Below are 72,089 nucleotides of genomic sequence, written 5' to 3' on the forward strand. Positions count from 1 at the left end.
TTCACCCAAAGCACTTAAATATTTTAGTGATTGGTGCTAAAGAAATCTCTAACAGCACATTTTTTTATCCTTTTTTTTTTCTTCTCTAATCTGCTTTCAGGTGTCTCAAGTGATAGGCTTTCTTCACTTCCCCCAGGGAGAATCAAATGTTACAACATTTTATTGTTGGAATGTCTTGCTAATCAGCTTCAATTTTTCACTTAACTTCTTCCAACTACTTTTAATTATACTTTTTTACCATCTTAAATAGTTATCTCCCTCCTTGATGTTTACACCTTTAAATATTTCTCCCCGTTAGCTCTTTTCTTTCCTTATTAGTCAATTCCTGGCCTCCTAATTTTGTAGCTCTTCTACAGCCTGCCTCTGAAATTGGTTGCTCAGAACTGAGCACACTATTTTGAGTATTGTCTCAAGAGCTATATAGAAAAGGAGGGTAAACCCTTGTTGCCTCTGTGTACATTTCCCAACATTACATTGGTCTTTTTTTCCTGCCATGTCACATTACAAACTAGCTGTAGCTGTGTAGTTGACAAAGCCGGGCTGTCACAGGGCAGGTGTGGGGCTCCAGCTAGAGCCTGTCGCCCCTCTGGACTCCCCATTCCCAGCCATGCTGTGTCTGCCCCACTCAGAGTCTGTCTGCTCCCTGGCTCCCAGCCCAGCTTCTGCCTGGGCTCCCTGCTCCGAGCTGGGCTGCACCTGCACCGTGGGGAGTCCTGGTGCTGCCCAGAAGCTCTGGGCTCCCCACCGCGGGGAGTCCTTGGTGCTGCCTGGAAGCTCCTGCTCTCCACCGCAGCTAGGCTCTCTGCAGGGAGCCAGGAGCTGTAGAGTAGTCACTGAGCTCCCCACCGGCTGCCTGGAGGCTGCCGGCTCCCCACAGGGAAGCCAGTGGCTTCACAGAGGCTCCCAGGAGCCACCCGGACTCCAGGCACGGAGCTCGCAGCTGGGAGCCCAACTGTGGCAGGGAGCCGAGAGCCCCAGGAGGCAGCTGGGTTTCCGGCGGTGGGAAGCAGCATGTGGTGCTGAGAGCCCAGGCTCTCAGACCCCCAGATTGCCCCTCTTAAGTTGGTGGAAGAACTCCTGGTGAGACACGCACCACCAACAAAAGGAGGGTAAAGTGCACTGTTCCCTTTAATTTTTTATGTCTATATGCGGAATGAATTTTGTTATGTGCACCAATATGGAGGTGATGTGTGACATATCCCCTTCATATTGGTGCACATAACAAAATTCATGTGGTTGGGGGGGCAATGGGTTCAGAGTGTGGGAGAGGGCTCAGGGCTGGGGCAGAGGGTTGGGGTGCAGGGTGTGTGTGGGCTCTGGGGTGGGCTGGGGATGAGGGGTTTGGGGTGTGGGAGAGGGCTGGGGCAGAGGTTTGGGGTGTAGGCTCTGGGGTGGGTCTGGGGATCAGGGGTTTGGGGTGCAGGCTGCTCTTGGGCTGCGGTGGGGAGAGAGGACTCCTCCCAGCCCTCTCTCACCGCAGCAGCTCGGGGTGGGGGAGAGGTGCCTTTCTGCGGCAGCTCCAGCAGGGCTGCACCGGGCTGAGGGAGGGGCTCCTCTCCCCGGCAGCTCTGGCGGGCCTGGGTCGGGCCGAGGGAGGGGCTCCTCTCCCCCAGCCGCAGCAAGTACACAGCAGGTCTGTGCTGGGGCTCAGGGCTGCAGTGGGGAGAGATGCCTCTCCCCACTGCGACAGGTCCGTGCTAGGGGAGAGGCATCTCTCCCCACTGCAGCCCTGAGCCCCTGCATGGGGTTTAATAGGCAGCTGCACTGCCACGCAGCTTAGAGGGAACTTAGGTAGAGTGGACCTGAACCACCACAGTAATTACTGTGTTGGTTGTAAGTCGATCTAACATAGGTCAACTTAGTTTCTAGTATAGACATGCCCTTAGAAGGAGGTCTGTGGAAGCTGAAGTTGATGTAACTTATGCTTTGTTTTCCAGCCTGCACTCACCTGCCTCCTACACATTGCCTATGAATTTGGCCCACAGTTTAAATATAAAGGAGTCTAAATTGGTGTAACTCTCAAACCATGGAATGAGAAGTAACTAAGGGAACAGTAAATGAATGTGTAAATTTAAAGCAAGGGATAGTCTACTTTAATTTACACTTTCTTCGTTTCCAAGTAGTTGGTAGAACATGTAAATTACACAAACTCCCACTCCCTTTATGCTCACACAGTGTTAAGTGCTTCTAGAATGGTTGGAGGTATCTAAGGATGTTTGACTTATACCATCTTAAAAATCACCTCTAAATTTGGCTCGTAGAGTTTGAGATTTATCTGAGGTTATGTCTGCACTACAGTCTATGTCGGCAAAATTGTGTCACTCAGGGGTGTGAATATTCTACCCCCCGAGAGACAAAGTCGCTGGCAGAACTGAATTTGGAAATGGGACTTCCCAAACCCATGCTTAGGGCTGGTCCCCACTATGGGGAGACTGACACTGCTGCAATCGATGCAGCAGGGATTGATTTAGCGGGTCTAGTGAAGACCCACTAAATTGATGGCAGAGCACTCTCCGGTCAACTCTGATACTCCAGCTCTCTGAGAAGAGTAAGGGAAGTCGATCGGAGAGCATCTCCTATCAACACAGTGCAGTGAAGACACTAGAGTAAGTCAACCTAAGCTACGTCGACACTAGCTACGTTATTCACGTAGCTGGAATAGTGTAATTTAGGTTGATTTTACCCCAGTAGTGAAGACAACCCCTTAGTCCATTGGACCACTCAAACCTGTCATCTGTCACTCTTTGGCCTCTTTCAGCATTATTGCTTTCCAGTTTTCACTCTCCCATTGAATATTTGTATTTCAGATTAAATTTCTTGAGATGTATATACTTTCGTATTTTTTATTTAGAAACTGATGAAACTAAGAGCTGGCAAAACATAACTCACCTTGATCAAAATTAAATATTCAGAATTATTGCTCTTCTTTGCCTTTAAAATAAAATACAAATGTTCATTTGCATGGTGTTGTCAGTGAATCCTTTCAATAGCAGTAAGTTTGTCAGTAGTTCCAAGGCCTTTATAATTGATAGACATTGAAATATAAAGTTACAAGTTGAAAACTTAAACCAGTTTGCAACAAGTCATGTAACAAGAAAGTAAGCTTGGCATAACAATTCTTTTGAGTGGTAGGTGAAAGACTGTAATGGACCTGCCTAAGAGATAAGTTTGCAGGTTTTAATGGTCCTCATGGAAAATGAGCTCTTTGTACAGGTTCTCCAAACATATATTCTTGCACTTCATGCAGCAATAGTGGAGAACATGTATCTGTATAATATATATATATATATATATATATATAAAAAGATAAAGGAAGCAAAACATTATAGACTATACTGAATATGGCCCAAACCAATTTTATTTTTAAAACTTAGCTTAGGTGTGGGGTCAGCTCTGGGAGAAGCTATGTGATTTGCATCACTCAACACTGACCTCTGTGGATCAAAATAAGCTTTATGTAATTCAAATGGAAATACAGTCCTCTTCTTTTAACACAGAAGCTGTGGTTGTTGAGAAGGGAGAACTAGGACTCCTCATCATAGTACGAACAGTCTGCTCCTCTAAGGCTGTGGCTACACTACAGAGCTTACAGCGGCACAGCTGTGCCACTGTAGCGCTGTTAGTGCAGATGCTGTAAGCAGAAGGGAGAGAGCTCTCCTGTCGACTTAATTCCTCCAGCCCCTGCTAGCAGCAGTAGCTATGTCCATGACAGAAGCTCTGTCTACACCGACGCTTAGGTAACCTACGTCGCTCAGGGGGTTGCCTTATTCACACTCCTGAGCAACATAACTTATACCAACATAAGCTGTAGTGTGTACATAGGGAAGACAGTTGCCTCTTTGTGTTGGAGACTGAGAAGACTTAGAACAAAAAAGACTTAGCACATCACATGATGCTTGTGATATAACCACTGCTTTTTATAATCATACAGATATGGAAAGATTACTAATGACAGTTAATGTTTTTCTTCAGTATATGTCTGAATAGGCATTGGAAGTTAAAATTCACACTCTATAGGGGAGGATAGGAGTGTGACTCTTCAATCCAGTTCACTTACTGTAGCAATTTTGGGCATGGTCTTTCAATTTTTCTGACTTTGAGTATAAAAAGAGAATTGGAGCTGCTCAGAAGGAGGATAACTATTGTTGAAGATACATTTTGTATTGAGAAGAAACTGATCTCTCTGATATATTTAAGTATCATTCTAAAAGTGAGTTTGTGAAAGTGTCCAAGCAAACAGTTTAGAGGTGAACAGTCAAGGACACATTCCATTACCTCACGTTTAAAAAAAAAAAAAAAAAAATTAACTCTACTGCCAGAAATCCAGGTTAGTACAAGCTTCAACCCATGGAAATAATTGCCTCCCTTACATCCTCTCACACACAGTGGCACTTTCTACAAAAAATAATCCATCCTTATTTTAAACCAATTGCAGATAAAGCTCTGTTCATAAATTCATGTTTCCAGAATTTTCAAATGATTGGATCTTGGAAAAAGCTCTTCTAAACCTCTATTTCAGAGCCATTTTCTCTAAGGGTAGGGTGGGATAATTTTATATATTTCTCTCAAGGAGTTAACCAAGGCACATGTGTGTCTAAATGGCTCTAATTGGGCGGACACAAACCCCACAGAAAGATAGATGGAATACCTGTTTTGCCAGATGTATAGGCAGTGGTTTTCAACCAGGGGTGTGCAGAGGTGTTCCATGCAGTACATCAACTCATCTAGATATTTGCCTAGTTTTACAACAGGCTACATAAAAAGCACTAGAGAAGTCAGTACACGCTAAAATGGGACAGACAGTGATTTGTTTATATTGCTTTATATATTAAACTTGGAAATGTAAGTAAAATATTTGTTCCAGTTGATTTATTTTATAATTATACGGAAAAAAAGAAAGTGAGCAATTTTTCAGTAATAGTGTGCTGTGACACTTTTGTATTTGTATGTCTGATTTTGTAAGCAAGTAGTTTTTGAAGTGAGGTGAAACTTGGGAGTACACAACACAAATCAGACTCCTGAAAGGGGTACAATAGTCTGGAAAGGTTGAGAGCCACTGGCCTAGAGTGTGACTCAGAAGATGTTTAAACTGAGAATAAAATTCTCTATCACAAAAGATAAACCCACAATTCTAGCTCTTAGACTCCATTTGAGATGTCAGACAAAAGCAGGGATTGACAACTAAAGGAATTAATGAAGAAAGCTGTCATGCTGAAAAGCCACAGATTTTACAGAATGTTAATGTCTGAGTGAATGACAGTGGATTCACTTCAGTAGTTTATGGCTTGGGAGGGGAAAGCTGTCACTGTAAATCCTCCTCTTTTTTAGATTCTGAATTTTTAAAGAAATTTAGCCTATGGGCTGAAAATTCTAACGCTTGTTTCCATTTCATAGTGAGAGTAGATAGTATTGCCATCTCTTAAATTGAAAAGTGTAATCACATTCAATTTTTGCCATTTGAGTTAGCCAACCTTAGAGAGAAAGGCATGATTTTTCCACTGAATTTTTAACTTCATATACTTTGTCTTCAAATTCTTGAAAAAAACTGATTTATCCTTTTATGTACTGTGATGCACCTTTCTTATGCCCCTGTGCATTAGTATATACTATGTATGTATGTATGGAGCTCTGCTTAGGGTTACCATATTTCACATTCCCAATAAGAGGACACTGCCGGGGGGTGGGGAGGGGTTGGAGGGAGGGAGGGGGAAAAGAGAACAGTTGGGGGAGCTGAAGGAGGTACCTGCATCAAGGGTACTTACTGGAGGGTGGGGGGTAGTTTCACTCCCTGTCACAGTTGCAGGGTGGCTGGCATAAGCCCATGACGCAGTGACAGCCGTTCCTCAGTGCCTCCATGCAAGACCCCCTCCCAAAGGCTGGGAGCTGGGGCCTGGGTGGGTGGGATCCGGCAGCTGTGGCTGCAAGGAATGGACCAATGAGCTGCCAATGCAGGGAAGGGACCAATCAGAAAGTGGACCAGTCAGGGCTCTTTCTGAGCTCCAGCGTCTGCTCTGAAAAAATCTCGGACATTGCCTGTTATTTGAAAAATCCACCCGGATAGAGGCTCAATAAAGAGGCACTATCTGGGAAAAACCAGACATATGGTAACCCTAGCTCTTCTCTATTCGTTACAGTTGAAACACATATGTGTGATCTCAAACATCAGAGCTTCCAAATAAGTTATATGAGATACATGTATGTAGTTGAATATGCAGTTAGGTTATTTTTTAAAAGACATTTATTTTACATGGGGCTAGATTATAAAGTTAAACGTACAAACACTAAGACAAGATGCGAATTGGCAAAGTTATGATTGCTGAAGGTCACTGTAACTTGACATTTCTCAAGTTTTGACCATTTAAAATCATTTGCAGATCCTGTTGAAGGATCTGTGCTTTAAACAGTTCCATTGTGTTGCTGTGTACTAATTACTAAACAGTTGATCTATTTTATTCCATTTTAGTGGTGGATTAAGTGATCCCTGTTTCGTTTTTAAAAAGCTTTGAGAAACACTATATATACACATAAAATCATCTTTGGTAAGGACATTGTCTAGAAATAAGAACTGTTTCTTTTAAATTCATTGGTTTTTGCTGTTCATTTCTCACCTGAAATCCTAATCCGTGGTGTTTGACATCACAGTTTTACTAGCTGTGGAGATAAATGTGGTTTTTGAAAGGATTGAATTCATGTGATGTATAAGAAGCAGGAACAGTGAATCTGATTTCATGCAAATCCCTGAATTTAAAAAAGGCAAATTCTCCACATGTGGTGATAGTGCAAAATAGATATACTGTAGGCAGAATGTTTTCTAAACAAAAAGCTTTCAAGTTTAAGCAAGGCTTCTGACTCTAATCTTTTGAGGATTAATTTTGGTGCATCTTTCAATTAACATAGAAAATTTGAAATAGCAGCACAAGGGTTTTAACCTTCTTTTGCTACTGAAAATGTAGCTGCCTCAGACTCAGATCGTGAACAGTCAATGTTTTGTGGAATCTCTGGACTTTTTAGTCAATTTGGTGACATTTTAAAAAGTTTGCAGGAAAAATGTTAGCAAGACATTGGCCCATATCTTGCATAAACTAGAAGGTTTCTATAATTATCTTTCTCCCCCAGTCATTTATTTTCCCTCCCTTTGTTCATATCCATGTACCCTGATGATGCAGATGGAACCCACTTCTCAGCCCTTTGCTGCTTCTCTGCCAACCAGATGGACCACTGAATTGTATAAGGTACTGTTTTCCTGGGACCTAATAGTACTACCTTTTACAGCTCTTTAAAAACTTGATGGCCTCTTGAATGAGAAGAGCAAACCAGACTTTTGTTTTATTACTGAACTAACAGAGCTACATACACTTCACAATACACCACATGTTTGTTAGGTCTATCAATATCTATTCTAATGTATTTTATTAAATTTGGGAGGTGCAGTGGGGAGCTGAGAATCCAGACAGCTGCCAGGCTCCCAGTAGGGAGCTGCGTGTGGAACTGCCAGCCCTGGCTCTCAGGCTCCCACACTGCCCCTCTTAAGTCAGTGGAAGTGCTCCTGGTGAGCACGTGCACCACTGACCGAAAGAGGGCAGTGTGCACGTGAACCAGTAATTATTGCGGTGGCTGTAAGTCAACCGATATAGGACTTAAGTTTGTAGTGTAGACATGCCCTCAGCAGTTGTTCTCCTATGTATTTTAAACCTTACTTAAAACCAAGGGCTTGTCTATACTACAGAATTAGGTCGACCTACTGCCACTGCAGTAATTCAATTGGCTGTTAGTGTCCACACTACCCTCCTTCTGCCGGTGGTGCATGTCCTCACCAGGAGCACTTGTACCGACTGAAGTGGAACATTGTGGGATACTGACAGCCGGGTGTGGGACACTGACAGCTGTGTGGGGCTCACAGCTGGAGCCCTCCACCCACCCTGGTCTGACAGCCTGAGCTGTGAAATTGAACCCCAGGTGGGGTTCACATCAGGAAGCCTACCAGCAGTGGAAGTTAACATTCTTGTCAATTTCACGGCTCCAGCTGAGTGTGAGGGGCTGCAGAGGGGAGGCAGTGACAGCTGTGAAACTGATAAGAATGACAGTCAACAGCCAATGTAAGTAACAGTGTCTACAGGACAATGCATCTCCCTAACTCCACTGACATTAACTCCACCTCCATGAGAGAGACAGCACTTATGTCGGTGTAGCAGGCCACTTACTTTGGCAGAAGCAGCATTGTAGTGTAGACACTTGACATAATTAGGTCAACGTAAGCTGCTTTAAGTCGACCTAACTGTAGTGCAGGCCAAACCTTTGTAAGTGGCTGATGTAAGTGGTCTGCTACAGCAACATAACTACCAGCAGTGAAATTGTCAGTTTCACGGCTCCAGCTGTGAGCGCCAGGTTGCTGGGAGCAGGGACAGTCCTGAAATTGAGAAGCCTGCTGGTAGGCTCCATGCTGTGAAATTGAGCTGGCGCCGGGCTCACAGCTCAGGCTGTCGCCCTGGGGCGGGTGAGGGGCTCAAGCTGTGAGCCCCATGCGACTGTCAGTGCCCCACAATGCTCCACTTCAGTCGGTGCAAGCGCTCTTGGTGAGGAGAGGAGACACCAACAGCTGATTGAATTATTGCGGTGGCTGTAGGTTGACCTAAATAGTGTAAACCTAATTTGGAAGTGTAGATAAGTCCTTTGTCTCTGAGGGTATTAGGGGAAAGCATCCTATAGGTGTCCCTTCAGACAGTATGTTCAATGCTTCTTTAACTAATCAGCGGAGGTTATATTGATGAGAGACTGTAACCCTCTCCCATCCATCCCCTATGCTGAGCATGCTGCTTCTGCAGACTCTAACTTCCAGTTTCTACCTATTTAGAGAGGAAAGTTTGAAAAATCGAACAGTTTCCCACAGCATACTGACTTTCTAAAAAAAAAAAAAAAAACCCACACCGCCAATTTCTGTATAATAATGGCATTTTTCCCCCACCTGCACCAATAGACTGAAATATGTCCTGCTGAGTGAGATGATGTAAGTTTCTTCCTTTTAAGAAAGAGCCACCCCATATTGGGGCCAGATAAATCCACAGTATGGATTTGATTTTCCTACAAAATATAAACATCAGTACTTCAACTATCTTCCATGCTCTAGTAGTTTTATTCCTGTTTTGCTAGTTGGGATAAAAATGTATGAAAGGCACAATGGTACGTACACATCTAACTCTTTCCAGTTACAGATGTTCTAGCTTGATGGACTGACTTTGCTGTATTGTACTGTCAAGGGATTTAGCTGCTAACTGAAAATTCAGTGAGCAGAAAGGATGAAGTGATAAAACTGTGCCAGAATTGCCATTGGACTGTTTCATAAAACTTGTTTCAATGACTTTCATAATATGCTTTCTTGACCTGATGATTATTCCTTTTTAGAACAATTTTAGTACAATCTGATTATCCAGAATGGATTCAAAGAAGTGGAGAAATAGCTAGTAAACTAGCTTTTTAAAAATAGTTGTTTACTGTACTGAAAACCTAAAGATTACTTGGATCTCCTGGGGCTAGGGAACTTCAGTTTCAAGATAACAGAAAGATAGAATGTCAGCACAGTTTATGCCAATCTACATTACAATATCTAATTTTAAAAAAATGTTTTGCAGAACTGTTGGGGTGGTATTTTTAAAGCTTAACGTAAATATTTTAAGAATATTTTTACTTCAGTAAATCCTTGGACCCTTGAAACTGATGTTGTAAATGTTATTTGTTGCAGTTACGCCATTTTGGTAGTCATTTTGGGTGTTTTTTAAAGAAAGCGTGGCATTACAGATCTGTCTATGGATGGCTTGGAGTGGAGGGGGAAGGAGAACATACAGTACACATGGGAAGCATTGGGTACAGTTTGCTGCTGCTCCAGTAACTTTTGTAACAAATATTAAACCCTGCAATAATGTGATGGAAAATTACTATTGAGGTTTGCAGTGTTGTCACATTTTCAGGGTAATGGCACCTGTGTGGCACCCTTGAGGGGACACACTTAAAGATTTCTGACTCCCAGCCATCACCTCCACTGCGTGGAGGCCTGCATCTCACTCCCTTTTAACTGAGGGTTTTAAGGGTGCACAGCTCCCTGACCTATACTCTGATGTCTCCAGCAAACCAGTCTCCTTAAAAGGCCATTTGCTTTCTCTCAGAGGGCTATGGCCAGTGTATTGCTGGCAGTTACAAGTTGCCATGCACATTTATTCTTAAGGTAAAACATTACAGAGAAAGCATAAAAAAATAAAATAACCTCCACGCAGCTCATGAGAGGTCACCCCCAGCTCCAACATAGGGTTCTAGTAGGCCTCAGTCCTTCAGACCCCACAACTGGGTTTTTCCTGTGATTACCAAGTTCACATCAGTCTTAAGATCAGGAACCAGACGCGAGGCTGGGCAGATCTACCATTTGATTATATAGTTTGGGCCTTTGGTCTCCAGTCTCCAGAAATGTGTAATCACCAGTTGATGGCCCTCTCCTCATGATGTAGCTTCAGAAAGCTGTTTTTTGTTTGTTTTTCATAACCAAAGTCATGGCATTACCTGTTCCCCAGGAAATCGACTTAACACATATTGGCCCAAAAGTCCATTCTTGTCTGGCACATTTCAATATAACCATTTTTGTACAGGAAATAAATATTATGGTGTATGTACAGCTCCAATACCTACGTTGAACAATGGTCATGATTTGTGAACAGTAAATGTTACACTTCGTGAGTACTCCTATTTTGTAAAGTGTAAAGACTGCTTTGAAACTTGCATTCTAAAGGAAGAGCCCTGTCTTCCACCAAATTAAATGGCAGATACACTTAACCATGTGTAAATAGCAATAAACGCAGTGGGAACTTGCAGCTTATGCAATATTGAAATTTTTTAAACCATTTAAAGGTAAAGATTGAGATTTTCTTTCAAAATAACTGTTACTAAAGTAGCTTACAGTTTAAGATTAAATAAGTCTATTTATTTCTAAGGTATTTATAAAGCACCCAATCACCATAGTACCTAGGCACTGAAAACACTAAAATGTGGAGTATAAGACTTCTAAAAAATTGGACCTTTCTGTGGTTTAGTGGCTTTCAGTTGAATATTTTAAAGATAATCCTAGCTTCTGCTTTTGTGGATAAACTTTAATGAAAAGGTTACTTTTGCATTAGGCTTTGATGGTACCTATAGTAGCAGTTCTCAGCTGATGGATTGTGACCTGAAAATGAGTTGGAGCAGTTGCTTAGTAAGTGGTGCACGCTGGCTGAGAACTATAAAATCCTATGGGCTATAGAATCCAACAGAAGCCTGGGTTTGAGGAGAAGGAACTCTAAGCTCCCACTCACTATCCAGTCAGCTCCTCTCCCCCTTACCCCTACCATTCCAAAGCTAGGATCCTCTGGGGCTATCTTTGTGAGGAGCGTGCCATACAAGAGGGGAGAATTCCCCATTTTTTTGATGTACAACCCATAAAATGGCTTAATATTTTCCTATAATCCTCTACACACCCAAAAGATTGTGGGGTGTAATGTGTCAAGTGTATTTTTCGACATCTTGTGCATCACAGGCCAAGAGACATTAAGAACCACTGAAGCCCATTTTGACCACCTCTGTAGAGAGTTCCTTAGCTTGTCAAGACACGTGTTTCATGTCTTTGGGATTCTTTTTGGTGTTGAATCTTGATGTAATCCTCCAGCAGTTAACAGGAAGTCTTAACTGTGTGGTGATTTTTGTGATGAAATATTAAAAAAAAAAAAAAAAAAAAAAGCACTAGAAAGTTTCACTCATGCTATTTTTGCCCCCTTTATAAAGTCCTTCACAGTCATCAAAGGTCTACATTTTGACCATTCCTCTCAATAATAGGTTTGTTAAAGCTACATCAGACACTTCCTGTCTAAAGCACCGAGATAAATGTGGTGCAATCTGTAGCCCATTTTGTGAATACTTTATCTGATGACAGGATACAACTGTTTCCCTTTTCTAATGTTGCCCATGCACTGCTTATATCATTTTTTCTTTACATGAAATGTGAAACAGAATAAAATATTACACACACACTAACAATCTCACTTTTTTACAATATAACTGTAAAGCTGCATAATAAATGTCAGTTTTTTGTCAGAAAAGTAATAATGTCCTTTTTCCCTTTGTAGGTATAAATTAACCTTCTAAAAGGAATTAAACAATGGAACCAGACATAATTCGGATGTACTCTTCTTCCCCTCCTCCACTAGACAATGGTGCTGATGAGGATGACGATGATGAATTTGGGGAATTTGGTGGATTCTCTGGTGTTGGCACTTCTGGCGTAGGTTTTGCTGATTTTGATGCACCAGACTACAGTAATTCAAAGGAGGAATTTATACCAACAAACCATTTTATGCCAATTCATGATTACTCTGACAATGGAGATAGCCTTGCAACCTTTAACTCTGTTAAAAATGGTAAAGATAAAGACTGCATTGCAGAACTTCCTAAACCCGCTAAAGAACTCTCTGATATATCAACTAAAACCAGCAAAGAAAAATGTAAATCTAGAACTTCAGGTACTTCCTTTGATGTTAATCTGGAAGATGTAAAGAGAATAGGGGAACAAAAAGAGAACATTGAAAAAGCAGAGGGTTTCTCCTCTGAAGGCCTTAGAACTGATATGAAAGTTACAGGCCAGAACCAGCAAATAGACACTTGTAATGGTGAGAAACTCCCATGTCTAGAGATTCTAACAAATGGTTTTGCAGCATTGGATTCTGTAAATCCTCAGGGAATAGAAGATCTGGACAGCGTCAGTGACTCAAAGGGACTAAAAACTACTAGCACTCATAGCACCGGGTTAAGTTTAGACTCTGTGCCTAGCCCAGCTGAGGATTTTGCAGATTTTGCTGCATTCTCAAACAATGAAACAATCCATTTAGAAGAACCAGAACATAAAATATGCAAAGTTTTTAATGAAAGAGAAGCACTGAATGTACAGGAAAACCATATAATAAATAGAGTGGCTGAACAAAGTATTATGAAGGAAGAGTCTTCAGATAGAAGCTATGAATATGAAGGAGCGACTTGCACTGAAGATGAGCAGGCTTGCATTTCAGAAACCAGTTTAGTAGATAATGAAGTCGGTAGTAATTGTGAGCAAGACTCTACAGCACTGGACCATAATGACTTCATCATTTGTAGCACACCTCAAACAACTGAGATTTCAATAGGCACTACTGAAAATGCAGAAAACACTGGAAGGCGAAAATATTGTGACAGTGGGAACAGCAAAGAACTTGATTTTTCTAGGGCTGATGATTCTTCAGAAAGTATCAACTTTACGAAAATTCAAAACCCCACCAGTGATCCTGCAGAAGAAACTGACTTGGGTGATTTTGAAGATGTAAAGAATGGTGAAAGTAGCACTGAATTTCTGTCTTGTAGTGATACAAATGAAGATGAATTTGGTGATTTTGGCACAGTCAGTGGTGCATCTCCTGCTTTTATTAGCGATACTCAAGAGTCAGTGAATGATTCAAGTTTAGAAGAATCTTCTGAACAATCTGCACACTTCAGTGAGCCAAGTGGTAAATTTGGTGAGTTTAGGGATATAAATATTGTGTTAACTGTTGACAAACAAAAATTAGATCAGTCTGAACTAAATCAGACATTAGACTATAGAGCTACCAATACGCTTTCTGACTTGGAAGTCCCACCTCTTGCTGAGTTGGAAAATGGAGAGAATAGTGAATTTGGAGAGTTTGATTCAGTGCCAAAACCTCAAGATGAGTGCAGTGCTTTTCAGGACTCTGACGACTTTGCAGACTTTAGTTCGGCTGGTTGTAACCAAGCTGCCGAGTGGAATGCTTTTGAAGATGAACAGAAAGAAAGCTGTTGTTGGGCTGCTTTTGGAGATGAACAAGCTGCTGAATCTCATTATAGAAAAGAGACATGGCAGTCACATAGGACAGATGCATCTCTTAGTATTGACAGCCCGGTGACCCATCAGACTGACGGTGTTGCTTTGGCATCTTTCCAGGGAGCTGCCAGTAGGCGAGAATCAGCACCTTCAATTCAGGTAACTTTCTATATTTTCTCCCTTTTGGGGATTTTTAAAAATTGCTTTATAAGGCTTACATCACTCAAAAGTGTACTTTTTATCTTCTAATCCATTGTGCATGCAATTCTTTCACAGTGCACATTTTTGAATATGTGTAAAGCAGTAGCTTTTGTGTATTTCACAAAATACTTGTTACGAGAATTTTTATTTGGTTCTTGGAAAATGTATTCCTTCCACAGATATATTCCTCTGACAGATGTAGAACTCCTTTGAAGTTTCCATTATGAGATGCTCTTACAGACTCTCCACTGTGTCATCTTTCAGCTGTTTCATAGATTTACTTACTATTTTGGGGTATAGAAACAGCTTCAGTGGTTTTCATTATCATTTGATGCCCAGATGCAAAATAATACAATGGTGGTGTTCTTTTTAAATAAATACTTTTAAAAAAAAATTTGTTTTAAAGAGAGTAATTGAAAGCTGATAGGTCTCCTACTCCCTGAAATGTAGTCTAAGATAAGTGACCGATAAACTGATCACCAATCTTAATCTTTTTTTAAAAATCTGATAAAAATGTAGTGTTTTCCTAAGACTTTTACTTGTCACTTAGTTCCTGTTCATGCTGTCCACTCTGACTTCCTCCTCATGCACAGTCAGTCTGTTACAAAATTGTTCCTGGTCTAGTAGTAAAATATGAAATTCTTTCCCTAATGCTTTAAATCTTAAGGTCACACTAATTAGAAAATTAAAGAGAATTGTTATGAAAACTCCTATGTAAGACACTAATTTTGGGGGGAGGCTAAACATTTTGGCAAAGGTATTAATATTCAAGAGTGATTTCTTTTGATCACTGCTATACCTAAGCAAGAATATGGGGATAGATGACTGTTCAAAAGATGCTGGTAACATTCATTGCATTTTTGCCTTATTGCTAATTGTGTAACTAAATACTAATTTCTAACTTACTAGCTGGGCTTTTTCTTCAGTCATCTGGTTCTCTTGCACCAGGGTTGATATTTGACTGTAGTTGTACATTTTTGACTTCAGAACAACCGTACTGAGTTTAAATCTCCCTTAGCTGAGCATGTGCAGTGTAGTTATAGCTGTGTTGGTCCCAGGATATTAGAGAGACAAGGTGGGTGAGGTAATTTTTTTTTATTGGACCAACTTCTGTTGGTAAGAGAGACAAGTTTTTGTGAGACACCGTTCTTCAGGTCTGGGGAAAGGTACTCTGAGCATCACAGCTAATTGCAAGGTGGAGCAGACTGCTTATGCTAAAGAATTTGTTCCACCTTGCATTTAGCTGTGCTGCTAAGTATTTCCTTATCTAATTGATAGCATTCTGTATTTCTGTGTTCACTCAACGGGATTACTGTTTAAATGCAGAAAGTGCCAGTACTGTGTAGTGGCATGGTGAAGATTCTTTCATGAAGGGGAAAACTGAGTTATTTACCAGTAGCTGGAGTTTTCCAAATGTTGACTTCACCAATCGTCCTTCACTCCTGTTTCTCTCTGAGGTGCATGTATTCTGGACAGGGAACAGGCAGCAAGGTTGCTGTGTCTTCTGAATGTAGTCTTAGAGCCATAAGGTGCATGAATCAAGGGATGTAGCACTGATCTATGCTAACTGCTTTAATGATTCTGGGGTCAATTTTGATGTTGACTTAACTACAGAAGCTGGCTTGAGTGAGCATTGTATATGGAGAGGAATTATAAGTAACCCAGTTTTGCCAGTAAAATATAGATTATAAATTGGGGGGGGGGGGGGTTTATTTTTAGGGGTAACCTAGTGCAGTGCTTTTGTAAACATAAGATCACAAAGGCACAACCAGGGTGTTTGAGGACAAAATGAAAATCTCTGCTCTGAACGTGTTTGTTTCTGTCAGAAATTTAATGTTTGTAATATTAAACAGATCAACAATGTCAAGTACTTGAACATTATTTAATTAATTGTTGCTGGAATTTGTAATCAGGGCAGCCTCCCTTTAAAATAAATTGTCTAAAGTTGCAGTTTCTGAAGGGGATTTTCCACGCTTGTTGCAAGTAGACTATGAAGTTGCACAACTTCATTAGTACATTGCTGAAAACAAATGTTTTGACACATCCTTTTTAATGGGACATAAAAATATTTTCTTCCCCCCAAAACCAAAGGCTGATGGACAAACATTACATAAGCTGTTTAATATATTAAAAACTTCAAAGCATCCAGTAACGTCTCATTTCAACTGTGAAGATCCAATAACAGTTGTTGCAATATAGTGTAGGCCCGCTTTTTTAAGTATAAGGTCCTATTCTGATTAATACATAGGGTTAGACGTGATACTGCACATAGGCTTCTTGGGGCAGAGACTGCCATCTTTCATGTCATGTACGCACTGAGCACATGGACAGTGCTTAACAGTTAATCTAATTCACTGATTGCTATGCAACAAAACCAATAAATCATTTGTTCTTCCCTGAGTGTTTGAGATGTGTAGTGCAGGCTATGTCCTTTTTTTTTTTTTTTAAATATACAGAAAAATCCATTACCACAAATATTTATGATATTTAAGAACAATCCTCCCATTTCCCAGCACCGGTAAAAAATAATGCTAACAGTTTGGTAGGTGTCTATAGACACCTCCATAGACAAGCTCCCTATCCTGAAAATGCCCTCAGTCTAGGGGCCAGGTCTGGCAAGCCTGTACACAGATAATTCCACTGACTTCAGTGAAGTTATTCAGATGAGTAATGGCTCACAGAACCACGCACTATATAGAAAGCAGAAAAACAAAGGATGAGGGATGGAATGCAATTTATTATAGGCAGAGCTGGCAGCAACACCTATAATTAAAGTTGGCTAACACTTTGTTACAAGGCCACATAGTCAGTTGCTTGTAATTTGCCAAACTTGAAACATTTGGGTGAGTGGATAAGAGGAGATGGAAGAGGTATAAAAAGGAACAAAGCTGGGTGTTGGGGGGGGGGGGGGGGGGGGGGGGGGGGAGGGCAGGGGCAGAAGGATCTGTATCCACTAGAGTACACTTCTCTCCAGAAACTTCAATAGAATCCAGGATTCCAAAGTCAACACCTTCCTGCTGTCTAACAATTATCTATGAAACCCACTTGCAAAATGTTTTATTTCCTGGCAGTGACTGGTCTACATAGAGAATAACAGCTTACTACTGCTACTTGTTCCTCCACTAGCTGAAGTAGGAGAGGTCTGTGCTGTGGATCTAAAGATGCCAACCCCACTGATATCCCACGGGAGGGTCACTATAGTTTCACAGGATGGAATTTCTGTTTTACAGTTTGCTTTTTAAAAATTTAGGAAACGACATAGAAAAGATCTTAAGGATACAAAGTCAAGCACTTAAAACTAGGCAATGCCAGAAAGCAGCTTGCCTGCACACCATTAATTCTGCCTTCTTGTGCATATAATGCTCCCTTCCCACCTCCTACCCCCACACAGGACCCCTGCCTCATGCAGTGTACAGGATTGGTAGTGCTTGTGGAATGAATTAGGGTTGTGTAGTGAAAAAGGGGTCTGTAGGGCCCCGCCTCATTTATTGCAGGGGTTGGCAGGCAAGGGACTGCAGGAAGAGAGAGACTGTCTTGTGGTTAATACCATTGGATGCCATTGTGGAAAACTAGATTCTATCCCCTCCTTTGAGTTCCCATGTGATCTGAGCAAGTCCCTTTAACTTCAAACTTAAATTTAACTTAAACTTTTCACAGGTGGTTGCTAATTGTGTGTTCATTTTCTGGATCCCCAGCCTGAGACACCTGGTGCCTGATTTGAAGAAGTTTTGAGTGTCACTGTCCCTAGGTAGGCTGCGCTTTTAGATCCTTTTCCAGTTCTCCTGAGTGCACCTCTTGCAAGTGGCAGGTCCATGCCTCCATATCTCTTTGGGCTGAGATGCCACAATCTAAACATTCTCTGATTGGGTCTTTGGGCCACTCCCTCGGTGCCAACTTTGTTACCTAGCAGATCCAACTGGGCTTGGACCCTGCCAAAATTGCCTTTCAGGAGTCTATGCAGTGATACAGAAGCCGCTTGTACAAAACAAAGTAGGATTTATTTGCCGAAACAGTACACAGAATGTAGAGAAGTAGATTTAAAAATCAGAGAGACAAACACCTATTGTCTTACCTACACTTGGTATCCCCCTTTCTCCCCCTAGTCCTAGGTACACAAGACTTAGCCTTGTTGTCACCTGTTCTGCGGGCACCAAGTTACCAGGGCCGGATTAACCTTTTGTGGGCCCAGCACCAAACACATTTGTGGGCCCCCATGGGGGCAATGGAGCATGGCGTGGGGAGGCTGGTCCCCACAGCGACGGTCTGGCCAGGGGCAATGGGGCATGGCATGGCAGGGGCGGCCCTGCTCCGCCCAGTGCAGTGCAAGGGCACTGCTTACAAATCAGCAGTCGCCAGACGCACACTGGCCTACCCGGCCCTGTGCTACCAGCATGCCCCTTCCCCTCAGGGGCAGGGTCATGCAGCACTGCCCAGCGCTCCACCCCATAAGCCCCCCCTCACAAATGCATAGTGCCCTGCACACCACCACCTCTACCCAGTGCCTCCCTGCCCACAGCCCCACCACAACTGCCCAGCACCCCCCACACAACCCCCACACCCTAGCACCCCAACACCCACAGACCTCCCCCACCACCCAGTGCTCACCAACATACCCCCATTACCTAGCACCCCAAAACAGACCTTGCCCACTGTCCAGCGCTCTCCAACATACGCCTCGCAGCCCAGCACTCCAAAACACAGACTCCCCAGAGACCCACTCCCCAAGTCCTGCCCTCTGGCTGCACTCACTGGCCCTGCTGAGCCAGCACAGAGCAGGGAGTCCCTCTTCCAGTACAGTGCTACGGGGCAAGACAGCTGAAGCTCGGGAGCACAGAGCGGCCCCGAGGCCCCACCCAGCCCTGCCTACCTGGCGCTGGTGTCTGCGGCGGAGGAGGCATTTCCTGGCTGGGGGTGGGGGGCAGCCACCGACTTCCCCAGCCCTCCACTTCTGCAAAGCGCCGCAGGAAACTGGAAGCGGACGGTAGGTCACTGGCCCAGAGCAGTAGCGGCTGAGGGCTCCTTTCTGCTGCCAGTGATGGGGGAAGAGAGGAGCCCTTGGCTGGCTGGCCACCGGCTGAGAGGAACAAGCAGTGGGCGGGGGGAGGGGCCAGGGATCGCGTGGAGTCGGTGGGCGGGGCCAGGGGGTGGAGAGAAGCCAGCGGCTCGGGATGCAGTGTGAGTGGAGCAGGCCAGGCTGGGGCCCCTTTTGAGTGTGGGCATGGCACCATTGTAAACCCGGTACTGCATGTTACAGCTTGCTTGCTGCAGACTCTGGCTCTCCTGTCTCAGCCTTGCTGCATGCTGACTGTCTCTGTCTGTCAGCTTCCCACCCAGCTGACTACTTCCTTTCTCCCTCGCTGCCAGAGCACTTTCTTTAACCCTTGAGAGTCTTTTGATCTCAGCCCTAGCTTTGGGTAGAGAAAAATATCTTTATCTGGATGGTTCCAGCAAGGTAGCTTCTTCCACCCAACTGAGGCCCAGCCATTGTTTGAGTTTTCTTAAAGCAGGTACCTGAGAGACTGCCTCATCTGTCATTGTTTTGCCCTTCATGGGTTCCTTAACAACCTCCCTTTACAGCCTTCTTTGGTTTAACTCTGTGCATTCAATCAGGATACAATATAAAACTGAACAGGGAAACCATGTGATAGAAAATATTCCTAAGAAATGACTCTGATATTGTCCCAGTTTGGGTCACTGAGCACTCATAATTGCAGCTAAAGTTGATTCGAGTGGTGCTGTGTAACATAAAGTGCTATAAAATTTCCTACGTACTCAGTAAAAATCAGGCCATAGGCATATTAAGTTGGGCACCCAAAAGTAGTGGACACTTGTAACAATTTTGGTTATGACATTGTGGTTCAGTTCTCCGTCTGTAAAATGAGGATAATACCACCTAATTTCACAGGAGGTTTATAAAGATAAATTCATTAATATTTGTGAAGCTCTCAGGTGCTTTGTTTCCTAAAAACAGTCCGTGGGAAATGAGTAAATCTGAACTGAGTGCTGAATTTGAATGGTGTGCAGTAAATAAAACATGAGGATACAGTGAAAGAAAAGGGACTGGAAAGAAGGTGTACATCTTTAACAGAGAGGTGGATTCTCCATCACGGGCCATTTTAAAATCAAAATTATGTTTTTTTCTAAGATATGCTCTATATCAAACAAATTATTTTGGAGGCGTTCTATGGCCTGTGTTACACAGGAGGTCAGACTAGATGATCACAGTGGTCCTTTCTGGCCTTAGAATCAATGAATCTGAGGATAAAAAGAAATATTGAATAGCTGTCCGTTCAGTGAGCACCATCAGTTCTTGCACTGAATGAAGTGGGGGTTCTATGGAAAAATAGTATGTAATCATGTAATTGAAGGCTGTATCACAACATACATGGGGATGAATTAAATTAACAGATTTAAGTTCAGATAACTTGTGAAATTTACAGTTAGGGTGACCAGACAGCAAGTGTGAAAAATTGGGACAGGGCATGGTGGGTAATAGGAGCCCATATTTAAAAAAAAAAAAAAAAAAAAAGCCCCAAATATTGGGGCTGTCCCTATAAAATTGGGACATCTGGTCACCCTACTTACAATGACAGGTTTCAGAGTAGCAGCCGTGTTAGTCTGTATCCGCAAAAAGAACAGGAGTACTTGTGGCACCTTAGAGACTAACAAATTTATTAGAGCAATTGTATTACTTACAATGTAAGTTGTAACCATACATAACAAGTTGTGCATGTTACGACTGCTTATTGCTTCAATGAGAAACCCCTGCTGACAACAAAGTTCTAAAGTCTGCTAGTAGTATATCAGCAAATGAGCCATTAAAGGGCTTCTCTGAATGAAGGAAACTATCTTTTCAAAATGAAAGTCAAGTAGGTCATTTACTTTATAAGACACACAGTTTGACTAGGAGGGACCTGGAAAGGAAGACCAAGTAGAGTTTGTGACCTTTATGGTATCTTGTATAGAAGAAGACCTGGAAAAGAGTATTCAAAAAGTTGGTAAACCTTACAACTAAGTAACAATATCTAAGTCTTATTTATCCTGTTTTTTTTCTGTCTGATAGTTGAAATGGTAACATAACTTATTGGGAGGGAAAGTAAATTTTACTCAGTGTATTTTTAAAAAAATTTTGTTTAAAGTATTTTTTTGTTCAAATAAGTTAAAACTTACATAACTTAAACAGATGGAAGAGAAGTTTTGTTTGTTAAAGATTCAGTACCCTCTTCTATTAAGGAATAAGAGCTTACAATAAACATGCAAACCAGGAAGACAAGTGTACACCGGGCCCTTCATTTTTTTAAGAAGTTATGGTTAAGGGCCTAATCCTGTGCTCCTTGCTCATTTGAATAAGGGTATACAATTGAGTCCTGTGTTTGGAATTTAGCTACTATCAGTTGTCTCGCCTTCTAATTTTAAAATAAACTGTAATGAGTGGCCACCTTCAGAAGCACTTATACAATATAAACCAAAATCCCCCTCAAGAAACATTGATACTAATGCTAATCAAACAGTAGGTAGCACTTTAACAGACTTTCCAAATAAGAAATGTTATAGAAGTATATTAAACTATAAAGTATTTATATATTAGTTTAATAGAATAAAAAAACTTCTACCTTGTTGTGCCTGCATTATTGCAGCAAAATAGCCTTCAATAAGAGGACATTGAAACAATTGGCCAGCATATATCCCATATGCAGTTAATAGGTACAAAAGGCCTAAGTTATAATGCCCATGATCCTTAGAATATATATAACTGCTTTGACCCATTTGAGGGGGCACTTATTAACATTTCTTAATCCTGGAAACTAAACAAATTAATCTTTCACTCTCTTTGATTCCCTGGAATATCATAGTTAACTTTCAGGATGACAAGTTATGGTCTAACTCTCTTAATTCTACTTGTTGATTTAAGAACCCCTCTTTTCTCCTCAAATTGTAATGGCGCATGTATGCAGAACTTTCAGGAACCATAAATACATTTAGTGCCACAAAAAAGTGCAAACAATTTGTTCTATTCAACAAATGTCATATTAAATTTTAGAGAGACAAGGTGGGTGAGGTAATATCTTTTATTATAGCTTCTGTGGGTGAGAGAGTCAAGCTTTTAAGCTACACAGAGCTCCTGAGGACGAGCTTGTCTCTCTCACCCACAGAAGTTGGTCCAATAAAAGATATTACCTCATCCACCTTGTCTCTCTAATATCCTGGGACCAACACAATTACAACAACAATGCATATTAAATTTTAGGAAGCATACTTGCTGCCCTGTCAAAGCATTGTAGGTAATGTTTCATATTGAATAATTAGATTGATTTTTTTTTTATCTTTACAGTAAGTTATTGTATAACTAGATCATCCAGGAAGACCTGGTACTTGTACACAGTGTATATATATTTCCACTATTTTTTCTCCAGTAAAGCAGTTGGATGGGATTTATGAAACAAAAAGGATGTAGTTCTAAAATTAGCAGCAGAATTTTGTAAAGTGTTTATTTTTTGGTAACTCCCTTTCCACCCAGGAGATGCCAACAGTGTCGTATTTCCAATTAAATGCAGTTACTCCCTTTAGAGCTATTGCCATTGTTCCCTTGATATACTTGGGTTGCATGAGTCCAGAAAGCTGGAATTCTCCCCAGTTCAAATCTCCCGATTTTCGATAGAAACCTTCCTACTTTCCACAGTACATCACCTATAAATAAATAGAGATCCTTCTAAATGTTTTTGTAAGACTTGAATAGATAAAAGCGTGTGCCAAGGATGTTTTGATGAAATAATATTGTGCCAAAGCTGCAGTAACTATGTCTTCCTCTCTCAAACTTGTATCTGAATTTGTATGTGGGTGCTGGCAATAGCCTGAGATGAAGTTCTGCTATTAAGGGCTCTTTCTATTGTATTCCTTCTCCTGCTGTCATTTGCACTGCCCTAAAATCAAACCACCAACTTAGACGTTGACCTGGTTTTCTGAGTGGCGGTAGGTATTCACAGTGGCAGGCACTTTCCTCTTGTAGATGGTTTGTTACTTAAGCAAACCTATTCTTAGTCATTACACCATGGGATTGAGTATATTCCCGAATCTTGACCCTTTCCAGGGAAACTTGATGGTGTGCTGCTTTACCGATACGGCTGGGCACCTCTGCTGCCTTCATAGTGAGCATTGCTGTGCATTTCTGATGGACTGTAGCATATATCTTAGGAATGTTAAGTAAACGTCAGTAGTTTGTAAAAGATCATCGGAACTGATGTAGTTTCACACAGAGTATAATACTTAAATTTGAAATAGATTGTTTCTTGTAAAAGCACTAACAGAAAAATTCTAAAAGGAAATAATTAGTAGTGCATTACATTATTTTTAAGCCTGTCCATCCTGACTCCCAGACATATATCAAAAAAGGTTAAGGGTAAAAAATATATGTACGGACACGTTGTCTGCCTTGTTCAAATCTTTGTGCCACTGAGGTGCTTCAAAGGGAGTGGAAGTCACTTGCAAGTCCCCTGCTGCGGATTCACTCAATATGGGAGAATCCCCAGTTTAAAGAAAACCCAGCTTTTGCACCTCCCTGCCTCAGCCCTTGGAGCAGAGGAGTGTGTCAGAATCAGGAGAGTGGCTGGAGCACATTGTGCTCTGGCTATCCTCAGTTGGCATATAGTCCCTTGTGGACTTTAGCCTGATGGTGCAAATTAGAGCTGCCTCTAAGCTGCTCTAACCTGGCCTGGGGGAGAGTATCAGGGAGGAGTAATTGTTTCTCATCTTCCACTGCCCTGGGTAACTATGTGGTGGAGGGGAGCCATCCTTACTAGGCACTCCCTGAAGCTTGGACCGTGACTCAAGCTCCTCTTCTGCCCTGCGGCTCCCACAGCCAAATAGACAATCAGAAATGGATCAGCCAAATGCTAGTCTCTTCCCTGCTGTGCAATGCAGCAGTTGAACAGACAGGGAACGGCAGAGCAGCTGCAACATGGCAAGGGCCATGTTGGAACTGTAAATGAAATGATAGTAAGGATTACAAAACCTGAGGGGATAGTTATTTTTCTTTAAAAAGCCCCAAACCTGTCCTTTAAAAATACAAAAATTTGTCATGGTTTAACAATTTTTTCTACACAAAAAGGAGACACTGAAAGTGACCGTACATCAAATGCGTAGAGTAAACTGGAAAGCATATTCTCTGATTTTTCAGTTGCCATAATCTTAGGTGTTCCTTATAATGGCGGTAGGTCAATATTCAGAGAAATGTGAGGGTTTGTTGTGTTTTGCCCCTAAATAGGCGTTTCACTGAAGGTAAAGCTGTCAGGCTCACTCACTCCAGCACCTTTTAAAGGATGGCCTAAAATGCCCCAGCTTCTGTAGGAAGGCAAAAGATATGGTAGAGGAAGCACTCCACTGCCTCACGAGCCCACAGAAATCACCAGAAAACCTTTTGGTCAACTGTTAATGGGAAGAGAAGGGAGTTACTGGGAGGAAGGCCAAGACATAGAACAGTGATATGGGTTAACTTTTTATAGAAGAGCTAAAAATAGAAAATTAGGCTAACAATTATATAAAAATACACTAATCTTGGGGAGTGGGGGGAATAATATAGCAAAGTTCATATTTTGAAATGATTATATGTGTAAAAACTCATGTTGCATCCCCTTCTCCCCGCCTTATTTATCTATTTAGATTGAAGCTCTTCAGCTAAATAGGGATCGGTCTCATTTGTAACAAGCCTAGTGCACATTTGGATGCTACTTAAATCTCTAATAATGAATACTCTTTACAAAGCACACAGTATTTGGGAGTATTATGGAAAGAATAAGTGTTGCATAGCAGGTGCCCATATTTATACTATTAGCCTGCTAGATTATAAACTAAGCATGGTTAGGCCAGGACCGTACTTTGATGGAGACCTGATAAATACCTAGATGATGTAGGAAATAGATCTATTCCCTGTGAATTGGTATTGAGCCAGTCCCCTGTCATCAGGGGGAACTTTGCTGTTGCCAGTTCTGTATTTCAGAGGACATTCAAAACCAAGGTCTTGACCACTTGTGTTCAGTAAAGCTCTTTCTGTACTTACCATAAGAATGGGGGACATTAACGCACACCCTAACTAAATATCACTTTGAATACTTGCTGCATATTTTTCCTACCAATATTCACCTTGCAGTTTCAGCTAGATATTGTAATAACTTCTTGTGTCAAACTTGTATAGCAGTACTGTCAGTGGTTGGGTATATCACTTACCTACCCCTCAGTTGTTGTGATTCTTAGAGTTGCAAAGGGCTTTGTGATCCTCTGACAAAAGTTATTATGTAAAAGTGTATTATAATTTTCTTTGAATGTGAACTATGTATAGTTTCTCATTTGTCTCACTCATCAGATTTTTTTCTTTATTTTTGGAACAAGCAGTTAAAGAAAACTTGAAATACGTTTCTTTGGTGTTTGTTTGTTAGACAACGTTGCTAAGCCGTCTGGAGCGAATATTTGAAGTTTGCTTTCCTTCCATACCTGTTCTTGAAATAGAAGAAGAGATAATTTCCTTGAACCTTTTTCTGGAAGCCAGCAACAAACAGATGAGAACAGGGGAGACTTTGGCTAACAGTGGGTAAGAAACACTAATATGGCAAACGTAAAGAAAATCAAGTGAATAAAGCTGCTTTTAGTAAACCTAGGTCTTTACACAGATTATAACTTTAAAAACCATGTAGTGATGTATGTCAAATTCTAATGTTTCTGTAAGTGTTTTTAGAAATTATAGGGTAAAAGTTAATCATTGTAGTTCAGTAGGTCTGTTTCAGTGACCACATGTACTGATAGTATTTCATCTAATTGGTGGTTTTTCCTCTACTTTTAAGTGATGTCTAAATGAGATAGTTAATTAGGATGTAGCTTATTACTTACACTTGCTACAAATTGCTGTATTAATTCATGCGTTGATGAAGTCTAAGTAGGCACTGTTCTGTCTGCTGTGGGCATCATTTTCCAATTATAAGTCTGAATAATAATTGTTCTGAGAATACTATAGCAATTTTAGCTCCCCAGAGTACTAGTGTTTGGGCACAAGTTTAATTGGAATTTATAACATCAGTCACATTAATAATTAGAATGTCTCTAAAGCTGCTGAGTCATATGATTCTTCCTGTTGATGATTTGATTTATCCTGGGCTGTGTAGGGAACTTATGGAAGTGTGGACAGAGCTGCAGGATATCCATGATTCGTATGGATTGAGATATCAGTGGGGTGGCTCCCACAGCAACAAAAAGCTTTTATGCTCCTTGGGAATCGACACAAGAAATATTGTGAGTTTATCGGTAAAACTTTTAACTGTTTCTTTAGGTGAGCTGTAGTAAATTGAGTTCTGCATGCCTATGTTTCTTTCGGAATGATCACACTTCTTCATAGACATACATTAAAATGAGTTTTTGTGTCCGTATACTTTAGTACTACAGCTTCACAATTCAGGAGAAATTATATTTCCAGTATAAAGTTGTTTAAAAGACAATGAAAACCTTGTTTAGTTATAAATTCATATAGTCTTTGCTCTGATATGAATCTCATAAATATAACCCTAATCCATTGACCCATATTTTAAAAGATATTAATTTTATTTATAATTAAGACAGAATGGGAGAACTTCTTAAGTCATCCATCTTTTTTTATCAGCTCTTTACAGGCAACAAGAAGCAGCCTGTTATTGTACCCATGTATGCAGCAGGACTGGTAAGTACCGTAGTATGCTTCCCACAAAAACTGTGTATATTCCATAAAAGTATAATCAAGTATATAAAGTGCCATTAAGCACCACACAAGCTGAAAGAGATTTTTGTAGTATGCTCAAATACTTGTTGGGAATCAATAGAGTTGTAAAACGTAAATAACTTGCTTTATTTGTTTAGTAAATTATGCTGAATGATCCAATCTCATTTTGGTGAGAAGAAAAGATTATAATGCAATGTGTTAAGGTGTGTATAGGCTGAATAATGACTCTTAGGTTAATCCCATTTTAATATTTAGTGAAAATCCATGAGATTAGAATACAGCTTTTAAAATATTCAAGAAAAAACCTCAGTTAAGAAGTTTAAAGTGGCAGGGTTAAATCCTCAATCAGGAAATGGCAATGTGAACATAGGAATTGCCAAAGTGGATCAAATTATAGGTCCATATAGTCAGAAACAGTATACTGGACTAACTAGTACTAGATGCTGCTGAGGTAAATTCAAGAAAACCCATTGTAGACAGTTTTACTAAGCAAAGTTTCTTCCCCTATCCCCATCAAACGTTACTCTTCTGGCTCATGCAACCGTTACTCTGATCCCTAGTACATAAGTCTGAGTACATGATCACATGCTGTTTCTCAAATACAATATTTTTTCAACATTGTTAGATACATGTGTATCATCTTGTATTGCTATGCACTATTCCATGTCTGCCAGTCAATGAAAGTCCTGTATGTACAAGATCTGCAGTGATTGAGTCAAGGGCTCCTATGAATTCCTGCCTCATTCAAGGAACACATTGTGTAAAGTGGGCATCAGGCCATCCGTCCTTATAGGATGTGCTCCACAGACATCATAGACTGCCTTTGCTCTGAAAGTTGCTTTAAAAAATAGCAACAGTATGTAAAGGAGGTTTTTCCCTTCACTGTCTTTGAAATCTAAAGTAATGTTGTGTGATGATCTCATCCATTTTCATTTAAGAATTGCAGTAATTTCTCCATGTTGTCCTGTCTGGCATCTCAGACACCTGGCAATATCTGTAATAAGACAAACATTGACAGACCAAGAATCATAATTTTTCTGATCAGAGTTTTAAAAGCTTTTTCTGTTTATGGGAATTCTTTTTTAAATGTTAATAGGTTATAAAAGAAATTACAACTGTCTGGTACACGTTATGCACTGTTATTTACCAGGAAACATTTTAATATAAAGATTCACAACAGTTCCTTCAGACTTGGACTTATTAAGTCCTATTTGTGCACTGCTTTGTATCAGGATATGCCTATTGTATATTACAGAGGGAGTTTTAAATCTCTTATTAGTAAGCAGTGGCTTATCTTGTGTATATTTAGGAGCAGGACCATCTATTGTACCAGTAAGGTATGTACTTGGCCAATAATATGCATGGTATTAGTCACCCATCACAGCAGCTCACGCCTTATAGAAATCTTTACGAAATTCTTCTTGAAAATATCATCATAGAAGCCACTCTCCTAAATTATTTTTATATAATATATATGCACACTTACTTACTACAGCCTCTTACCACACAGCTTCAGATGTTCCCTCCATTCTGAAACTAAATTTGGTTTCTTTGCTGATCCAGTGAGTTTGGGTCCTGAACATTAATTTCCTCATGTGGTGGAACCACTTGACCATTGGACAAGCTAATTTTGCTGGCTAACTTACACAATTTCAACGATATGTGGAACAAACCCATGGTTTGGACATGCTTCTGTGTGAACAGAAGTCTTTTGTATGACTGAATGCAAATTATGCCTGTGACTACACCAATTTTTCTCACTTACGTGAAAAGAGCTTGAGAGTTCAAAGCCCACTCAGATCATTATCCTAGGCCTTAGAATGAAAAGCCCTGTCTCATTGACCTCTCTGAGATTTTAATCCTTGGCAGTAGTAATAGCAAATCACACAGAAAATAAAGTATTGGAGACAAAATCATGCTACAAAATGACTCAATTCTTATAAATAACAAATTTGTTTTGGGTGGTAAAATGGAGTAAATACTAATATATTACTTTCTCCTGTGCCACTTGATCCTTGTGATAGTCCACTTACAGCAGGGAGGGAAAATGTCATTTGATTATGGAACAATATCTTCTAACTTGTGTAATGTTACTGATCGTAATAAGACTCAGTTAAAGGGTTTGGGTCTCCATCGTTTACTGTAAAATGGTCCCTATGATCCACTAAATAGAGCTGGATGAGGTCTTAAAACATTGAATATGAAAATAGTCCCAGAAATAACATTTGGGAACCACCTACTTCAGAATATTACTATTTAGTACCATATTTTCTGTCTTTCAATGTCTGTGTAGTTCTTGGCGTATATGTACACATGACTCTTATTTTTTTAGGGTATGTTAGAGCCTACCAAGGAACCTCTGAAACCAATATCTGCTGCAGAAAAAATAGCTTCCATAGGACAAACTACCCCTGTATCACCAGAGATGAGCACGTGTACATCTGATCAGTTCCAGGTAAAAAACTGGAAAGCAGGGTGCCTGATCTAGCTTTATAATATTACAGTCCAGGGTTCCAGGGCCAAAGGAATCTGAACATATAAAGGAGTTTTCTCTGCATCACAGTAAATCCCACCCTTGGATCCACCCCTTGTGTGTCTGGAAGGAGTCCCAAAGCTGTCTCTGGCTGCCAGCCACTAACAGGGAGACCTGCATCTGCTAAGAGCCCTGATGACCTTTAATGCCTCTAATGGTTAGCTGCTTTCTAACAACTGACAGTGAATGAGCTCCTGCTGTAATTGTGAAGTGTGCCATAGCAGCTGGCCCTCTTCTGGCTAATGTTTTTCATTCAAAGTTCTCTCTGGGTTTCTTGTACCTTCCCTATCCTTAGTGCCCTTTCCTTTTTGTTTTCATATTTTCTGTATGGCGCCACTTTTACCTGTCTGACAAAAATTTCTTAAACTTTCTAAAGTATAGTTTTAAACTTGTGCTTGTTGCACTGTTTTTCCTTTCTCCCTTTCCCTTTATTTTATCTTACATAATACATAGGAAGCAGCCTGGCCAGTTAGAGAGATACCCTGAGTGTAGTCATAAAATGTCCATTACTGGCACGTGTGACTGTCTCCAGCATCTGTCAGTGGAACATTCTGGGGCATCTGAGTCAGTGGGACATACTGAGGCATCTAAATTATGAGCATGTCACCTCAGGCTCAGCACAGATTCAGAGAATGGGGTTCAATACAAACATCCCTCAGAGTTCTGGTCAAGTAAATTAAACCACTTGGCTCCTTTGATTATACATCAGGCCCATGACTTCTGATTGAAAAAACATCTATGATTCTAGTTCCAGTTGTTCTGGTGCTTAGTCAAGCCACTGGATCAAGCACTTCAGGACTTATTGATCTCCATTAGCAGTTTGTTCTACCATGTTGATTTAGGAATAACAGAGCTGTCATGTCCTGCTGGTGGTGAAAGTTTTTTTCACTGTTGACTCCATTCAGAACAGTCAGTACCCTGGGTGCCCCAAGTGCATCTGTGTTTATGCTTATATCTAGTTATCTCTGTCTTTGTATTCAGCACCATCAGTGTCAATAGTCTCAAAGTGGCCAGATTTGACTCTTGTTTCAGTGATCAATTCATCCCCCATCTAGTTTTGTTTCCAAGTCCTATGGCGAGACTGAGCACCTCAGTTCCCCACTCTCTCTTCTCCTTCCCTTGAATCCCCTTTTAAAAAAAGTTGTCTAGAGATCTATCTACATTTCTCTCCTTTTCGAGTATCTTCTACTTTGTATTATGGACATCTGTTGACTTCTTTGGAGTCTGAAGTTGTTATCCTCATCTCAGCATTCAGGATAACTTTGTGCTTTCTTAGTTGCTTATTGAGATACCTGGAGAAGTTTGATTTTTCAAGAGTAGAGACCTGCTGTGACCCAGACCTTTAGAGAGAAAATTACCAGGTATTCTTTTCTGAAGGTATTTATCATAGCAGTTCCACGCGTACACCTCTTCCCCACTGTGTTGGAGGTAAAATGTAATGACAGAATATATTTTATGCCTTTAGCTATTAGCTGGCATTCTGCTTCGATTAATCTCAATGAGATGAGCTCTTAAAAGGTCCTGTTAATTACATGAAGGGCCACTAGAACTGTTAGTGATGACAGATGCACGCTGCCCTGCTATTGGCCACTGGCCAAAGACAGCTATGGAACCCCCTTCAGTAACATACATGTGAATGATCCAAGAATGGGATCTAAGAACAAGAATTACAGGTAAGAAATTTCTTTGAGTAAGCAATGGCAGGGCACTTAATAAATTAAATTCCATAAAGTGCAATAAAGTAGCTCTGAAGTAGTTTTCTAGAAAGGAAGGAAGTATTTGAAAAAACAAAACAAGAACTCTTGTATAGTAAATTTTTTCCAGTGAATACATTTATTTATGATCTAATGTATGAATTGTATACAGTTGTATAGCAAGTCTTTTCTTCCAGTTTTCCAAAAGTCTTGTTTACAGTGCTGTATTACTGGCAACTTTTAAATGTTGCCACAATATTTGTATTGCAAGCTTGTTTTGCAACTTTAAGACAGCAAAAATTCTTTTTGTTCAGACTTAATCTCTTAAGTGGGCTATTTGTGTGGACACAAATGTTTAAATCTTAAACAGTCTCTTTTGAATTAAAAAAGCTCCCACACAGTGAAACAGCAATAAACTATATTTATAGTGCTCCGGAAGGTAATTGAAAAACAGTTCATATGTTAAACCAGAGAGCTAAATATTGCACAATAAAACTAGGTTTTTCGATTTCCTCTTCCTCACTTTCTTAGCACACCTAAGGATAATTCTCTGACAATTGCACCGACTCAATTGTATCTTTAAACCCCAACCTACAGTCCTAATCTAAGGCTAAAAAAAGCCTACCCCTATAATCAGATTTCTCATACTTTTTGTTGGGCACTTCTCATTAGAGTTAAAACATACTGTTAGGAAAATGGTTGTAAACACCAGGGCTTCCAAAGGATTTTCTGCTTGTAAGGCTGGCAGAGATTAAACTCCCACATCTGATACACATTCCTATTGTTTTTCATCATCTGGGATACCTGTACGGAGCCTTGAATTATCAGTGTTGCTAGAGTCATCCGAGGGCCAAAGCCAAGAGCACCAGGAAATTATTTCTATTTAACTGCATCTGAATCTTTTGTCTCCAGCCCCTTTCCTTTGATTTTAGCAACTATCTCAGAGACGATTCATCTTTCATGACACTTTGTGGATGTTGCCAACATTTATCTACAGGTTATATACATTTTTGGCAGCTTGCTGCTCAAACTATCTGAACCAGCAGAATAACTTCCTTGTCCCCAAAAGCAGGGCAGTTTGTGTTGGAGCCAATTTTTGCACCTGGGGTCCATCTAACACTTTTTCTCGCTTTTTTGCTAACATTTGAGAGTAAATTCAGTGTTCATGAAAGTGAAAGAGGCTCAGTCAAGGTAGGCACTAGTATCTTACCCATACAGCTCTGCCAGTGCTCCTAAGTCCTGAACTAAGTTCCCTCTAAGATGCACGGCTGTGCAGCAGTCTACTAAGCGCCGTGCAGGTGCTCAGGGCGGCGGCAGGGAGAGGGGAAACGTGCCCCTCCCCCAGCCCTGACCTGGACCTATCGTGGCTGGGGGAGACATGCTCCTTTCCCGGCCCCAACCCAGCCCCGGCACGGACCTGCCGCAGCCATGGGAGAGGCGCCTATCCTGTGGCCCCAGCCCTGGAGTTGCCGCAGCAGCGAGAGGTGCCTCTCCCCCCCCCAGCCCAGGTGCTGCTGCAGGGAGAGAGAGCTGGGGGGAGTTCTCTCTCCCCACCGTAGCCCAAGGGCAGCCTGCACCCCAAACTCCTCATCCCCAACCCCATCCCAGAGCCCACACCCCCAGCCGGAGCCCTCACCCCCCACACTCCAACCCTCTGCCCCAGCCCAGAGCCCCCTCCCACACTCCGAACCCCTTGGCCCCACATCCGCCATATGAATTTTGTTATGTGCACCAATATGGAGGTGATGTGTCACATATCCCCTCCATATTGATGCACATAACAAAATTCATTCCGCACATGGGTGGGAAAAATTAGAGGGAACGCTGGTCCTGAATCTAAATCCTTTAACAGAGACTTCCAAACTATTTCCAGGGTGATCGTGTGACTAAATGGGGTCTGGTAGGAAACCATTAATCCATGTTTTCACTTGTGATTTAAAGCCTGAATTTGAGCTCATTTCTCTCAATGGAAAAATGAGATTCAGTCATGAGTATTTTTAGTAAAAGTCCTGGATGGGTCATGGAGCCGTGATTTTTTGTTTTGTTTTTTTGCCCGTTACCTGTCCATGACTTTTACTAAAAATACTCATGATTAAATCGTAGCCTTACTCATAACATACTGGGCATGGCTGTCATAACTGTACCAGCTGCAGGTTCTGCATTGGCACCATTATTCTTCTTTGCCACTAATTTGAGTATTTTCAAATGCTAGTATTTTCACTAAGAGTGAATAAAAATTAGATGTGATTAAATCTTTAGACACCAGGTTGTGAGAGACTGCTTAAAGCATACTCATCAGTACTGGAAACACTGCAAAGGCATTAGGAAGAAAAGATTTCTCCAGGTAAAGTTTTTACCACAAGTAAATACAGAACTTCCATTCACCACTTATTTTTTGGTTTCCAATAATATTTTTCAAGAAGCTAGAGACTTCTTAAAATTTCCCTTTTATTGTATGGAGCTGGCTCAAGCCTCTGACCCTCTACTTTGTGAAATTGCACAACCTTTCAACATTTTGTTCCAACTTTTAGAGAAGGAGGCAATAGTTGATTAAAACAAGAGCCCCCTTCTTACTGAAATAGTCAGAATGTGTCTTAACCTCCAAGAACCTGCTAATAAAGTTTAACTCCAGTAAGACATTCCATATTGATTATCAAAAGTTACAACTGTTCCTGCTGACTCAAGTATAATGAAACAAACAAAATACAATGTACCAAACTTACATAGTTCAAGGCAGATCCTTCCCATTGTTTCTGAAAGCTAATTTCACCGGGGAGCAGAAATGTAACAAGCAAGGCCTATCTATACCACGTATTTGTAATGCTGCTTCTGTGGATGTCCTCAGAATACAAATACATGTACAAGTTACACTACAGGTTGCCACTAGTTATCAGGAAGCTAAATATATCCTTCCTTCCCCCCAACCTCCATTACTTGTTCATACTATGTGATCTCTGCATCTTGCTTAACTAACTTAGGTGTGCAGAAGGATTGAACAAAAGGAAATGGAAAGCTAAGGATACTCTCCTAGGAGGAGACCCAGTTTCCATTTTGAGTCTTGCCCTTGGATTTTGTGTGTATGTGTAAATTCTGGCATCCCATCTCTTTGTCATCAGACAGAAAATTTGGGACTTGACTTAACCTTTATTGGTTAGGGTAACATATCACAGGGTCGTTGTAGGCAGTCTTTTCTTTTCAGAGTGTAGTATGCTCCCCAGGTGTGCTGGGGGGAGCCTCTCTCTAGAAAGAAAACATGGGTTCCTTCACGGTGAGTAACTTTCATTTTTGGATATAATTGTGCCAAAGCATACAGAAGTGGAGAACATACTCTTCGTATTTAAAATAAAGAGCCACCTAAGCTAAACTGTTCACAACCTTTCGTGCACAAAAACTGCACTGTGTCCAGTTGGAGTAGCAATTTCTCAAATTTTAACGCTGTATTAATGTTTTTGTTTTTGTCACCATAATTTAATTAAATTAACAAAAACCTATTGGGGCTAGGGAGGGTATCTGATCCGTTTGATTCATAATTGAACCAGACTTTGAGGTAGACTTCAGGGTTTTTTATGAGTGTATTAAGAAAATTTACAGCTCACAACATCTGAAGGTTAAAATATTTGTCTTATGTTCAATTGTCCCCTTAATATTTAGGTGCAAAAAAATATTTGTGTGAAACATTTTACATTGTTATAACCTGAACTGAAATTTGATTTCTGACTTTTCAATTCTAGGAATCTCTACCACCTGTCCAGTTTGACTGGAGTAGCAGTGGCCTTACTAACCCTTTAGATGGTACGTCTCTCCGTAGAGCCTCTAGCACCAGAGCTAGAGTTAAGAAAGCTACAAAGTTCAGACAAACATCTCTCTGCTGATTTTTTTTTTTTTTTTTTAAATATATATTATTTCTTACTCTTAACTTTGGAAATTCAGGCTTTCTTTCTGGTTAGATCTGCCACAAATAAAGCAATCTGTAATGTTAAAACACTAAGAACTAGTTAAGATTTTATTTTCCTGCATTTATGCTGAACACACAGTGGCAATATTAACACATCATTATATATTTTCAGATTATAATGAAGATCTGAATAGTTTAGGATTTACATGTTTTACTTTTAAACATGTATTTTTCCCAATGCACAATTATCTGTTTAGACTTCCAAATGAGTGGCAAAATTAAGTGTATAGTGGCTACTTCAAAGCACAATTGTTTAACCAAAAACTGTTTGCAAAAGAGACATTTCTTGACCTGGAAGTTTTCAGATTACAAGTATTTTATATATTAAAATGAAAAATGTATAATTTAATGCGTAATCACTTTTGCTTAAACTCAGAATCTAAATGTGTTCAATTATTAAAGAGGTAGCTACGTACATCAACAAACATAGTCATCTACATAGTTAAAAATTTACGTAAAAGAATTTAATATAGTTTTTTTAATGGGGAAGTGATTTGTCACACTAACTGTGTGTCTTAAATGTAAGCTGGAGGAGAAGGAAAAGTAACAAGTTTAATAAACTTGTTGGGTGGCAGGTTAGAAACCTGTAAAGAACGTGAGGTTTCTGCTAGCAACAATTATTTCATAATATACAAGTTGCTAAAAAAAATAGCTAAAATAAATTACATCTGTCACTACATCAGTGCTATCTAGTAGTGTTGTTTCCAGGATCTGTGGAAAGTAACAGCTTGGATATCAGTACCATGGTGATGAAGGAAAGCCTGGATGGGCCCTTTTGCTGTTGTCCGGTCTCTTATTACTTCAGTCAAATCATCCTGCTTTCTTTTTAACAAGCAACTTCTTCAAAATGTATCCTGTTTGATTTCTGTTTCAGTGTTAAAGGGGAACAGTATAACTTACCACTGAGAAGCTGGATGTAATCATGGCATTCATTATGATGTATTTACATTGTTTTAAGCTGATATTGACAGTTCATAACCTAAAACTAGCTAATACAACTTGTCCAGTTTTCAATTCTGTGCTTTAATTGGAGGATCAGTTACATCCTCATGCTAGAAGAATGGTTTGTTTTCTTTGACATTTAAAACCATTCTACTCCTCCTACAAATTGGCCTAAGAATTGTTTCCCTTTAATTGGGCAGATCTCTCTTGCTGGTTCTACTCCATTTTTAGACTGAAATAAATCTATCTTTCTTTCTTCTTATAAAGTTACTAGTGTTGAATTATTTGCTGCATTGTACATGAGAAAATGTACATTGAATTAAGTTGTTAACCTCTTTAGAAATTACCAACTAATATTGTAAGCCTTGTTTTCATGTCAATTTTTAAATTGTGTAATGAGTACTAATTATAACTTGCATGTTCAAGTGTGTGTCTTACCCCTTTTTACACATAAACCCCTCCCTTGGCTTACCTTCTATATGGCTGCCTACCAACATGGTCACTGAATTTCAAGCTAGTGGAGGTTCCACTCTTCTGAACCTTGATTTCTTTGGGCCCGTGGATGACAGTAGCTCTAGCAGCACGACCACAATGCCAGGTCAGCAGAGTGTTATAACCACAAATATAGTCTTAAACAATTTACTAAAAGCATGAACACATCACTTGACTTTCCTATAAACAAGGATCTTCTATATTGTATTTCTCTCAAATGTCTTTCTAGTACATTTTTTAATCTGTGTGCTATTTTCTGACATTTGTATTAAGTGCTAAGTATTTAAAAGGTACTGTCAGCTCTGTACTGATGCACATTTAAGGAGCGAATGGCTCTTAAATTCTTAAACATCAGATATGTAAAACTTTCCCACTCTGTTTCAAATGAGAACTTTTGAAAGCTTACTTTTCAGAATAATTCATGTAAAGCAATTAGAACAAAATATAAATATAGTATAAAAAGGTGAGAAACCTTCCCTCTTTTCAAACAAAAGACTATTACAATACAGTTGATTATTGAAATTAATATAGTAGTGTGTGTGTATATATATATATCTAGTAACTTGCTGAATGTGTGAACTATATATTTAAGTACTGAGAGATTGGGCATAGCTACCACATGTGACTATCTAAAAATTGTAATTTTGTTCTTTGACAGTTAGTACTAATGCCATGATAAAAGATAAGTGTTTTTAATAATATTCGTAGTTGAAAACAAGCAGTTCCATGTTTCTAGGACACTGAAAGCTCAACAAATATTAGACCATTGACTGTAAAAGAATAGCAATTTCAGCCATGCTTTATGGTTCATTCTCTTGATAAGGGACAAAAGTACCTGTCACTTTCTACTTTGAATAAAATGGGAAAACAATTGAATTCATATTTGTATCATGGTTACATTTTCTTTAATGTGGTTTTGACATGCTTCAAATATTTTTGTGAGCTTGTGAAAACCTGTGTCTAGGATTTTAAGTTTTTATGCTTGAAAGTTGCACTTAAATTCCTGCAAAATGCATTTATTTTTTCATTTTATGACCATTGCTGTATTTCACTTTAAGGGACAACTTCCCTCAGTTCTGAATTATTTGGTTTTTAACTTTACTCTTAATTGCACTCAAATTCACTCCAACCCTCTCTTCAGGAGCCAAATAATGTAAGCATTGTGCAGAGGTGTTGGAATAATGTGATAACAGGTTTGCCATAGAGGTGCGGGTAGCCAAAATAGAGAAGTTTAGAGCATGCTATGACATTTGCATAATTCCTTCAGAGAGATTTTTATAATAGCTAAATTTAAATCCACCAATTAACTTCTCTTTCAGTAGAGTTCACCAGTACTCTACTGGTGAATATTACCAGTAGATATTTTATAAGATGAATGGTAATATACATTCTCATTATCCTGCTGTTGTGGACACTTGAAGTGATTACTACAGTGATGCTTTGGTGGCATTTTATTGCTTTTTGGGTTTTGGTTGTTTTTTTGTTTACAAATGTATCATCCAACTGCAGGTATTACCACCTTCCCTGGTATGCCGTATCGCCATTGCCTGCGGTATTTTCCTGACTTGTTTCTGGGAAAGTCATTTGTTTCCTAGCTTACAGCTCTGTGTGTGTTTTGTGTTTAACTTTGTTTAGGAGCTTTATGTAGAATTTGGTTGGCTAACGTTTCTCAAATAATCTCATTAAGGTTTTGTAGTGCTGCCCACAACCATTCTCTGATCATTTAAAAGGAATATAGAAGATGCACATTTTTATTTTAAAAAATCCATTTTGACTTATTTTTGAGACAAGTAGCCAATTATTTGTTAAAAAACAAAATTGATGTCAGCAGTAGAAGATTACTTCAGCACCTTTTGGTGATTAAATATTGCCTAGACTCCTCTGTCTTGTCATATCTGGATCCAAAATAACTTTATCTATAAAATGAATGTTAACAATAAATTAAGGGGACTACCATCTCTAATTTATACATCTGTTATGCTATATATGCAGCAGTTTTCTTCATTGCGCTATGCAAACACATAATTCAGTAGGAGCTACCAAGTAACACACTAAATTGAGCAGTAACTTCAAAAATTGTACTCTGATGCAAGTGAATGCAATAATACTTGTTTTTTAGTTGATAAATGATATAGAAGGTTGCAGCTAACAAGTTATATTTGTCACAGAGCTGCATATCAAAGGGCTCACTCTGATCACATTTTTAAAAAAAATTGTAGCTTTACTATTTATACCTTAATGGGATCTCAAAAGCTTTTGCAAGTCACTCCCCCTACTAGAAGTGGACATTCAATGGAGCTGGGTGTTTTTTGATCATTTCTGAGTTCTGTAAACATCTGATGCTGTTTAAAATGCATGGTATACTGGTTTCAAACTTGGCACATTTTCCCATGTTGTATGTAAATCTGGCTAAGACCTCACTTTATGAGAATTTGGAAAAACAAGTACATATTGACTAGTTTTTTTCCTAATGAACAAGTATCAAAGGCAAACACTTACCTCCCCCCCCCTTTGGCTTAACCAAGGGATTATCAGTTTCAGTTATTTTGTCATCAGTTTAATTTATTAAGCACATCTCAAGACTGTTTAGTTTATGCCAGTGATTGATATGCCGGCCACTTCCTGGGCATTAATGACCCAGCAGTGAGGAGCTTATGCAAGATGCAATTGAGGGGTGTTAATCTCATCCACTTGCACCAAGGCTGTTAGTTACAAAATGGAATTGGAGGAGTAACAGGCATAGCTGGTTTTTAACTGGTGAGGTTTTGAAGTTTGGTATGTGTAGAGCATTTCTAAAAAATGCCCAGACATTAGCTAATATCTAACATTGCAATCAATTTATAACGGTTAATATTTTTAGATTGTTTATAGGGTTGTCAATTAATCACAGTTAATTCACGCGATTAACTCAAAAACATTAATTGCGATAGAAAACATTAATCGCACTTATAACAATAGAATACCAATTGAAATGTATTAAATATTTTTGGATGTTTTTCTACATTTTCAATATTAATTTCAATTACAACACAGAATAAAAAGTGTACCGTGCTTGCGTTATATTATTTTTGATTACAATATATGAACTGTAAAAATGATAAACAAAAGAAATGGTATTTTTCAGTTCACCTCATAAAAGTACTGAAGTGCAATCTCTTTATCGTGAAAGTGTAACTTACAAATGCAGATTGATTTTTTTTTTGGTTACATAACTGCACTCAGAAACAAAACAGTGTAAAACTTTAGAGCCTACAAGTCCACTCAGTTCTACTTCTCATTCTGCCAATCGCTAAGACAAACCATGTTTACACTGACGGGAGATACTGCTGCCTGCTTCTTATTTACGATGTCACCTGAAAGTGAGAACAGGTGTTCGCATGGCACTTTTGCAGCCAGCGTTGCATGGTATTTACATGCCAGATATGCTAAACATTCGTATGCCCCTTCATGCTTTGGCCACCATTCCAGAGGACATGCTTCCATGCTGATGATGCTTGTTTAAAAAAATAATGCTCGTTAAAAAAATCCTTGGGGTGGAGAATTGTATGTCTCCTGCTCTGTTTTACCCGCATTCTGCATATATTTCATGTTATAGCCATCTCGGATGACGACCTAGCACATGTTTGTTTTAAGAACACTTTCACAGCAGATTTGACAAAACGCAAAGAAGGTACCGATGTGAGATTTCTAAAAATAGCTACAGCATTGGCGTGGAGGTGTGGAGCATGCTTTTAGAAGTCTTAAAAGAGCAACACTCTGATCCGGAAACTACAGAACCCAAACCACCAAAAAAGAAAATCAACCTTCTGCTTGTGGCATCTGACTTAAATGATGAAAATGAACATGTGTCAGTCCACACTGCTTTGGACCGTTATCAAGCAGAACCCATCATCAGCATGGAAGCATGTCCTCTGGAGTGGTGGTTGCAGTTTTTTTGTACATAATTCTAAATTTGTAAGTTCAGCTTTCATGATAAAGAGATTGCACTACAGTACTTGTATAATGTGAATTGAAAAATATAGGTTTTTTTTGGTTTTTAAAGTGCAAATATTATTCAAAAATAAATATAAAGTGAGCACTGTACACCTTGTATTCAGTGTTGTAATTGAAATTAATATATTTCAAAATGTAGTAAACATCCAATAATTTAAAATAAATGGTATTCTATTGTCGCGTGATTACGTTTTTTTAATCGCTTGACAGCCCTAATTGTTTAGCTACGCAGTACACTGTATAGCTCAGCCTTTAGTTATTTGACATTAATTTTCATTGTAGTTTGAAATACCTTTTTCCTTTGTCTAAACCTGACCATATGTTAAACAAGTGATGGATATAAGATTAAGAGCACTTTGCATTCTAAATTAAGTGATTATTTTTACCCTAATGCACACTACACTACAATTTAAAAAAATAAGCATTCATAGTTCTGGACAAAGTATATGTAGACTTCAGCAATTGTACAGGAGATGTATTAAAATCATCCATCTGTACTTGCAATAGTCTTCAGACTAATTATTATATGAGCAGAAACTTTTTTTTTACATTATTTCCCCCGCTTGAAGCATTTTAATAAGTCTCGATTGCCAATGATTTTTAGAAAGAATAAAGGTCATGTGTAAAAGTCCTGTAGCTATTACTTTTGATGACTGTTGTACACCACCACTTAAGAGGCAATCAGCCAAATTTTGCCCAAAACTATGCTGGGTTTTTGTGGTTTTGTTACAGCATTTCATAGAAGGCTTGTTTGTATTTTTATTCTTTGGGATTTAATGGATTGCTATTAGAATATAAAAATCATTCAAGGTACAATGTCAAAATAGGTATGGCTTAAGATGGTAAAAGCTGGAAAATTAAGACTGAAGAATCCACTTACTTCAATAATTGGTATGCTCTAAACATGTGTAAGAGAGAAGAAAATAGAATGGGTCAAGGATTTAGATATAATTATAAATCTATGCTACTTTACAATATGTACTGTAGATCCAGTGAAGTGGAGTTAAGAATGATTGATCTTCCTCACTTTCATCAATTTTAAGCCAAGCTCTTATTACTTAATATGATATCATGTGGTTTAATAATGAGTTTGTGCTATACACTACGTAATCTTATTTGAAGCCCACTGATTTATTGTCACTATGAAACATTCATTTTTAAAACTTGATTTTGTATTTTTTCTACTTCTAAATGGCAGCTAAGCTGACTTGTTCCAATCAATCACTTGTTAAATTATTTTTTAAATAAAAACTAGTTGTTAAAATGAATAAATGTTAAATATTACACCTCCAAAATTTTAACTGTGCAAGATGCACTCTAATGAGCAAACCAAACTCTTAATGTTGGTTGCCCATAGGCTGACACCTTGTATGCCAAATGTAAGTCCACTTTTCTACATTTTTCTAGTGCAGTTGTAAGCCACTGAAAGGGGGTGAGGAGAGGTTTGGAAACATTGACAAGTTCTGTCATGTTCTTTTACCGTATTTTGTTGAAATTTTAAATCACTCAGATGTTTACAGAAAACGAAGCCTTTAGCATCTTGGTCTATTGCTAATTATGATGTATTTGCATCCAACCATCACTGATTATTATTTTATACTATAAGGTGTGGATCCAGAGTTGTATGAGTTGACCACGTCAAAACTGGAAACCTCCAATGCAAGCAGCAAAGTGACCGATGCATTCGCAAGGCTCATGTCCACAGTAGAGAAGGCAAGCACATCTACAAGGTAAATCATGGTGACCAGTTAAGAATTTTAAAAAACAAGGATTGGTCAGTGGCTGAGAAACGAAAGGCCGTGCCTTTAGATTCTAAGTCCTTGAATGAAACACATTTTATGTTAGTAAATACATTAATGAAGACTAGTCCACATCACAAAATCATCATCAAAATAGGGGGAAATCTGTGATGATTTAGTCAAATCAGGAGACAATTAAAATGAGCTAGTGTGTGCATATTAATTTTCTCTATCAGAATTTAATTATTTGTAAAGATACCAAGCATGACTGGACCAGAAAAGGAGACTCTCTCAGGAAAATCATTGGCTGCTAAAAATGAGAGGATAAAGTGAGTCCTGACAAACTTAACTATAGCGCTTACCAGTTCGGTTTCACGTTGATTTAGAGGAGTCAGCTCTAACAGGTCATTGTGGGAGAAGCTCATTTTTGTTGTGCTTACTCTACTTAATCCACAATATGGAGAGTTGTACTTGCTTTCAAGCGAGAGAAGTGAGTACAAGGGGGACAAACTGCACATTAAAAACCAGCTTTATCTGTGGATCACTCCACAGGAACTGCCAAACGCAGTGTATTTAGGAATAAGCATGTACTTCATGGACACTGCTTTTTCTTTATGTACAACCTAAATCAGAACCTTTCGGTTACATATGTATCCCTGAAGACTTGTGTAGCACATAAGAGCAGAACAAGCACTCCTTATTCATAAGAACTAGTTCACATTTTCATGGCTTATTCAATGATTGTGTATCTTAGCTCTGTCCAAAGAGATCCCATTGCTATCTAAAATTCAAATGTGTAAATTCATGAATTTGCTAGCATCACTTGAAACAATATTTTCTTTCAGTGACCCTTTAAAATCTTCCAGTTGCTGAGTAGGAATGTATGCCTTATGTATTTATAAAATATCTGTAAACCAGAGGTTCTCAAATCATGGGGTGGCCCTCCCCAGGGAGGCACAGGAATGGTCAAGGGACAGGTGAGCTGTGTGCTGACTTTTTTTTGTTGTTTTTTTCTCTTTTTTTTTTTTTAAAGAGCTCTGGCTGTCAGCCCCGGATGACTGGGGCTTGCGCAGAAGGGCCGTGCACACTCAAGAGCGGGGATAAAGGGACAGCCAATGCCCTGTCACCCCAGCTCAGGATCTCCTCACTGACCCCAATCCCCTCACTGGGAGGAGGCTTGGACTCCCCCTCTCCCCAATCCCTCACTGGGAGGCAGCCCAGACTTGGCCTCTCCTCTCCCCCCACCCCAATCCCTCACCAAGAGGTGCAGCCTGGGCTCCAGCTGTCAGCCCCAGGGTGGCAGCAGCAGTGCAGAAGTAAGGGTGGCAATAGGGTGCGAAGTCTGCTGTGAAAAGTGATGGCAAATATCACTTTTCACATTGCCACCTTAGTTCTTGCTGCTGCTGGTGTGTGCTGCCTTCAGAGCTGGGTGTCCAGCCAGCAGCTGCTGCTGCTGCTCCGCTCTGCCTTCAGAGCTGGGTGGTAGTGCTCTATTACTTGGGGGGGGGGGAGCGTAAACGACCACAGACACAAAGGGGGGCCCAATCAAGTAAGCTTGAGAAGCACTGTATTAAGCATATTAAGTTTAAAAGGGTAGTAACACATACTAAGTAAGCAACGTTCTGAATAACTTTTTCTAATTTATGTTTTGCAAAAAAAAAAAACCTTAGTCTGTGCTTCCACTTAATGACATTTATTGTATAATTATGCTGTGATATGAATGGTATTGCAGTTTAATACTTTGATTATTGTGTTTAGACTAGGGTTTTTTAAACACCAAACACTAGATGTTGAAAGCACTCTCTATAGAGTGTTTTCTGCGTCTGTGGAGTATATTTTTACTGTTTCTCCACAGTGTGAAAATACCAGAAGCTGATGTTTAAAAAGAACTTACAGCAGTGGTGGGCAACCTGCGGCCCGCGGGCTGCATGCAGCCCATCAGGGTAATCCGCTGGCAGGCTGCCAGACAGTTTGTTTACATTTGCACGGCTGGCTGCAGCTCCCAGTGGCTGCAGTTCGCCATTCCCGGCCAATGGGAGCTGCGGGAAGCAGCGCAGGCCACAAGGAAGTGCTGGGCCCCGCTTCCCACAGCTTCCATTGGCCAGGAACGGCGAACTGTGGCCACTGGGAGCTGCGGGCGGCCGTGCAAATGTAAACAAATTGTCTCACGGCCCGCCAGTGGATTACCCTGACGGGCCGCAGGTTGCCCATCACTGACTTACAGTGACAGTGATGAAATTTCAACTGTGAACCATTAGGGGGAGCCCTAAACCTCAGAGCTGTCTTGGTTTATGTTTAACAGTACTGATTATAGCAGGGCTGAAAATCTAGCATCTTCTTGGAAATACAGTAACTTTTTTTTTTTTGAACGTTTACCTCAAAATGGTCTGAAAGTACTGAATAGAAAAGTAAAATTTTTAGTCTTCCCGTGTAAGAGAACAATGCTCACTTCCTAATAGCTGTAGAGTGGTTTTCCAGATATTTTAATAAAAGCAGCTGAAAACTCTCAGAAAAGCTTGCAAACTCCAAGGTGCATGTAGTGCTCAGAAATGTCTTTTGTTTACTCTAGTAAGTCTCTCTATAGATTTACACTTGTTTACCTGGCAGGCTTTTCAAAATGTCAGTTCAGTTTTTACAAAGTGGTAGAAAGTCTTATTCAAACGAATGTCTGTCGGCACACTACATTGTTGCATTTGATTGTGGGCTTTTTGGTTCAGCATCCAAAGTATGGTAGGAACTTCGCAAGCAGCAGGTCACCCCAAGTAGTAGCCTCCTGGTGTTTACGCATAGAGACTAACAAGGGACATCAGAGTGCAAAAAAATGGAGTAACATGGCCGTGCAGTAGTTTAATAATACCCACATTGCCTTAGCATTTTTTTTTAGATTGTTTCAAGTTTTTGAAGGGGAGGGGATTGACGATGTGGTAAAAGCAAGGAAACAAAGGTGGTGAAAGTAATTTTGGAGGCAAGAAGGTGAAGATAAGGACATGGTAGGATGTATATGAAGAGGATGAGGATAAAGACGAGGAAAAGTAGAGGTATATGAAGAGGCAGAGGGGAATGAGGTAGGCCAGCCTACAGATAAGGGGTTGTGATGGAAATGGAAGTTAGTATCAAATACAAATATTGATTATGGTGACACGAGGAGGCTATAACTTCTGGTCTGGTGTTTGGGGGCTTTTATGGCCTGCCACAGAAGCTGCACATGCTGATCCAACCAACATGTGTTGCGAGTAACTTAGGGCTGCTGGAGTTTGATGCCCCAGATTAGTGTATGTGGTGGAGAGTAAGGTGTGGGTTGGCAGGCCTTCCCTTTATCCTGTTCCCTGTTGCTGGTGGCTATGAGAGGAAGCTTCAGGGGCTTGTGGGGGAAAAGAAAGGGACCTTAGAGTGCGGTTAATCCTGGGTGCATGGGTGAGGGCTGGTTTGGAGCAGCTGGGACCTGAAGTTTCCAGTCTTAATTTTATTTTGCAACCAAAATTCAACTATTAAATCTGAATTTAATAATTAGCAGTGATCGGCTGCTAGTGTTTTTTTTAATTAATCACATCCCCTCTGAAAAAGAATCATTCTGTATATCCTTTATTTTTTCTGAAATTTTTTGAACCCAAGATCTGTGGGGGGAACAAGTGAGATGGGTAAACTGAAAGTTTAGAAACCTGTTGTGGAAATGTAAGTGACTTCCTCAAGCCACAAGGCCCCCTCATTTGTGTGAAGTAGCACCATTTTCATCCACAGCCTGGTTGCTCACAATTATACAGGTACTTCCTCAAAAGGGGGGTGGGAGGGAATTGACAAAATAGTTCCTTACATATTGTTATATTAAACTTGAAGATAAACAAGCTAAAATGGAGAATCTATGATCCTGTAAAGCATACTGCTGAGATTCTGCAATCATGCAGAACACCATAGAATTGTCAGAGTCAAAAGTTTATCTACTGCCTTGATGAAAGAAAATGGAGGGTGGAGATCTTGCCAAGAAATGGCTGAAAATCTCATTCAAGCTTAAAAAAATATTTACTGATGGGCACTGCTGAATGCTGTAGACTAGCTTTTTAAAATTAGGGTGTGTCATATATCAGCCCATTGTTGCAGTTGGTGCTGGTATTGTGATAATATCCACAATGCTTATTCTAAACACACAAGACAGTCAGTGTCTTGGACAATATCAAAGTCAATAAATACTAAAGGTTGGGAAAAGGGGATGAAACATACAAGCAGAGAGGTCCGGTTGTAGGCTGGAACATGTACTGGTAGGTCCATATTTGTTCAGAGGCAGTGGGGGTGGTTAAACCACTCTCCAGTTGCCTTCCTGCCTAGCAATTATTAGCAGGCTAATTTCTTGTTGGGCCTCGCACAAGTGCATGCTTAAAGATCATTTTAACAGTGAAGGGGTAGTGGCCTAGCATATCTCCTTGTGGAAGGTTGTTCGTTCCTTAGGAGGTGCCATGGAAGAAAATACAGAGATTGTTGCGAGAGAAACAGAATGGGGCATACACATTCTGCAGATGGCATCTTAAGAAATTCTATCAAGAAGTCAGCCTGCCTTCAGCCGTGTCAGGTTTCAGAGATGGTAAGAAATCTTGAGAAGTACAACCACCACCAAGGATCCATTCACTCATGTCAATCTTATGACTCAAGCTGAAAGACATGCATTTTTCCCATAAGGAGAACTGAAGAATGCAGGTACAGAAGCACTTCTCCTATTCCCAGGAACACTATAATTTAATGAACAGAATAAAACAAACCGAATAAAGTCCAGACCAGTGAGAGAGAGAGAGAGGTGGGATATGGTTATAGATATACATGGTGCTTTAAAAGGGACAGTTGCACAAAGCTGAAAAAACAACGAGGAGTCCTTGTGGCACCTTAGAGACTAACACATTTATTTGGGCATAAGCTTTCGTGGGCTAAAACCCACTTCATCCGATGCATGGAGTAAAAATACAGAAAGCTGTGTGTGTGTGTGTGTGTGTGTGTGTGCGTGCACACACACCACATGAAAAGATGGGAGTTGCTTTACCAAGTGGGGGGTCAGTGCTAACGAGGCCAATTCAGTTAAGGTGGAAGTGGCCTATTCTCAACAGTTGTCCAAATAAATTTGTTAGTCTCTGAGGGCTTGGCTACACTTGAAACTCCAATGCGCTGCTGCGGGAGCACTCCCGCGGCAGCGCTTTGAAGTGCGAGTGTGGTCGCGGCGCCAGCGCTGAGAGAGAGCTCTCCCAGCGCTGCAGGTACTCCACCTCCCTGAGGGGATTAGCTTACAGCGCTGGGAGCGCAGCTCCCAACGCTGGGGCACTGTTTACACTGGCGCTTTACAGCGCTGTAACTTGCTGCGCTCAGGGGGGTGTTTTTTCACACCCCTGAGCGAGAAAGTTGCAGCGCTGTAAAGCGCCAGTGTAGCCAAGGCCTAAGGTGCCACAAGGACTCCTCATTGTTTCTGCTGATACAGACTAACACGGCTACCACTCTTAAACCTGTCACAAAGCTGAAAACAATTATAAACCAAATCAGTCGGAGAAAGAATTTAATCAGGAAAAGGTGACTGATAATTCGGAACACTTTTACTAGATGCCCCAAAAGCCACAATCGAGGAAGAAGACTGTCTTAGTTTAAAAAAAAAAACAAAAAAAAAAAACAAAACTCATTTAGAGGGCAAGTGAAGGCACCTATAAAAAATTAAAATTAGCACATACAAAAAAGGGAAAACTGATAGTAATGATATAGACTCATAGACTTTAAGGTCAGAAGGGACCATTATGATCATCTAGTCTGACCTCCCGCATGATGCAGGCCACAAAAGCTGACCCACCGACTCCTGGAATAATTCTCTCCCTAGACTCAGCAGTTGAAGTCCCCAAATCATGATTTAAAGACTTCAAGTCGCAGAGAATCCTCCAGCAAGCGACCCCTGCCCCATGCTGCGGAGGAAGGCGAAAAACCTCCAGGGCCTCTGCCAATCTACCCTGGAGGAAAATTCCTTCCCGACCCCAAATATGGCGATCAGCTGAACCCCGAGCATGCGGGCAAGATTCTCCAGCCAGACCCTCCGGAAAAAAGTTCTCTGTAGTAACTTTTAATATCCCATCATTGACCATTGTTACTAATTACCAGCGATGGCACGTTATTGACCTATTGACTAAAATCACGTTATCCCATATAAATCAGAAGCTAGGAATTGTAGAAAATTGATGAGGGAAGCAAAGGGACACAAGGAGAAATCCTATGGCCAACAGAGTTAAGGACAAGAAGAAGGAATTTATAGGAAGTATACTAGAAACAAAAAGAATTCAAACAATGAAATTGATTAGTTAGAAAATGGAAATGGTAGACTAACACTTCTGCATTTTCTGCATTATTATTGATAAAATATTTTTGGGGAAAATAGATGATGTAGTCATATTAAATGGTAACACTCTTTTCATTCCACTAGTATCTCAGATGATATAAAACAGCAACTACTCAAGTTAGACATTTTTTAAATCAGCGGGTCTGAGTAACTTGCATCTAAGAATTTTCAAACAGCTGGCAGAGGAGTTCACTGGACCATTAATGTTGGTTTTCAGTAAGTCTTGGAACACTGAGGAAGTTCCAAAAGACTAGAAGAAAGCTAATGTTGTGCCAATATTTAAAAAGGGTAAACAGGATAACCTGGGTAACTATAGACCTGTCATTCTGATGTCAATGCTGGACAAGATAATGGAGTGGCTGATATAAGATTTGATTAATGAAGAATTAAAGGAGGATAATATAATTATACCAATCAACATGGGTTTAGGAAAAATAGATCATGTCTAACTAGATACCTTTTTTGATGAGATTACAAGTTCGGTTGATAAAGCTAATAGTATTGATGTAATATATTTTGACTTCTGTAAGGCATTTGCTTTGGTACTACATGACATCGTGATTAAAAAAACTAGAAAGATATAAAATTAATATGGCACACATTAAATGGATTAAAGTCTGGCTAACTGCTGGGTCCCAAAATGTGATTGTAAATGGGGAATCATTATCAAGTGGGTGTGTTTCTAGTGGGATCCCTGAAGGGATTGGTTCTTTGCCTTATGCTATTTAACATTTTTATTAATGACCTGGAAGAAAACATAAAATCATCATTGATAAAGTTTGCAGATGACCTAAAAATTGGGGGAGTGATAAATAACGGAGGATAGATCACTGATACAGAGTGATCTGGTAAGCTGGACTCAAGCAAACAGTATGCATTGTAATATGACTAAATGTAAATGTAATACATCTAGGACAGTACAGGTCTGTCTCATCTTACGCTGGGGTTACGTTCCGCAGTCAGCGCCTAAAGCGAAAATCACGTATAGTCAAAATTACATTGAGTATAATGGCGGGCGGAATCGCCCGCACTACAGAAACAGTATTTAAATTGTTGTTTTTCTCTTTTTTTTTTTTTGCCGACCACGTAAAGCTGAAATCGCACATGTTAAATGCACCTAAGATGCGACAGACCTGTACTTACATGTAGGCTGTACTTACACAATGGGGTACTCTATCCTGGGAAGCAGTGACTCTGACAAAGATTTGGGGGTAATGGTGGATAATTAACTGAACGTGAGCTTCCAGTGCAATGTGGCCAAAAGAGCTAATGGATGCATAAAGAGGGGAATCTTGAGTACGTTATTTTACCACTGTTTGACCACTGCTGAAAATAGTGTGTCCAGTTTTGGTGTCAACAGCTCAAGAAGGATGTCGATAAATTAGTGAGGGTTCAGAGAAGAACCATGAGAATTATGAAAGGAATAGAAAACATGCCTTATGTGATAGATTCAAGAGAGTCAACTTTTTTAGCTGAACAAAGAGAAGGTTAAGGAGTGATTTGATTAGTCTTTAAGTACTTACATGGGGAACAAATATTTAATAATGGGCTTGTCAGTGTAGCAGAGAAAGGCATGATGCGTGGAAGTTGAAGCTAGACAAATTAAGACTGAAAATAAAGCATACATTTTTAACAGTAAGAGTAATTAACCATTGGAACAACTTACCGAAACTTGTGGATTCTCCATCTCTGACAGTATCTTAAATCAAGATTGGATGTTTTTTCTAAAAGATAAGCTCTCAGAGTTATTTTGGGGAGGTTCTGTTGCCTGTGTTGTACAAGAAGTCAGACTACATGATCACAGTGGTCGCGTCTGGCTTTGGAATTTATTAAAGTTGACACATGCTATTGTGGGATTCAGCATCATTAGAAAAGTTACTGGCTAGGATTAATGCAACTGTCATGGCTCTTTGTACGACTTCCATCAAAGCTGGCCTCATCAACCCTACAACTGTTAGGCAATTTAACATGTCTTGAGAGGGATACAAACAGTTTGCATTATTACTACTTCAGATATTTAAGTTTAGGAGTCGTGGAATATAAAACCCTGCTGGGCAGTTCTAGTGGTTTTATCTGCCTACAGTGCTCGTTGCATTCAGAAACCAAGGCCATACAAAATGTAGTAGCATTGAAGCTCCAACAATGGGTGATGGTGGTGGTTGTAGCCAGAACTGTAACCTGGACTGGGTTAAAGCAGTTTTGCTGTAGAACTGTATTGGTTATCTGGGAGGACAGGCTAAGTTGCAGAGCACGCCAAGACTGTGTCTACACTATGGACCTTACATCGGCACACCTGTGCTGTGCTGCTGTAAGGTCTCCTGTGTAGCCACTCTGTGCCAGCGGGAGAGAGCTTTCCCGCCGGCATAATTAAACCACCCTCAACAAGTGGCAGCAGCTGTGTCGGCAGGAGAGTGTCTCCCGTCCATACCAGCTCTTGTGTGGGTGAAACTTATGTCAGTCAAAGGGGTGGTTCTTTCACACCCCTGACCGACAAAGGTGCTAGTATAGACAAAGCGTAAGTATGTAAGTGCTTGCAAACTGGAAGGAAAGCAGATTGTTGCATTCACGTAAATGTGTGCACTTCAGACTCTGTGGCATTTTGGGGGCGATGTTGCAGGCACTAGGCATTAAAGCTCTAGGTGGTGGCAATGCCCTTTTGCCTAGCATAGTTTGTACTTGTCAGAGACTGAGCACCAGTAGATGCAACACCAATCATATTTCTATGACATTTCTTATATAGTAGAACCTGTTGAGCAGAGAATGAAGCGGATAAATAGCAAGAAGTTTGGGAACTCTCTGTATGCCAGACCAGCATCAATAGCAGTTTCTGTAATTGTGATCTTTGAATCAACCCTCTCCCCGCTTACTTCCTCTTTCAAACTGTCCCTTGTCGGATACAACTGCCAATCTGCTATCACCACTGTAGCACAGGAGTTTGCACCTTGAGAGGGCTGTGGTAATTCATCACTAGATTGTGGTCTAGCAGCCTATTGTATTTGCCAAATACTGATAATATACTGGTTGATGACCACATTTCAACAGCTCAGAGATAAGGTGCCCTCCAAGGCCAAGTAGAGCTCTGAGTGTAAAATAGGAAAGGAAGGAAGGTTTTTCTACTCCTTTCTTCACTAAATCTAGTGCACAGCTTTGTTTATCCTCCAGAATTTGGTAATCTGCCTAGTCAGTGGCTCATGAAATTCCACTGCAGCAGAGAACAGAAATCTCACTATTCTAGTGAAGGAAGCTCAAGGTTAGCATCCAGGCTGCCTCATGTAGAGATCTTAAATGGTGCTTTCAGGTGGCAAACCAAAATGACGGCTCAGCGTCAACACAGTGGCTAGGTATGTTGAGGATGAGTTTGAATCCAGAATTTTGGGCCTCTCTCCTGTTTAAGAAGCCCTGGGGAAACTGCTGAGGCAACACACTAAAACCCTTGCTTTCTCATGATCCTCTGAAGGAGTGGTACTGACAGGTGCTGAAAAGAGCTAAATCTAGCCCATCTCATTGGAAGAATTAATGCTGTAGATATGGGCTCTAAAATTGAGCCTGGAAAAGGACGAACGAGTTATAAGGAAATCTCTAATAAGTTCTAGTTCATCTGTGTGATTTCAGGCCTTTGCCTTTCTGTTCTGTCCTCAAAGAAGTTTGAAAGTAAAGCAGGGCTGGCCAACCTGAGCCTGAGAAGGAGCCAGAATTTACCAGTGTACATTGCCAAAGAGCCACAGTAATACGTCAGCAGCCCCCCCATCAGCTCCCCCCTCCTGCTCCCAGCGCCTTCCACTCACCGGCAGTCCCGCCAATCCGCGCCTCCCCCTCCCTCCCCGCACCTCCCAATCGGCTGTTTCGTGGTGTGCAGGAGGCTTGGGGTGAGGGGGAGGAGTGAGGGCACGGCAGGCTCAGGGGAGGGGTCGGGAAGGAGTGGAGTGGGAGCAGGGCCTGTGGCAGAGCCAGGGGTTGAGCAGTGAGCACCCCCCGGCACATTGGAAAGTCGGTGCCTGTAGCTCCAGCCCTGGAGTCGGTGCCTATACAAGGAGCCACATATTAACTTCTGAAGAGCCGCATGTGGCTCCGGAGCCACAGGTTGGCCACCCCTGAAGTAGAGCTTGCTTGTAGTAGACGTGTAAAATATTCACTGAGAAAGCAGTTCCAGTGTCTTGACAGGGGACATCTCCTATAGTGCTCCATAGTAACATTCAGTTCTTCTATCAATGGTCAGCGTTCCATAAGATCAAATATGGCTCTGTAAGGGATGTTTTGTAACAATTAGTCGAGGTCTCATTCTATTTGAAGAGTAAATTAGGTGTTTGAAGGAAAACTCTCACTGGGTTATGCCAAATGCCCAGTGACAAAGGTGTGAAGGGACATGGGGCATGATGCCTTTATTAATTTGTATTTAATAACTCTTGTGAACAATGCAGGAGGAAAAGAGTTGAGAACATAATACAAAAACGTAAAGGTGATCGCTTAAATTATATTCAACAGTAGAAGCATCTTAATAGTACCTGCTCTCCTACAGAAAAAGGACTTGGTAAAATATTATGGGTTATTATTGGGTGCAGCCACTAATTATGTAGCTGGATTGCATCTAGCAGGCCTCCAAGCCTCCTTTCAGATGTTCCTCTTTTGGATGAAAAGATTTCTCTGTATGTTAATGATAGTACTCCTGCTATCTTACCCAAAGGCTAAAGTTATAATTATTTCTCACATAAAGTGAACAATCCCATGATGGTGCATCGGAACTTGCAAAAATGTAACATCTGAGTAGGAAACCAATTTCCTTCATTAAAATAACGTTTGAAACTCTGTGCCAAACTTCCATGTGAGGTAATGTTGCAATTAGGCAGGATATCATTTGTATCGCTTTACAGAAGTGGTCTTACCTCAATCAGTGGCTCTTTCTCCAGGAATGTCAAGTAATGGATTAATGCACTCTTTCTCTTCTTAACAGGAAGCCTAAAAAGGAAGAACATCTTAGTGAAGAGGCTGCCAAGGTGATTTCTAGCCTTCCTGACTTAACTTTCATGCATGCCAAGGTGTTGATGTTCCCAGCCACATTAACACCTTCAACACGCTGCCAAGAAAAGGTAGACTAAGTGATGTGAATTGGACACTTTCTATTGATTTTATTTTTTCCCCTCTGGGTCATAAAAAGCAATCTTGCTTTAATTAAAAACTTCAAGTTCAGATGATTTGTTGGTAAGCAGCACTAGAAAGGTATACATAGTAATGTATATTTATTTACATACTGGAATCTAAATTTATATTAGAAAAAAGTGTAAATAATTGGGGGTGAATCTTTTTGAAGATTTATTCTTTTTGTTGTGCTGGGATGTATACATTTGTCTTTGTGAAATACACTGGTGTCCTTCTTACAAAACTTTAAAAAATTTAAAAAGAAAAAAAAATTTCAATCTTCACTCGCTGTGAAATCCCCTTTCAGTGTTTTCAGATTGTATCAAGTGTCTTAATTTCTTTTCTGCATATATTAAAATATTTCATTTTAACTGAAAAAGCCTAAAAGGTCACATGGGTTTTTGTTTGGGGTTTTTTGTTGGTTTTTTTTTGGGGGGGGGGGTTCAACTGTTTCTTTAAAACAGGCAGTTCCTTCTGTTTGATCAACCTAAATTTTTTTTTTGTTTTTTATCTCTTCAAACTTTAACACTATGGCTATACACTATATAGCCTTTTGAAAGGTATATTGTCAGTACCTTTTTGTGTTAAGTTCTGGATCACTGTCTAAACACTCTGTCTACATTTAATCAATTTGATTTGGAAAAGAAGGACCAAAACTATGAATGTCTTACAATGAGATTTACCTGTTACAGTTTTTGTTCTGTTGTACCACTATTCCTATGTTTGATTTTGCACAGTGTAAAATGACATAATCATAGATTGCTATGGTTTAGGCTGTATATACAGTAAAAACTATGGGTTGTAAATGTTTGGGGAAATTCCTATGGAAAAATAAAGCTATGTAGAAGAACCTCTAACAAGGTTAATGTGCATGCCCAAGGTCTTTTGAAATTTAAGTGTGTAAATTTCCTTTTAGCTTACACAAAATAAAATAATTTAAAAGATGTGTATAGTCTGATATCTTTTATGCAGAGTTTCACATATGCTTACTCGTTTTTTATAATGCTAAGGGACAATTTGATATGCTGTACTGGGAGAGCATACAATAAAACCTCTCTTTGGCTTCGGGGCTGCACCGGGCCCACAACACACTTTCTTGGGACCTACACAAGGAAAAGCAAAGCATGGTTTAATTGTGTCCAGCCTCTGGATTGAGTGAGCTTTTCTCTTCTGACACAAACTTGCTCTCTGTTAGGGCACTGTGGCATGAAACAAGTTAGTGAGTCTGATTACAACATGACGTCTTCACAGTAAATTGGCAATGCTGAACAGGTAGGGGAAGCCAACTATACCAGCCAACTTCCGAACAATAATTAAAAATGCTAGTGTCGTATTTCCTTAATTTCTTTGACGTGTAAACGTTGAATGTCATTGTCCTGTTGTAGCTCTTTCAAGAATAATATCTTTGGTGGAGGGGTGAGAGGAGGAAGGTTGTTCCAGCCCCCACTGATTTCAATGGAATCAGATAGTGCTCAGTGAGCTAGCACATCCTTCAATTAAGAGATGCCCCAGGGATGTAAACTGTCCACATATAACATGTAATCTCAGTTCTTCACTTAGCTATTTATAGTACCAGTATTAACCACCAATTCATCAGTTAATATTCAGTTCTTAGAAATCTCCAACAAATGTGCCTCTTCTTCCTGGGCCTCGTTGTCCGACTGTCCAAAATTTTGGTCATAACCATGTAAATTCATTCTGATGTCATTGGCCAGTAGCCAAGTCCAGGAATACATCTTCACAAAATTCAGCCTGTTAAATCTAAATCAGTGGTTCTCAAACTGTGGGTCGGGACCCCAAAGTGGATCACAACCATGTTTTAATGGGGCTGCCACGGCTGGCGTTAGACTTCCTGGGGTCCGGGGCTTAAGATGACGCCTGAGGGCTTCAGCCCTGGGCGGCAGGACTCAGGTTACATGCCCCCACGCCAGAGGTGGGCAAACTACGGCCCGTGGGCCACATCCGGCCCACGGGACCCTCCTGCCCGGCCCCCTGAGCTCCTGTCCTGGGAGTCTAGCCCCGGCCCCTCCCCCGCAGCCTCAGCTCACTCCGCTGCCGGCTGCAAGCTCTTGCCGAGCCAGGCACCGCAGCAGCAGAGCCTCGGCCTGACCCGGTGCTCTGTGCTGTGTGGTGGCGTGCCTGGCTCCTGCCGGGCAGCACAGCTGTAGCGCCGCCAGCCACCGGTGCTCCAGGCAGCGTGGTAAGGGGGCAGGGGGGAGGGGGGTTGGTTAGAGGGCAGGGGAGTTTGGGGTGGTGGTCAGGGGGCGGGAGTGTGGATAGGGGTTGGGTCGGTCAGAGGGTGGGGAACAGGGTGGTTGAATGGGGGTAATGGTCCCCGGAGGGCAGTCAGGAAGGAGAGGGGGATAGTCGGGGCAGGGGTTCCAGGGGTGGTCAGGGAGAAGGGCAGGAGTTCCCAGGGGGCAGTCAGGAATGAGAGGGGTTGGATGGGGTGGCGGGGGGCAATTGGGGTCAGGGGTCCGGGGATGGGTCAGGGGTCCGGGGGGGTTGGATGGGGCCATCAGGGGGCAAGAAGTAGGGGGGGGTCGGATAGGGGGTCGGGCCATGCCTGGCTGTTTGGGGAGGCACAGCTTCCCCTAACCGGCCCTCCATACAATTTCGGAAACCCAATGTGGCCCTCAGGCCAAAAAGTTTGCCTGCCCCTGCCCCATGCCCAGGGCTTTGGCCCCCCGCGACCCTCCTGGGGTCCTGTAGTAACTTTTGTTGTCAGACGGGGGTCATGGTGTAATAAAGTTTGAGAATCGCTGATCTAAATGTTCCTATTTTGTAAAGTGTTCCAAAGAAATTCACCTGAGTTCTAACTCTTGTAATGGTGAAGTTCCAGTTAGTTTGATGGCCACTCAAGGTTTAATTATTAGCCTCACAGCTGCAATAAAGTAAGTTTGCAAAGCCTAAACTGGCTCCTCTGCTCTCTGACTAGTGCTCCAGTGCACAATGTCATCATGTAAAGTGACATCCCCACGTAGCTGAAAGGATTGATGTAAAAGCCATCTGCTTTATTGCCTGAAAAGCCTCTTTAAATTGTTTCTTCCAGATAATCTTCATTGCAGCATTGTCTTCTACTGTACACTTCATCTCAGTACTAGCTTTTGAGTCATTCTGAGGTTTTTTTAAAGTTGTTTTTGCAACATTAACTTAATATAACATTCAGTTCTAACACTGGACTGCTGTAGTTAAAATCAGTGTTTTTGTTTTCATAACTACAAATGTGTCCATTAGAGCCAGACTAGTGGTGATACAGTTGGAGTAGAGAGCTACAGCTATTGTCTGAGGAGAATATGTTTGGGAGCTGACTCATGATCCTAGGCGGAGGGCTAGTGGCCTAAGCTGTTAGAGGTGGGGGTGGGAGTGCCAGCTGCAAGTTGATCTTCAGTCTTCTCACAATTGCCTCTAGTGGCAGCTGCCCGTTTTGTCTTCCAAGCTCAAAGTGCAGGACTGGTGGCCCCGGCAGCAAGAGGGGGAGGGAGACCATGGGGGAGGGGAATGTCTGTTGTAACTGATGCTTTAATCCTGGACTTCATGTCAAACCTGGTTGCTAGTTGGTTTTTGCACAAGATGTTTACATTGCTGAAATGTATAAAATGCCTATCTAAATTTATCCATTTAAATGGTCAGTATCTGAGATGTTTGTGGCTTGCTTTAAAAACAAGCCAAAAAAACACAAACAAAACCACATTTCCCCTTCATATTAATCCTTTCTTTCTTTCTTTCTTTGCAATTATTTTGCCTCTGGCTAGTAGAATGGACAGATAGTCTTCCCTATAGCTGTCTATAGATTTTTCTCAGAAGATTGCCTTATGTTTTATGTAGCAACTTTCATCGAGAAGACCTGCACACAAACAGCTGTTTACCCATATAGGGCCTACTGAAATGAACAGCATATTCTATCTAATTGAAATCTTGCCTGTAATTTCAGTTGGATGGTGGCCACTTATATCTTCTCAAAAACGTTGTTAGGTAATTTTACAGGGGCGTGTAAATGTGGACCACGTTTACTCGAGAGCCTGCTTGGCTTTAATAGTTGAAGTGCTTGTGTGCATACCCAACTGAAACGGCAACGGATGTTTTTGTCAGAAACCCATTGTCTGAGTTGGAGTTTGGCCATGAACCCGAATCTAACACACCCACTGCTAAGAGTGCCCCAGGCTCTTCAATGCTACCAAAAGAGCTGGACTTTCATTTGGATAAGACACAAGGACAACAGGCCCCCGTAGCACATTGTCGTTCAGTACTGATTCATAGGGAACAGTGCCACCTGCTGCATTCCTGACACCAGACTTCCCACAACACCTGAGGTTTCATCGAAAAATCGATTATAACTTACCTCAATTAGCTTTGAGATCACTAAAGGAAAGTTCACAAATACCTCCAAGTGACTCTATGGACACCTTATTTAATTATGCAGCAACTCATGTTTAGGATTTTAGGGAGTTTCAAGTGGTGCAAAGGATGTTATTGGGGGTGGGCGGGCGAGTGTAAAGCAGATCAAGCCAAGCCACATGTCAGATGTTGATCCACTTGCTCACTTGTCTTCAACAGAAACCCTTTTGCCCGATTCTGTCCCTTTGTGACTTTGGAGGTTCTTTTTTATTTACATTGCAGAATATTGTCAAGGTACAAGATAGTTGCAAAAACAATTCACCTCACATAAATCTCACACAACTTCCAGATACATACTGCACAGTGACAATTGTGTGGAGCTCTGAGGGTGTCTCGCCTAGAGAAGCAGAGATGTTTCTCTGGTTTCACTAATTGCTGGGGGAGCATTTCCTTTATGCAAATCTGACTACTACTTTTTTTTAAAGGGCTGAAGTTATATTTTGTAGCTTATTTGTCCTCTTCCTTTCAGGAGCTGCAGTTCTTGTATGTGAAAATACTTCTCAGCTGCTTGATAATCCAGTATATCGGATTTTGTCAGTGTCGGATTCTGATCTCAGTTCTATCACAACCCCTTGCTGAAGCGAATGGAGTTACTTGGGTCTTACACTGGTATAAATTCAATGCAGATCTGTCCCAGTGTGTTTATTAATATTGGTGTCTTAGCTTTCCTGGTTACTACTATTCAGCAAGTCTAATTCCTGGTTACTAATAGTCAGCAATCTAAAACCTTTCACAACGGGAGTTTTGTCTGTTTGCATGGAAATTCTGTAAAGCCTGCCAAATATTCTCGATATTCAAGTTTACAGAACAAACAAAGCCAAAAACAAATTTCTTTATCAGCTAGGACTGGCTGTGTCTCTGGCAGATGTCAGTAAAGCTATGGAGCACCAGCAGTTATTCCTTCTGCAACACAGTTAAAATGTGAGTACTGGTCTCTTCACTGGCCGCTACTGTCCATAAACCCCTCTGCATTTACAATTGCCAGTATAAGTAAAACTATACACTTGTTCCATTCAGCCATCTAACATCTTTTCTGTAAGATTATGGTCTTTTCCTACTCCCCCTTTTTAGTCAAAATTAGACACACTGTTATGTCCTTCTGTGTGAAATTCTAAGGACTTGTCTTGGCTTCCCCCCCCCCCCCCCCCGCCCCCCCAAATTTTCCACCAGTCCAACTCTAGTGGTTGGAGCACTAGCGTAGATCGTCCTGGGTTGTGATAGGATCATTTCAACAGACACCTGCTGACCGGGGGGATGTATGTTCTGTAAGACAGTGGTTCTCAACCAGGGGTCCATGGCCTCCTGCAGGGCCGCAAGCAGGTTTCAAGGGGTCCGCCAAGCAGGGCTAGTGTTAGACTTGCTTGGGCCCAGGGCAGAAAGCTAAAGCCCCAGAATGTGGGGCTGAAGTCTGGGGCCCTGAGCCCCGTCACCTGGAGCTGAAGCCAAAGCCTGAGCAACTTAGCTTTGTGGGGCCCCGGCAACTACCTTGCTTGTTACTCCCTTCCGCCGGCCCTGGCTTTCATATGCAGAACAACAGTCGTGGCAGTGGTGGACCGTGGAGTTTGTATAACATGTTAGGGGTGGGGGGCTCAGGAAGAAAAAGGTTGAGACCCCTTGCTGTAAGAAACGAGTAGTCTTAAACTAAGATTACCAACACCTGTCGCCAGGTATAAACATCTTAGGACAAAAATATGGACCTCCTATGCATAAAGGCTTCATTTCATCTGGGGGGTGGGGGGGTGGAGGGAACAACCTATAGTGTCAAAAAAAAACACTGGAGCTTTCTTTCACAAACATCAATGGCAAGACCAAGCCTGTTCAAAGAATAAGATTTCCCTGCAGACTCTCATTACCCTTCTGTGCTTTCCAGCTATGCTCAAACGGCAAAGTCCCTTACCCAGGAGTTTGATGGGCCTCAGAACTAAGTGAACCTCCTTCCCACTAGTGGGGAGTAGAGGAAGGAAGAACAGTTTTAATCCATGTACAGCTCTGAGCTGTGTGATGTGACTCTTTAACATGTTTTTAAAACACTCCAAACTTTAAAGTGATGTTGTGTGAGGGGGTTCTGAGAGCATGTCATTGAGATGCTCTAGTGCCTCCACTGCTTCAAAGCATGACTTGAAATTTGTCTGGGTGGGGTCACCCTGGAGTCAGGGATGTGCCTTTTTGTCATCTCAATAGAAAGCCACCACGTTTGCCCAAGTTATACGTGTTTGAAAAATCTCTCTGCTCATGCTCAGTAGACTCGTTAGCGTTTGTCAGCTAAATTCTCTGAAGAGTCTTAGCATGCGCCAGACTGGGGCTGAGGAGGACTTTCCCTGCAATTGCTGCTCCTGGCTGGTACAGGCTGCTGTGATACTGGCAACAGGAACTGAGAGCAGAAAGACTCTCTCCTGAGCTCTGTGCCCCCCTTGCTGGGCTCAGGCAGGGTCGAGGAGGAGAAAACCGCCTGCTTTGAATGCAGAGGAGTGAAAATGGGAGGGAGGAACAAGAGGCAAATAGAGGGACTGAGGGCTGCGGGAGCTAAAGGGTGGTGGGGAGCAGAGGAAGCGAGAACTCCGGAGTATAAGTAGTGGGGGTAGGAGCCAGGAAATGAGGAGCTGGATAGCAGTAGAGGTGATGTGGGGCAGGTGGTGGGATGGGTCCACATAGGAGCAGAGAAGGGGGAAATGAGGGTGGGGGATAGGGGGACAGGATGGGAGCAGAAGGGCATGTGGATAGGCTTGAGACACAGGCAGAAGGGCTAGAACCACTAGAGCACATTCTCCTCCAGAGCCCAGTAGTCCTCCTCTCCTGTCAGTAAGGAGATATAAAACCCACTGGCAAAGGAGTCCACACAGATGATAACCATATAGAGCCTAATAGAGCTACCAGTTACTCCACTGGCTGAAGTAGCAGACGTCTGAGCTGTGAATCTTAAAGGGACAGAACTTCACTGATGATCCAAGCTGGGGGTTAATAAGCTTGCACACGATAGAATCTTTTTATTCTTGTTTCTTTAATTTGAAAAGAAGATTCTTTTAATGTTTTTTAATGTGACGTTTGGAAGTCAAGCAATCCGAAGTTGGAAATGCCAGAATTAAGATTGCCTGTGCCATGTTAATTTGATCCCCATGTGCAAATGCATTCTAATACAGTTTTTAATTACATGATCATGTACTGTTGTTTTTTCCTACAGGTCTCCTGTCTCATTCAGTGCACAGGATGGACTGTGCTTTGGGAATGATTCAGGGTTGTGTTGCGAAGGAGACTGTAGCACACCTGCTCTGTTAGTTGTAGAAGTGTTGGAAGGTGTGTAGTGAATGGGGGAGGGGGGGAATTTGGCAGGAAGAGAAAGGATGGTCTCCTGGTTAAGGCAGTTGAATGCTGCCCTGGAAAATTGATTTCTATCCCTGCCTCTACCACATCCTGTGTGATGCTGGGCCAGTCACTTCAACCAAAATTTTTAACAGGTGGCTGCTGTCTGTGCGTTCCTTTGTTGAGTGCCCAGCATGAGACACCTGGGACAGACTTGTAGAAGTGCTGAGCACTTGTGGAGTCATTGGGAGCTGTGTTTATGGACTGCAAAGTACTCTTGAAAATCAGAAGTTGGGCATCCAAAATTAGTGGACGCTTTCGGCCTTAATCTCGCACCTAGGTTCTCCAGCTGCAAAATGGGGGCCAACATCCGTATGAGGTAAGATGGTATTGTGAAGATGAGTTAATTCATGTTTATGAAGCTCTAAGACAGTCTGGTGATATCACCTTAGAAATGCGTGGGAGGAAATAATTCTGTAAGCAGTGCAGGGTTTGCACGGCATGTATTAAATAAGGTCTAGGGCCACATATTGAATGTGGAAGATTAAAAATATACAGAATAACTATGTGATCATGTAATTAAACTGTATCATCATGCATACACATAAGGGGGCTGAATTAAGGTTGTACAGGCCACCTTGTTTCTGGCATTTCCTAACTTGAGTGCTTGCCTTAATGTTTTTTTTTCAATGTAGTTTTTGGCATGTAATATAGTTTATATGATCCTGTGGTTTCAAATGAATTCTAACTCACTTTACAAAGCAAAACCGAGGAATCAAAATTTCACAGTCAGTTAGCTTTCACAGTTGATACGATCCGGAGCTCTCTCTTCTGATTCTTTCCACCACGCTGCACCTTCATCACCAGCATTATTGAATAAGGAGAATAGATGTACAAACCACGTTAGCCTTGTCTGCTCAGTTACAACCATGGTAAGGAACACATTTATGACATGGATGTGCTCTAACCATGCTATAACATAGTTTGGATTCGCCTGTGTCTTTTAGCCATGCTAAGGGAATCATGCTATCGCCCTTATGGTTATAACATGGTTTGGTCTGGTCCTTGCAAGCAAAACCAAACCATATTATAGCACCCTTGATGAAAGTGGGTTCTCTACCATGGCTGTAATTGTAGTCTGGACGTTCTCAAAGTGCTAGGATTTTTAAAGCCTGGAGGAGGCATGGGAATACAGTGTGGAAGGGATGATTTCAGTGCAGTTTAGCAGGTATGCTGAATGGTGTGTTGTCTGTGCCTTTGTCTCAGCTTGTCCAGTGAAATGTGACCAATTCACTCTTAAATCGCTAAGGGACAAAATGCTGGCTCGGTGTTTGCTTCTCTCAGACAGTGAGAGCTGCAGCCAGCCCTGCTACCAAGGCCAGGTGTGGCTTTCAAGGCAGCTTTAATCTTCTAACTGGCAGGATGTAAGCAGCCAATGCTGAAACTCCCCTGAGCCTTAAGCTCTTTAGACTAGTAATTGGAAGGTATTACACAATTGGTGAAAAGCAGGCTCATTTGGTTGCACCTGACTCTTTATAACTGAGCTCCAGTTGCTCAGGTGGCTGGTACCTGGGAAGAGTAGTGTTGTATTTAAGTCCCACACGTAGACGAAAGTTTCACAATGCATCAGCCACCCAAATGCTTTAGTGCAATAATGTTGAGCGCATTTCTTCATTGTGGCACAAACCCAAGTGAAACAGGGAGTCTGCAATGAATGCTGGATTTTTCTTAAGCAAGGCAACCCCCTTTCTGTGCCACTGCCGGCACAGCTATCTGCAGAAGACATAGCCAACAAACGTTCTCTTGGCCTAATAAACAATCCGTCCTGATCTAGGAGGTCAGGAACACGAAAGGGCTGGAGACTGCTTTGCCCCCTATCTGGCTGGTGAAGCCTGTACTTCCTGCTTTTAGGGACATCCATTTTCTTTCTTCCCGCCTAAAGATCATGAGTTATTCGCAGTCCCCACCACTAACACTCAGGGCTGGCCTCAGCACCACGGAGACCGCGGCCACAGGGCCCTTGGCTTTAGCGACAGCAGACTCATTTCTGGCTCCCATGGCTGCTCGCAACACTACGGTTGTCACAAAGCTCCCACCCAATTGACTTCTCTGCAGTGGGTGGCCTGCTCAACGGAATGAGTAGCAGTCTGGTGCCAGGCTGTCTTTGTTCTGGGTTTGTACAGTGCCTACTGTCCTGGTCCGTGACCGGGGCTCCTAGGTACTTCCAGGGCCGGCTCCAGCTTTTTTGGCGCCCCAAGCAGCGAAGAGAAAAAAAAGAAAAAAGGGAAAAAAAGCCACGATCGGCGGCACTTCGGCGGCTGCTCTACCGAGCCACTTCATTCTTCGGCAGCAATTTGGCGGCCGGTCCTTCCCTCCGAGAGGGACTGAGGGACTTGCCGCCGAAGACTCCCGGACGTGCCGCCCCCTTCCATGGGCCACCCCAAGCATGAGCTTGCTGCGCTGGTGCCTGGAGCCGGCCCTGGGTACTTCGGTAATACAAATAATAACGGGACTGAAAGCAAGGGGCCTCATGCATTATAACTGTAGCACTGCCGCTGACTCTCCCTGGCTTTCAGCTGAACCCCTTAACCTTCTACCTGAGTGTCCCCCTGAGACATGGTGCTGTGATGAAGGCTTGTAAAGCTCTAAAATTCACCAGAATGTTCCTGCACCCTGTAATGGCCCAATCTTAGTTCAGGAATCGTCCCTTGTAAATCCTGGCAACTGTGTAATGGACGCAAGCGGCTGAACTCTTCTGCTCTCATAGGAGAAGGCTGGGGCCGGCACGGAGGTTATACTCCTTACTCTTTCTCTTTAAAATAAAGTGAGTCGGTGTGGTTAGCCACAAAGAATCCTCTCCCGGAGACTCCCCACACCCTCGGCCCAGCCCTGTGATCATGGTTGACAGGCATTTAGAGGTGGGAAGCTGTTGGGGGTTGGTCTGTGTATTTCCAAGGCAATCATTGGACGCAGTTTGGCTCTTAGGCAGCACTGAGTCTAAGTACAAACACCAACATGTGGCTGGTTTAGAACCAGAATGGAAACTGACAAATACAAGAGTTTCTTTTCTTGAAACTCACCCGGAAAAATCTTATTTCAGACTTTTTGTCCATATCCAAGGGACTGAGATGACTTGTCCCTGTTTGTGCAAGAAATTTCTATTACCAAATAGTTTGTGAGGCTCTAATATTTTAGTATGTGAAATTATTGAGCACTAAATTCTCCTGTTGCTCAGTTAACCCTGAAGTAAGTCAAAAATCTACACAAAGCTGGTGGTCTAACTGCCAGTGGCATCAGGCAGCTGTCAGAAATATTGTAAGTTAATAAACTTTCCCTGTGACTGGCTCTGACAGTGGCAAAGTGAGCAGTTGCATAGCTGCTTTCCTGCACTTAAGTGTTCAGCTTTCCCTCCTTTTCCCTGGTTTTCTCTGTCTCCACCCATCTGGAGTCTGCTCTGGCAACCTTCCTCCTCCCTTGGCTGGGGAGGAGGGAAAGGGGTGGAGAGGGAGGACCAAACAGCTGTTCCTTTAGGCTCCAAATCAATGACGCTCCTTAGCGAGCTGGCAGTGTGAGTTCATATGTTAGGAAGGCTGTTTTTTCATGCAGGGAGACTGCAAGAGCCAGTTCTTCCCCAGCCCAGGGCCAACGGGGTAGAGAGTTCAGCCTCTTCCAACACAGACCATCAGGCTGGCACAGGCTTCTTATGTTTCCATTATGGGATGATACAGACTTGAACTGTACGGTAAAGGACTGTGCTGACACTTACGGAGAGCTGAAGTTTTGCAGTCTGCATGTTAAATTCCCTTTGTGTATTAAAGCCACTCTGCTGAGAATGTGTTTGAGATCTTGATGTTCCAGTTTAGAAGGGCCAAATTCTGCTCTTTTAAGCCTGTGTAACTATAGAGTGGTTCTACTCAAGCCAAACTGGGCCAGATCCTTAGCTGGTGTCATCAGCTGATTTACCCCAGCTGAGGATCGGGCCCAATAGATTTGCACTGGTGGAACTAAGAGCAGAATCTGACTTTGCATAGCCAGATTTTAACCCTACAGTTTTCTCTGCTCCTGGTGTGGGCTCCAGATAGTGTGAATGATTGGTATTTATAAATGCTAGTACAGTGCAATACCTTAGCTGAACAGACATACCAGAGTAATGATCCCACTTACAGAGCAATACCCAAATCTAAAAGGATAAAGGAGAACATCACCCTTCCCTCCAATACTGAAGTAGGGTAATAGGGGCCTGATTTTTCAGAAGTGCTGAGCACCCACAGCCCCAGTGGAAGTCAATAAGAGCAGTGGATTTTCATCGTCTGTCTAAACTCAGGAGTTGGGCTTTAGTTCAGGACTAACACGGCTACCCCTCTGATACTTTAGTTCAGGACTACCCCACGGCTACCCCTCTGATACTGATCGGCGGGTAGCGATCGATTTATCATGTGTAGTGTAGACGCGATAAATCGACCCCCGATCGCTCTCCCGTTGACTGCTGAACTCCAGCTTGGCAAGAGGCGGAAGCAAAGTCGACGGGGGAGCCGCGGCCGTCGATCCAGCACCGTGAGGACGCAAAGTGAGTGATTTTAATTCGATCTAGGATACGTCAACTTCAGCTACGCTATTCTCGTAGCTGAAGTTGCGTATCTTAGATCGATTTCCCCCCCCTTCCTCCCAGTATAGATCAGGCCTTAGTTCAGGACTGTTGCTCCAGGCATGGCCCCACAGAGCTATGTTGGAGAGGTCTGTTTCCCTAAGCATTTGTGTTTAAAGTGGCAGAGACGCATCTTGAAAGCTATGGGTGGGGAGTATTACAGTTGAAATCTCATTAGTAAATAACAACATGTCTCGTGTACAGAATTCCACATCCCCTTCATTGACCTCTTGCCCTGCAGGATTTGATTGGCAGGCCTCAGAATAGTTTCTTGCCTTTTAAGTGTGAACAGGTCTGTGTTGGTGTACAGGTGATACAGGAAGAATGGCTGATGATTGCATTACAGGGGGAAGTGGGGATTTCAGCCTGAGTGCTGGAGGTCTAACAGTTGGAAATGTTCCGCCTCAATGAATATAGCTAATGCCCACAGCCATGGCGAAGACCTGAAGTACAGGAATGTTACCTGCTTTGCAGCAAGTCTTCTACTTAGCAGCAGAAAGGTGGGTTACTGAAAAAGATGCTTCTTTTCAGCTGCTGTATTTCTTTTTAAGTGGTTCAGGGTATGAATGCTCTTCTACCAGTTGGATTTGGACTGCTGCTATTGGGAAGTGGCCTCCCACACCAATGCCGACTTTTGGGACCCTAGGAACCTGCCTGAAGATTAGGTATCGTTACTGATAGCAGCAGCACATAGAAATGAAAGTAATGGCAGAGACTCCAGCCAGTAGGGGCAGAAGCAGCCAGAGCAGGGAGCTCTGGACATTCAGAGACCTTCCTCTGTCCTGTGCCGATTGGCGTTTGCTTCAGCCCCCTCCTTCTTCCCCTCCCCCCAAAAAAACTATGGAACTAACCTGAGAATTGCTGTTGTCAGGTAGGACAGTCTGTGATTTACCCCATCCCTCACCCTGTCTGTCTTGCCCATTTACATGGTAAGCTCTTCGGGGCAGGGGCCATCTGCTTCTCTGTGTTTGTACAGCACCTAGCACAATAGATTTGTGCCTCGGCACTACTGTAACAAACGGCATTAAGAATGGTGAAAAATAATTGAACTACTAAATACATTAGCCTAACGCCATACCAAGGTGTCAGCGATGTAATGTTTCCCTAATTAAAACATACGCCATCTATTCTCAGTTCGGTTTTAAAGATGGCTCCTGTGCAGTCACTACTCTTCCGGGCAGTGACTCTCTCTTACTCTGTGCCTACAGCGCCTAGCGTAATGGGCCCCCCGCAGCCTGACTGGTGAGGCCTCGAGGTGCTACCGTAATACAAATAATTAATAATAATGCCCTTCGTTCCAGCTATGAAAGCCTAGTGCTTTCATGCACTGGTAATTGTAATTGGGAGAAAAATTATTTGCAGACCCTGAGGTTGCAGAGCTATTCCAGTAGCAAGGATGTGTGTGTGTGGGGGGGTGTCTCCTGTTAACAATTCTGCAAGAATTAGACAATAACCCATTGTGCTCCCCCAGGGCTGGGTTAGTTCTGCAGTGTGACATTGGTAAAAGATGGTGAAAATGTACAGTACAGTGCACGTAAGAGAGATTCTCTTGGCCCCTGCCCAGGAGTATGTCTAGTGCCCCTGAAATAGTAATATTAGGGCAGTGCAAAGGAGTCCAGACAAAACTAAACTTGATTTAATGCAGTGGGAGTGGCTGCTTGGTCGCTGGGCTGTCCCCCTGTTTTCTATCTGTGCTGCCTGCTTATATCTTCTGAGTGCAAGACTTGACTTTTATTTGTACCCAATCTCTGCTATTTGCCTGCAGCCCCGGCCGCTCTAATCTCTCCAGGTCACTCGGCGGTTTGTGTGTTTGCTCCCCCTCTGTTGTTTGCTGCCATCAGCGCATTGGATCATGGTTGAATTTACATCCAAGAAACACTTGACCAAAAAAGAGGCTTGATAATAGACTCCCGTTTCTTTGCAGCGAGCAAAACAGGTTGAGGCAGACAAGGGAGCTGTGGTAGGAACAGAGGGGAGCTGGGCTCTAGTTTCAGGCTTTCCGCTAGCTCTGCTTCCCTCTTCTGATAGAAGCGGAGCTGCGGCCTGGTGCTGCTGGATACTCACCATAATGGTTAAAAAAAAATCGAGAGAGCTGCCACTGATACAATGGGGAATCCAGGCTAGAAGGAAAATAAAGCTGGCATCATTCCTTTCCTATGAAACCAGCAAGTGCCTAGAAAGCAGGGAGGCACAAAGACACCACACGCTAACCAGCATAGAGGAAGAAAAAGTCTCCTGGGGGAAGAACTGCTGGTATTGTAACACCAGCAGCACAATTCATAGCCTATCCCCCCCGCCCCCCAGGAGAGTTGAACCAAACTTCACAGTGGAGATAAAAGGGTCTAATCCAACAAGTGAACTCTGCACACGTGACGAGGTGTGCTCCTCCTAATTCCCTCCCCACACCTCAAAAGGTGGCTGAGAAGTGCCCAAGTGGTTTCAGTAGTAAAACACCTAACCTGGTGTCGGGATAGCTGCGTATTTAATCATCTCCACTTCTGACAGGCATTCCAGACTGCCCTTTTTCATATCTAGGGCATTTGCTTCTGAGAACTGCCTTGTATTGTCATAGTCAAAACAATAAATATTTTTGTCCAGTCAAGATTACGCGGTGGGGTATAAGAAGCCCATTTGTATCAGCTCCCAGAGTTAACAAAAAGCCACCGTGAGTGTCATCTGATTGTCCTCCTTAGGGCTTGAGTAACATGTGTGAGATTGGCCAGCATGGGCTGTGCCTCTCTTTGAGATGCAAAGAGGGTTTTGTGCACCTGTGAACCAACTAGACTCTTATTCCTCTACAGAGAAGCAAAAACAAATACCATCAGCGCCCTACATTGTTTCTTATAGGATTCAACCCTTGGTGTGCAGCGGGAGTTATGTCCGGAGGAATAGGAAACCTAGGGCCTGATCCATTCAAAAATATCTGCAGCCTTCTAGGCTCAGCCCGTCCTGGAAGGCTGCACGTGCTGGCTCTGTAGTGGCTCGGTCTTTCCGGGGGAAAGGTTAGCTTGCTGAAGGCTCTGAAGGGAGCATCAAAGCTCAGTTGACAGGAGCTGTGGAGCTGCTCCAGGGAGGAGAGCTCACGTAAATACTCTCCACAGCTGCCTTGGTAGGGACCCGCTGCCCTTTTCCTCGACTGAAGCAACACAGCCAGCAAAGGCTCATAGCCCTGGAATAGGGGCCAGGCACAACTCCAAGAGGAACACTAGGTTCTGGGCCAGGATATGCTCCACTGTGAACTCTGAGCTGTCCTGGGAGCTGGATAGGGTGACCAGACAGCAAATGTGAAAAATCGGGATGGGGTGGGGGGTAATAGGAGCCTATAGAAGAAAAACACCCAAAAATCGGGACTGTCCCTATAAAATCAGGACATCTGGTCACCCTAGAGCTGGATTGCTTTCTAACATTGAAAATACAACCCCCACACCCATTCTTCAGCCTGGAATGGCTGAATACATGGGGCCTGATTATTTCCGCTTTCTGGATTAGGAATCAGAGGGAAGCCTGGCCTGAAATCCTAGATTTGAGTCTCGTATCTCTGTAATTGGCCTAACCAAACCCCTCAAAAATCTTCAGGCACTATGGTAATGGCAGTGGTGCCAGCATGCATCATTTTACTGTGACTTTCCTCAGATCTGGTGTTTTGCTTGAAGCCCCAGCTCCAGGAGTCCTGTGATTACAGGAGAATCTCAGCTTTCATTTTTTAAGAAAAGCAAATTTCTGGCCCCTGGGGTTTGCAGAGAAAAGTTTGAAAATGTGAATCCCTCAAGGTTCAGAAGTCAGAGGCAGATAGTAAGAATCCCAAACTGTATTCGTTTTTTAAAACCGAGTGTGTTTTACAGCAATCTCATGATTTGGGGAGCCTGAAAGTATGGGGCTGCCAGCGCTGGGTAGGTGTGATATGAACTCCTGCATAAAACACCTACTCCAAATCCAAGGGTTTAATACCTGCCTCTGAACTTCCCCCACGTGCACTGTGCTCAGATTTCCCCCATCCCAGAGAGAGGTTGGTGCTCTGAACTTGGTTTTGAAACCGTATCTCTAGAGACCTGACTGGCAGCTCCACAGCCGGGTTCCTGGGATTACCCCTGGGAGGTGCTGGGGCAGAGAAGCCATGCATCTCTGGGAGGAGCCCGGTCCAGCCCCACCCACCCGTGCCAGCTGGGCTCCTTCCTAGCCCGCCTGCCTGTCTGTCTGTCCTGCATTCTTGGCATGCCCTGCTCCCACTCCTGCTGCGTCCTGCCCTGCCCACTTCCCTCAGGCCAGGAAGCAGAGAGTGCGAGGGCGGCAGCGCACGCTAGCAGCAGTAGAGGCCAAGGGTGGAGAAGAGCTGGCGCAGGTCCAGCCACTTGAAGGGAGCAAGGGTTGCCGCACAAGCGATCTGAGGAGGGAGTGTGAGGCTGTCCAGCTGCTGGGGGTGGATCTTCTGTTTCTCTCAGAGGGAGGGCTAGGGGAGGGGAGGCTTAGAAGAGACGCAGGAGCAGGGGGAGAGATTGGATTTGGCTGGGGGACAGAACTGGTAGCCGAGTCTCCCTGGCTCCAATCTCTCACAATAGAGCCCTGTGTTCAGTCTGCGTCCCAAGGATGAAAAACCAGAGCTCTCCATACAGTAGCTTTGGACGTCCCGAGCCTCCCTTATGCGGGCCAGCGCTGCGCTCCATTGCCTGTGTCCTCACTGCCTGCGCGGCAGGCGATACAGTCTCCCCTAGTGTCAGCAAAATGTCTCCAGCCGCTAGCCCCTAGCCAGAAGGGAAGGCTTTGTGGGCTAAGCATGGCCTAGTGGTGCCAGCGCTTGTGATTTTTCTTAAAACCCCAGCAGCTTGGACTCATGCCACTGCATAAGAATCTCAGCTTTCATTTTGAAAAAAAAAAGTTTCTAGCCCTCATGGTTGCAGAGAAAGTGCCCCAAGAGCACCCCAAAGGCTCAGCAACCTGCAGGCACCAGGAAAAGAACCCAGCGATCATTATTTTGTAAAAATCTCAGGGCTTTTTCAGCCAACCTCATGATTCTGGGGGGCCTCATCATTTCTGAGCGTTTGGGGCTGGGCACACTGCACAGGGATGGGTAAAAGCTGGATTGCTTGGAAGCATGGAGCCAAATCCGGACATATCCTTTCTTCCCTTAGAGGTAGAGCGTTTGAGTGCCATGCTGTTTATTGTGTGGGCGAGACCATAGAAACTGAGGTCTTGTCTGTTCTGATTAGAAAGGAAAGAAAGGTTTGCCCTGATGTCCTTGGCCGACATTCCCTTCTGCCTAACTGTTGTAAAGCTTGCTGTGTGTGCCAATATACCCCTCCCTGCTGCCCTTCACCCCAGAGGTGGCTGCATTTCATGATGCTTGTAAAGTGCTTTGGGATTAAAGGTGCTATATACATGTAAAATAAATATTCGTTAGTGGTGTTCAAATGAATCTATCCTTTGTTGTTAAGTGAATGGCTGGAAATCCCCCGGGGCCATTGCACGTCGCTTCAGAGGTTGCCTCCAAAGACTCAGCTTTCATAGCAGTGTATTGAGATTTAGGAAATCCCTAGCCTGTTTCTTCCATCTTCCTACTTTATTTCCACTCAAACATTACCTGCCTCAGGCTGAAGATTTGATATGGTTCCCTCTGCATCTGGTCTGTGCTATTGTCTGTATGGGGTACCAGCCTAAGAAAGCGGTCGGCACACATGCTGTTATTCAGTAGCTGATTGTTTTACCCTCCCTAAGGGCAGTCTTGCGATCTGTGGGAGCCATGAGCCATCCCCCTCAACCTGCCAGCTCAGGGACATGGAACGAATGCTCCTTGACTGCAGAGTCAATAAATAAATAAATCCATCTTTGAAAAGTCATTTGACTGTGAACTGTAAAGTAACTTCTCCTCCCCCTATAAATTGTCGCTTCCCTTTCTTGTGCAGTAGAAAGCTGGTTGGTCCCTGTTTTAAAAGACTGAGGGTGGGAGGGGTGTGGGTTTTTAACATTTTAAATATCTGGTCCTTGCCGCCTTCCCATTTTCCTGGAGGACCTTAGCAAGGTCTCTGGAGGCCCTGGATTGTGCAGTCCTGCTTGGGTTGCCAACTTTCTACTCACACAAAACCGATCACCCTTGCTCTGCCCCCTGCCCCAC

General features: G+C 42.1%; 1 protein-coding gene across 4 annotated transcripts; it reads left to right on the forward strand.

The window, feature by feature from the left end:
• The first annotated feature begins 7,164 nt into the window (after nucleotides 1–7,164).
• Nucleotides 7,165–54,587, forward strand: AFTPH (aftiphilin). 4 transcript variants are annotated; one of them, XM_026653125.1, is made up of 10 exons: nucleotides 7,165–7,232; nucleotides 12,138–14,035; nucleotides 25,507–25,658; nucleotides 26,227–26,353; nucleotides 26,718–26,774; nucleotides 29,146–29,268; nucleotides 34,772–34,832; nucleotides 36,452–36,535; nucleotides 42,029–42,152; nucleotides 53,459–54,587. In XM_026653125.1, the coding sequence occupies exons 2-10, from the start codon at nucleotides 12,170–12,172 to the stop codon at nucleotides 53,601–53,603; spliced, it is 2,739 nt and encodes a 912-aa protein (XP_026508910.1). In that variant the 5' UTR covers nucleotides 7,165–7,232; nucleotides 12,138–12,169; the 3' UTR covers nucleotides 53,604–54,587. The 4 variants fall into 4 exon arrangements, with proteins under 4 accessions (XP_026508910.1, XP_026508911.1, XP_026508912.1 ...); XM_026653126.1 differs by lacking the exon at nucleotides 36,452–36,535; XM_026653127.1 differs by lacking the exon at nucleotides 29,146–29,268.
• Nucleotides 54,588–72,089: the final 17,502 nt, after the last annotated feature.

This window comes from Terrapene carolina, unplaced genomic scaffold, assembly GCF_002925995.2.
Source record: "Terrapene carolina triunguis isolate 2854851 unplaced genomic scaffold, T_m_triunguis-2.0 Scaffold132, whole genome shotgun sequence".
Taxonomy (NCBI): Eukaryota; Metazoa; Chordata; order Testudines; family Emydidae; genus Terrapene; species Terrapene triunguis.

Excerpts from the sequence above, each read along its gene's own strand:
- AFTPH (XM_026653125.1), top strand. The coding sequence starts at position 12,170 with ATGGAACCAGACATAATTCGGATGTACTCTTCTTCCCCTCCTCCACTA. Across the intron at positions 14,036-25,506 it reads AATCAGCACCTTCAATTCAG|ACAACGTTGCTAAGCCGTCT; the intron begins GTAACTTTCTAT and ends TTTGTTTGTTAG. Across the intron at positions 36,536-42,028 it reads CAGCACGACCACAATGCCAG|GTGTGGATCCAGAGTTGTAT; the intron begins GTCAGCAGAGTG and ends TTATACTATAAG.